A 58,539-nucleotide genomic window follows, 5' to 3' on the forward strand; every position below is an offset into this window, starting at 1 on the left:
TTCCTCTCCTTCATTTCCCCTTCTCTTTGCAAACAGTTCAAAGCACAGTCCCCGGGTGAGGGGCAGTGCTGGGGTCACCATCCCAAGCCCCACCCAAGGAATGTTGGGATCCAGGACTCCCCTCGGGCTGCCCATCCTGGGGAGAACTGCCCCACTAAGGTCACCCCATGGCACAAGGGAAGGCTTCACCAGCAGAAAAAAGCCTGAGAGAAAAGCCTGAGATTTATTTATTTGTGTGTTTGTTAGGCCAGGAGGAGCTGGGGGAGGCCCAGCTCTGCCCCTCTTAGCCCCTATTTCCCCTCCTGTGCACAGGGGAAAGGGCCCCAAATCCAGGCTCCCTTCCCTGCTCCCCTTGGCTTGTGGCTGCCACAGGACCACAGGGAACCAAGGCTGACGGCACAAAGTGGGATGACTTCAGCAGTGGTCACAGGAAAGGGAAAAAAGGAAAAACAAGGTGCAAAATCCCAACCTTCTATTTCTCAGCATCCAAACTCTTACCACCAGCATGAGTTAGCGAAATAAAAGAAATGCTTTCCTGCCCTTCCAAGAAAACCCAGGAGATGGCAATTTTTTTTTTAAGAGCCTGGATAATAGAGCTGGCTGCTGATGACTTTGGAAAGCCAGCCAAAACCTAACGCTTCCGCCCGAGGATTTGTCTCTCCCGGCAGCATTAAGCAGCCCCCGCCCTGCGAAGCAGCTTCCTGGGATGCTGTGCCGACCTCGCACCCTCCCCCGCAGCTGAGGGAGGGCAGTGGGGATGCAGGATGGGGCCGGCACGGCCAGCACGGAGGGGAGGGCTCTGTGTGACCCTGCACTGCCTGGGTGCCCCCAACATGACAGAATTCTTCCTTCCATCACCGTTTTAACTCGCCTGCCTACACCAAGCACGGAATCAGCCCACCCTGCGAAGGGATGGAAGAGCAAACGGCCCTGGCTGCTCCTGCAGGGACTGGGAGCTGCTGTTTGGGCAGAGCCAGCTCCTGCTCCAGCAGGGGAGACTCGGGAATGGCAGTTCAGGATCCTTCCCTTGGGCTGACTGAGAATTTACAGGCTCGCTGGCAAGCCAAGGTTGCAAATAGAGACCTGAAGAACAGGGAGCCCTCAGCTCTGTGGGGAGGAGGGGATGCAGGTGGGAAAAAAAACCAGGTGAAATTTCTTCCAGGAATTTTCCTTTGTCTCATAAAAATCCACATTAAAAAAAAACAACAAACGAACCCAAACCACAGGGTTCAACCAGACTGACACCCCTCCCAGAAGAGCTGTTTGAAGCAGCCCTGGCCACAAAGGCAGCTCCCCCACGTCTCCAGGCACAGCCCAGCTGACCAGCAAAGCCACCTCCTTGTACAACACCTTGTCTAGGGCTGCTGCACTCAGAAAGGTCCTGAGCAGCAGAAAGCTGGTCCATTATTATGTGCTGGCATAGAAATATTGACCACATGTTAAAGCTTGAAGTAGGTCAGGCAGCCATCTGGTCTTGCTGACAGACCTCCATGGCCACGGTTAAAGATTCTCATTTATAAAAGCTTCACAGCTTGGATCAAATTTGAAAGACCAACCATAAACACGCTGCAGCCTCTGCTCCAGCTTCAGGAGTTAGAAAACCCCCAGTTTGATGTTTATTGGCTCCTGTTTTAAAAATAGCTGAAGCTTAGTCTACTTCTACTAATTAAAGCCCGTCATTTCCCGAGTGTGATTGTCTCAGCCTCCTGCCCGAGGTGTCAGTGGTGGGGGCAGCCAGGGAGCCCCTCCCTCACCCAGCACTGAATCCAGCACATAAAATAACCTGGAAGCTTTGCAGCAGATGAATGAAATAAAGAGACTGCCCCCCCTTTTTTTTTTCCAAACAGTTCACATTTATTGATAACAATAAAAAAATCTTTTAAAGACTATCTGTATTTTATTACCAAGAATGAGGTATTATGTATACAAAACATTTACAGAATTTGATATGCAGTTCATGAGGAGGGACAGGGAAGTGAAGGACACTGATAACAGGAAAGATGCCAACAGAAGAGTCATTGGCTGAGAGAAAGAAGAGCAGTATCACACAAAGAAAGACCAGGGTATGGGAAATTAATTAGTTCGACTGCAGTGATCAAGTCATATTGCCACAGCACTTTGCTTAGAGGAAGATTAACTATTGTTTTTCTGGAATTTTATCTCCCCAGCTGTTTGTGCTGTCATGTGCTTTGAGCTCTAAAAGATGTGTTAAGATCAACAGCAGGAAAAACCCAAAGTGCCACTTTTGAGCCAGCTCAAGTGAAAAACAAAAATATAAATCTTCAGACTTGAAAAGGGACTGCAACTCAAAAAGGTCTACAAAGCCAGACACCTGGACAGATGTGGAGTGTTGAATGGAGCAGATTCTTTACAGTTGTCAGCAAAATCGCCATCTGAGAGAGAGAGAGAGAGAGAGAGAGAGAAACAGGTCCATCTTCAGCCCTTACAGCCTGGTGAATGGGAAGAAATGCCATGAGTGTCAGCAGGTGAACCTCACTGTGCTCCAGGTGCACTCCCTGCGCTGGGAATACTGGTTCCTGGTGTGAGCAACTGGGGTGGAGCAGCCCTGGAGCCACAGCCTGTGCAGATACTGGGTGGGAGCTGTGTGACACCAAAGCAGAGACCTGTCTCACACAACAGCCCACTCTGGCAGCCTAAGTAACAGCTTAACCTTCAGCTTCTGAGTCCTAAAAAAGCTCCAGAACAGACCAGTTTGGTTCAGTTTAAGGAGGCTGGTCTCTGAGGCCCTCTGTTACTAAAATACCTGTCAGCTCTGCCACGTGCCACAGGCAGAACGGGGCTGCAGCAGAGCTGCTGTCAGGGGTCTGGCACCTGCCTCTCAGGAGCTCTGCAGCCATAAAAAAGCTTTGCACTGAGTTCAGAACCAGCTTTCCTCAGGCAGGGGATCCAGAATCTCAAGTGAGTTCTGCTTTCCAAGTGCAACACCTCCATAAGCTCCTCCACCACTGACCCAAACCAGAGCCTACCCCACTTCCTAGCAGAGACTGCAGCCAGCACAAAAGCTCCTTGTGCCTGCATGGACAATTCAGCTCTGTGAGGGTAAGGAAAGACCAAGCAGGGTCTAACTGTGCAAATCCTGCTGCATTTCAGACCAAAATCTTCTCTGCTCCACTGCCAGGTGTGGTATTTGCCTGACAGTTCAGTCTTTAGAGCCTTTTGCTGTGCATAGAGAGAGGGCTTGAGAGGGAAGAACACCTGAACTGAGTTCAGCAGGAGTCCAACTTGGGCCTGGGAAACTGGGACAGAATCCCAAATGGCAGGTCACCTCTGGCAGTGGCAGTAGTGAAAAAGGTGGAGAAAATCCCTAGAGCATCTTCTCCTGTATCACTCAGAGGGAAGATCCCCGAGCTCCCTGCCCACAGGAAGGCTGATCAGAACTCAGGTGCTCTATTTCTGCCAGGTGCAGGGAAGAACAGGAGGCCCCAAGGAGGGAGAAGTGCTCAGGAAGGATGGAAGCCACACCTCCTTCAGACTGGTTTAAGCAGCAAGCTGCAACTCTGCATAAATTCCTGACAAGAAGAGAATCTCAGCAAGATCACTTTGCTTGGAATGCACTAAGGAAGCAGAGTGAAGCTCCAGCACAGAGCTGGGAACAAAAGCTCAGAGCAGCCCTGGATGAGCCCAGTGTGACACAGTGAGGAAGAGCCTGCTCTCTGCCTCTCTCTCTGCAGTGCTCCACGCACACATCTCAGGAAAGAACAAATTGCTTCAACCCAGCAAGACGCAGAGCTCAAATTCCCCAGAAATGTGCTCATACAAAAGTTATATTTAGTGTTACAGCCTGGCCACAGCTCTGTGGGCATGCTTTGAAAAAAATGGACTCACAAAGTCAAGTATCCAGCAACTGCTGTTCTTTGTCTCGGACATCATTAGTGGCAACAGGAGAACAGTTTACAGCACTGGAAGATCACAGGGGATTTCTCAGGATGGCAAGGAGTGTCCTGACAGGAGACTTGCAGTTGATCTCTAATGCACTACGGAGCATTTTTGGTAGGGTTTTTCTTTTTTGCTTTTTAACATCTACAGAGTTTAAAAAAAAAAAATTCATTCTTAACTGGTGCACTGGTTGTTTTTCCTTTTCAGTAAGAGCCCTTGTGTTCAGTTAGGATTTGTGCAAGCACACTTGCAAAAATATTTATGGCTGAGTTAGGAAAAAGGGTTAAAGTTAAGAGACAAGCTGCTGGATCTAACAAAGACCAAAACCACTAAGTGTAAAATTCAAACAGCTACTTTACTATCTATAAAAGGCTTTTTGGGGTGGGGTTTTTTTGCACAATTGCCAGTTGAATATGCTGTATTGCAGTCAGCTGCCATGGGCGAGGGTCCAGCCATCACATCCATTTGCTTTTCAGCTGTTGTGGCACTACCTGGAAATCATGGAGCTGGAATGGGACTGGCTAGAGGAGGTGGTGGCAGCACTGAGCTGGGAGAATCCACTGTGGCTTGATTCAAGGCTGGTCATAGATCCCCTGCAGAAAAAAAGCAAGCAAGCAGTTTTAAGCTTCAGAACACGTGAAGATTTTGATTTCTGCTCTGCATCTATATTTGTCTGCACACTGAATAAAAAGCAAGTAACAGCTTTGGTGCAGATACTCAAAAGCTTTTCTGCCTCACCACATAAAATAATGAGGACACTGCACTCCTTTCAAAAAACCAGATGCTGTTCAAAGAGACGGAGATTTAATTTCAGTCAAGTTTATCCACTGGCAGAAAATGAAATTCAATAACTGAAATCTGAATTGCACCCCCTTCTACAGGACAACCTGCCAAGCCCAACAAGTTCTCAAAGCAGAGCCAAGTGACCAGTGATGATTACCACGAGGTAACTGATTAACCCCTTTTATACATTAGCTGTCCTCAGTGCAACTTTTTAAGGCCCTCACAATTTACTTGTATTTAAATGAAGTTGACACTGACTTGATCATCCAAATAATCAGAAAGGTTTGACATTGGCTGACCTTGGCCAGACATACCTGAAATCTTCAGATCCTATCACTTCTGTATAGTACATCACTTTACATTTGTGAGAGGACACCTGTAGAGATGCCAGCACATCATCCACACGAGGCAGGTTGGTTGTAGCACAGGCAGGCATGCTGTGGAATTTCCACTGTAAAATGTAGAAGCCAGGCCACCTGGTCACGTGGGAGCCCTGCAAGCAGACACAACAAAAATCAAAAATTAACTTGGTTAATAGAGATTTGTAGGCTTGACATTTCTTTTCTAAGCTTAGAAAAAGTGCCTACATGCCCAGAATTTTTCCCCAATGCCAATATTTCAGCTCCTAAGGCAAATGGCAGTGCTGGGAGACTCTCCCTGCACAACATCCTTATCAAAGCTGGGATGGAACACCAGCAGTTCCTCCAGCTTTTTGATAGTGTAGAGGGGTTAGGGTTTAATATACTGAAAGAACAAGTTCTGCTTTAAAACAATATCCATTTTTTTCCATTATTTTCCTTCACAGCTGTCCTTTTGAGACAGTGAAAAGAGCAGTCAAGGCTCCTGCCTCACAGTCAAGAGGTCACTGCCCATATTTCCAGTTTAACACTTCCATCTTGGTGACTTAAGGAGCTGCTTTTTCAGAGGCTGACTCATTTCAAGTGAACAGGAACAGCAGTGGCAGCGTGACTGTGAACATGCTGCACGTTATACCAAACTTGGAATTAAAGGACAGGTTGTAAATGGCATAAAAAACCTTCAGGAGCTTTGGCCATCAGGAGCTCTTACACTGCCCATTAGAGGGACAAATGCACAGAAGCTCTGACTTGATTTCCAGCCCTCTCTCATTAATGAGGGCAGGCACTGTGATACTCCTCAAACAGACTGTTTGCTTCAGAAAATAACTGTCAGAATTACAGCACTAAGCATGTTTTGCTACTTTCTGGATGTGCATTTTGGTTCAGGTGGCTTCCCCAGGTTCCTTGCTGATCCATCTCAGTCACTACCGGACTGATGGCAACTTCCCCTCACAGCAGATCCCACATAAATCCCATCCCTGCTCCCTGCAGCACCCAGCCTGAACAGCAGCTGAAATGCTGGCCAAAAGCAAGCAGCCAGCCCAGCACTCAGTCATCAGTGCTGTGAGTAAGAACAGGCAGCTTTGGCTCCATCTGCCTCTCTCCTCTCTCACCTGCACACTCTCCCCTTCTTTGCAGATCAGGGGAGACTCCACCATGCTATAGTCACGCCCCAGCTGCCAGACTTTGTCTATCAGCTGGACATTGTTCCCACCAGGGGATGTAATACTGTGAGCTCCCAGAGAGTCCTTTTTGGGAGGCTGTGGGGCTCTTTTGGAATGGAAGATGTTAAAAACAATGTCGCCCTTGCACACATCAAAATCCCATGTGATCACAGACGAGGCGTCCACGATCTGGATGAGAACCTGAGACAGGAAAGACACATTAGACAACAGCAATTTGCTCAGTAAAGGCAAACTCCTACAGGAAAAAAAGACAAAGAACAGAGCTTTTTTTGTTGCTGGGCTTAGTTTCTATTATTAAAAAGGCTTTTTAATAGTCAAAAAAAGGCATTAAGGATACAAATTCCCTCCTGATGGGGTGTCTCTTTTAACACAAGACTTTCAGAAGCTTTCCAACAGCTTCTGAGAATATTGCTTGCTTTGCTTAGAAGAACATAGCTTTGAATAGAATGAAAACCAGTGATATACCCTAAATGGCAACAAAACAACAGGAGAAACAGTCACAAACTTCAGCTACTAAAGCATCACCGTGCACCAGCTACAGAAGGTGGAAGCACAGCAACTAAATAAACAAGCAATAGACCATTCCCAGGCCAAAAGACAAGGGCTCAGAGCAGAGGGCTGAGATGAAAGCAAAGGGCAGCTGGAGCTGTACCTCGTGTGGAGCTCCTTTGAAGACACTTGCAGACTGGTAGATTGTTTCAGTCCAAAGCTTGATGTCTTCATTTTCCAACTCTTCTGCTGTCCGGTAGAGGGACTTGGGAACCAGCCCACCCTCTGGTACTTCACACTAAAACAAAAAAAAAACCATTAAAAATTATCTCCTGTGACCATCCCATCATGTTCACTGCCTGCCAGCTTCAGAAACAAACATTCAGCAATACTCTGGAGAAGGGAACAGTCTGAAAGTAGTTTTATAGCTTGTACATGATACACACGCAGTTCTTTTTTACAGTGATCTGGGTGAGATGTTTGCAGAACTGGACACCAGGGGAACAGATCCTGTACATTCACAACAGCCACCACTCCAGAAAGGGACTGTGGAAAGGCTGTAATTATCATTTACACCACCATACACCGAAGAAAGATGGGAGACAGTTCAGAATCCTGAGGGAAGTGGCAATGGTTACTAAGTCTAAAAAACAGAGCTACAGAGACCTGAAAGAACTGGGGTAGCTGAACTTAACGAGGGGTAGTGGGAGATACAGTAGATTTCCAAGCAGGTGAAAGGACACTGAAGCCAGGAAAGTTAACAGTTTTGAAGTTACAGCTGTCTGATAACTCAGTACTGGAAGTGATTACACAACTTCCCTAAGCAAACTTCTGTTCTAAGAAGCCTGCAGCAATGCAGCTGACAACAGGTTCCACAGAAGTGTCTGGGGAAGTAGAAGTGTTTGGTAACTGAATTACAACAGAGACTTGAAAAGATCTCAGCGAAGTCATTTTTATTCAAATACACAGAAGTAAAGAAGAAGAGAGAGACTGCCACTGCCTGTAACTGGCAGGAAGTACTGTAGCAATTTGCTTCCTGGTAACATTCACTTTTGCTTACTTAAGCAGTGGATTTTGCCAGCTTTGAGTTCCAAATTAGATAACACTGAAAGCTACTGCTGCAGCAAAAAGCTGCACTGGAGATAAACACGTGCTCTACTCCAACACATCTAACTGTACTTCATTATCATTTGAGGCTCTGTTGGAACAGACACAGATGAACTTTCAAGAATGGTACAGAAATTAATCTAGAGAGCATACAGGGGCTGAAAACACAGCGAACCTGTGTTGTCAAAAACATTACAGGTGAAACAAACCTTACAGGATTGTCAGTGAGATGTTACAATGCCAGATCCAACTGACACCCAAGGTCCAGGCAGGAAATAGCTATGAAAGCATGTGACAAGGGACTGAGAAATCACAGTATCCTGCAGTAAAGCGTTTTTCTGGTTTGCTGGGGCTCACTGCACACCCTGTGTGAGGAGACTGGGCTGTTTGTTGAGCCCTCTCATGTGCCACATGTTCCCACAGGCTCCTTATGGGATTGGTTTTTAGGTGACACAGGCTCTTTGGATCAGCTGCTGGTGACAACTCTTGCTCAGAGCTCTGCAACCATGTTTGCCTGAACTTTCCAGGGAACAGACTGTGGCTTTTAGCTGTGCTTGGCTGTTCTGATAAGGTATTTGATACTCATCCTAGAGAAGCATTGTACTGCTCTTATTAAAGTGGATGTAGAAAACAGCACTGAGCCTGGAATCCTACACCATAGCCCCCACCTCCAAACTACAGCAGGAATCACTCTGTGCTTACAGACTTCTTTGCTTAGAGGAGAGGAAAAATAAAAAAAACACTAATAAGTTGCTTTACACAATCGTTTATATTCATACCATGCACTCTCCACCGAGGAAATCAGGGATAATTTCTTTATCGATGTAATCCAGCAGTCCCCCAGGACCCTGGTAGTCATTTCCAGCATAAATAAGGAATTTCTTTCTAGTGTTGTCATCAATGAATGGACTAACCTACAACAAAAGAAAAACACAACAGATCAGCCCCTCACATTTTTCTCAAGTCAATTTACATTGTTTTCAAGTCAATTTTGAAAGAATCAGTTTTGATCACGTTGAGTGTTACCATCCTGGTTATGCAAAGCTCACACCACAAAGAAGCCAAATTAACTAACTATGTAAGCAGGTTCTTAGGTGGTGGTTTTTAACCCACTCCAGGAATCCTACATAAAGGACATGTTTCCAAATGGCAGCATTTGCTGCACATACAGCCTGATCTCTGAAGTGCTTTCACAAACTGAGAGAACTGAGTAATACCTTGGATTACACACATACCAGTGTCCAGAGAACTGGGAATACTCGAGGTGCTCTTAGGATAAGAAGACGACCCAAGGTCTCAGGGTAATTAGCTTCAACCACCTCGATGATTCTCAGCAAGGCCTTGACACCAGGTCTCCATAAATGCCTCATGTTCAAGCCTTCCAGGTCTACTAGACAGGTCCAAGAGCTGAATTTGAGAAAGACAAGAAGAAAAATCTCAATAGCATCAAAATTCTCCTTGCTTCTGCAAGTGCCCAACATACTGAAATGTGGGGAGCCTCTGCACGTTTTGGTTTCTTGTTTTACCTCCTTGCTTTGTGCTGCCCGTAGACACTGGAGTTTAAGGGGTGTGCAATGATCACTCTGCACACCCTGCACATTCTCCCACAGACATTTCAGATTCCAGATAAAGGTTCAGTTCATACGAAGCCAAAAAAAGATCCTGTCAACAGTCAGCCCAAACATTAAAGCACTGCTTTTACTGCGAGATCAATTAAGTGGCCACGCTGCTGCTCTGAAGCAATTTAACATTCACAGTGCAGATTTTCTATTAACACAGTGCACAACGGTGCCAATACACGTCAAAGCTAATTCTGTTGTCAGATCTCAGGGAAGGAAGCTTTTTCTATAGGAAGAGATATGTTCTTAATACTAACTACTGAGCTGCAGCATGTGTTTCAGTTTCTTTCCAAGTTCAGGTCTCGCCCTGGGCAGGAATTCAAGATTTACAGCTGTGCTGCACCAGCCAGCAGCCATTACATTATGCATAAGGCTTCTATGAAACACCAAACCCTTCTTTGTTTCACTCTAAATGTTTAATATGCAGCCCTTTAGGATTACGGCTACAAATGAAGATCCAGCAGGCAACACCATTCCATTGTTACACACATGAGACCTCTCCTTGGATTTGACCTCCCTTGGAGAGCTAGGGCAGCAAGTTCTCTAACAGGGACAGGATAAGCAGACACATCCCTGGACATTACAGATTAGGGGAAGGAGGCAGAAACTGGAGAGAGTCTAAGAAACATGGCATCTTTTCAAGGCTGGTTCTGCCTTCGTTCCATGCCCTTAAATTCATTTTGCCACTTTCACAAGTGACCCCTACAATGACTTAAAGATGGGCTAGCAAACCACTTTTGACTGAACTTCCCACGAAGTCATGCCAGAACCTGGAAAATCAGATCCCAGGTTTCGCAGGAGCCTCATGACCTCACCTTGAATCAAGAGCTGAGTAGCCACGTATAATAAATGGAGAATGAAACCAGAACTGAGTGTAATGAGCCTTGGAGTGGACTATGGATGAACAAGTGACATGGAAGCCACACCTCAAACTCCTGGAAATGTTACTCATGATATTATCGTGGCCTGCTTTCTTGGCAGCTTGCACCAATGCCTGTAGAATCCCCTCTCAAACAGATCTGGGAGTTGGGCTGCACTGCTCTGCAGATATCCAGCAGTACAAGAGAGCTGAAGAGTACCAGCCCCAACAGAACCATTATGAACACCAGGCAAAGGCTGCTGGGGCAGGTGTTGTGCATCCCTCAGGCTTCCCCAGCCACAGTCCCTCTAGCACTAATTGGGGAGGCTCTTAATTAACTGTACCTGTGCTTGCACCTGCATGTGAGACACAGCCTGTCCTCTGCTTGTTCCACTGCCTGACATTCCCCCCACACACCCCATGAAAGCAGCTAATTCCCACAGAGAGATTTTACCTTATTGGCCTGCCAAATACTTTTGTATTCTCCTCACATCGCCTCAGCCCTTCTTCATTTATTGAAAGAACCTGCACAAGAAAGAGTGGGATTTAGAAAAGACAGCCTCAAGCTCAGTAGGTGGGATAAAGAAAATATGTTTATATCCAAAGATTAATTAAAACTACAAGATCAAACCAGCATAAACTTTTCCCTCCTCTAAAGAATGAACTAGAAATCACTACAATTATCCCTAATTACTCAGAAATTAAACCCCCTTTTGAAATCACAGAAAGTAACCTTGAAACAGAACCAAGACAAGCAAACAAAATTAGTGTCTGCTTGGAAACGCCACTAGGAGAGAAAAGTAAAATCCAGCCCCTGCTTTTAATAGTCACTATGGCTGCTCCTGTCATTACTAGGAGTCAAAAAAAGTTAGTGCAAACCTGGAATTCTGCCAGCTTTCTGCTTGGAAGCTGAGCAGATCCACAGCCAACAGTCTGAGTGATGCCTTTAGAGAAGGCAGAACTACAGGCAAGCACTTTTTCTTTAAAAATAAATGATTCTTATCCTTGGAGTACAGGCTTGACAAAAACCTGAGTGTGGCATTTTCTCTTCTGTACAAGAGCAGAGACTGGAGATTGAAGCCCTCCACAAGTGCAAAAGAATCTGTGCAAATGCCAATCAATAACCACGGGAGCTGCCAGGAACTCCACCTTTCCACCATCAGCCTGCAGTGGGAAAGAAAGCACCAGGAACGGCTACCAGGGGCTTTCAGACGTATTCCAACCAAAAACTGACAGCCAGAGAGCACATGAGAATAGCCAGTGATGGATGCTGTGGCAGAGGGAATTTCTAAACTAAAATATCCAGTGTTGGGAACACTCACGTAGCGCAGCAAGGCCTCCTCCCCCAGCGCTCGCACCAAGCCCTTGGTGTCCATCTGGCCCAGCCTCAGCACGTACAGCGGGCGCCCGTCTGCAGAGACACAAACCAACAGCACCCTCACCCAACACAGCAAGAGACATTTGAGAGAGCTACTTCTAAAGAATTCTGATGGAAACAAACCATAACAGTTAAACCTCCCCTGCAAGAGGAAGAGTCAGGAGCAGATGGCAACATAAACATGACTGTGCAGCTACACCAACAGATTACCTGTAAGCGAGCTGCAAAGTGGAGATAACCTGATTCAAAAATAGCTCCCTGACCTGCATGGAAAGTTCAAAGGACTTTGAGTACATCAGTACACTCCAGACCTTGGTATACACAATTAATGACACAGACTATTCTTAGCTTCCAGGACAGCTCAGGTACACCAATGAACTGAAGCTTTTCCTGTAACTGCAGAGCTGCAAGGAAGGCTGTAAGGCTTTTATCACATGGGATGCAATATTGCTCTGGAGAGTTTACAGCAACCTTTCCTGAAAAATAGCCATCCTGACATGTGGGAATTAATGAAACCATGTGTTAACCCAGAGCCTGCCCTCTGCAGAGTCTGCTGGAGCCACACTCCAGCTCTGTCACTGTGCAGAACTGGCACACAGCCCCGCTCATGCAGGGTAAGCCTGGTGAGAACAGACTCTGCTCCAGAGATCAGCTTCAGCTGGACCCTCTGCATTAAAGCCCTGCCTTTCCACAGTCTGCCTGCACACTGGGGCAGCCTGACACTGGCAGGATACTCAGGCATTAAGCTGTATTACTGTGTTGGCTGAAATTGAGAATCAGAGCTTGCATCTCTGGCCCTTAGTTGTCCAAAACAGCTCCCAGCCTCCTCCTAAAGCTGTGATGCACTTGTTAAGCTTTGCTTCATCTATTCTAATACACAGGCTAAATAATCACCAGCTTATTAAAGTGAATATGTTAACATACAATATAAAAAGAAGAAAAAAAGGAAGCTTTCTACATAAAAATCTCCCTCAAGTCCTGTGGTCTGTGCAGCTTCACTCCCCTCCAACAGCTGCAAAGGAGGTTATCAAATTATCATTAAGTCCTTTAAGATACAAGGGGAGAAACCACAAAAAATACACTATTAAAAAAACCAACAACCAACCAAAACTACAGAGTCAAGGCAAGTTATTTATTTGGCAAAGACACTGCCCCCATGAAAGTTCACAGTGTTTTATGTTTTATCAGGTGGACTAAAAGAAAATGTTATTTTAACATCGGCACACACTTATCTTGGAATGTACTGTTTAGCTTTTGAAACACTAAACAAAAACTGCTATTAAGCTTCATAGCAGGTCTCCCTCCCTCCCTCCCAGACACAGATGCCTCCAAACCCAAACTAACAGCTCAGTAACCCTGGTCCACCCAAATGACACATGAAGGAGAGTCTCAGCTGACAGTGCTATCACTGTACAATTTATATTCCATTAGAGCTTTGTGATTTTAAAAAGACATTAGATTGAAGCATTCCTGTCAAAATAAAAGCCACGCAGATGTACAGAAAACTGTGCTAATTGCAAGCCAAAATAATAACTTCTATTCTTTAGCACTGACAGCTCATTCTAGACAACATGCTTCGTTATCACTGCTGCCTTTGCTGTAGCACTAAAAGCCACACAGCATTCACCCAGCTTAAGTTTGGCACATTTAGCATCTGTAGGAGGAAAGGAGCAATACTAGAAAAGAGGGTTTAAAAAAAGCACCTACCGCTGTAAAATTTTAAATTATAGAGAACTGATCAGTTCCGAAATTGTGTTTCCATTATTGACAAAGCCATGCTGTACTTGTGGGCATGCTGCAAGAGAGATCAAAGGAACTGCAGGGGAAGGGAGGGGGCACAAAGTTCACCACAAGACTGAAGAACTCCTCAGCAGAACATTAAACAAGCTTTTGATGCATTCTGCACCTTTCTGCTCGCTGGCAGGACCAAGTTGTGTGCTATTGACAGAGGAAGTCTTTGCAAAGGACAGACAAGGAACGGGCTGAAAGGGAGAACTTATTAACAGGTCTTTTTCCCTACAATCCTTACAGGCACATTCTTATTTTCCATTTTCTCAGTTTGAGGTCTGTCAAACCCAGAGCAGCAGGGAAGAGCCATTCAAGCTCTGGGATTAAACTTCTGCTGCATCCTCCCTGTCTCCTGGCCACTACTGCTGACAGCATCTTGCCCTGTTTCATATGCTGCTTGAAAAAGGAAGAGCTGAGCAGAAACAATGGTGCCTGGTGGGAAAAGACTCAATCATAGCACAGATCACTCACAGTAAGAGATCATTTCCTTATCTAAAGAGCCCAGCTTGCCTCAAGCCACAAATTCCAAGGTGTTTCATTTCTATGTATGTATTAGCAACAAGATCAGTGCACGATAAAGCAGAGGGACAGGGGAGTGTGTCAGGCTGTGGCTCACAGTACAAAGGGAATTCAGTCAAAGCTGCTTCTCTTCTTAAACAAACCTTCTCTATTTGATGTTTTTTCAACATTCCACTTCTTATCATTAAGCTGATTGTAATGCCAAATAAATATTAATTTATGCCATCAGCAGACTCATACAACATCAGAAATAAATTGATTACAAAGATATACTTATTTACAAACATCTTTTAATCACTGAAAGAGCACACTCAGCATTTGCCTAACACCCTTTTAAGCATCTCAGAGCACTACAGAAGTGCAATTAATCAATTTTTTTAAGCTCCTGGCAAAGCAGACTTAAGTATGTCAGTATTAGTCAGAAAGACTCTGATCCAAGGGTCTGCCTCCTGGATCAGCAGCTAAGGGCTGGCAAAGGCACTGAAAAGGCTGCCCAGAGAAACTGAGGATGCCCCTGGAAGTGTTCAAGGCCGGGCTGGATGGGGCTCTGAGCAACCTGCTCTAGTGGAAGGTGTCCCTGCCCATGGCAGGGAGATGAAACAAGATTACTTTAAATTCCCTTCAACCCAAAATATTCTATGAATTTAAGTGTCTTTAGTACTTAACAACTGAGAAGTTCCAACCAGCCACCTCTAGCTAACAGAGGGACAACTATCACCTTTGATTCAAAATGTAAAATGGCTGTTCAATACATATTTTGTACTGAAACCATACCTTTGTCATGGTGATGCCAGCCTCCTGCATAGTAATCCTGGAGCACTTGGGGAGGATTCCAGGTGTCCAGAATATAATCCACCTGGTGCTGCTTACGCCACGTGAGTGACTGGCAAAGGATCTCTCTTGCTTTGTCGATGTTGAAGTCCCGGGCACGCAGGAATCTTAAAATGTGCTCATCTTTTGGGATCTATTAAAAAAACCACACCAAATTTTGTACTCAAGGTTTGAAACAAGAACAGAAACCCAAACAAAAGAAGCTGAAAAATGTGCTGCCCTGCACCAATGCAAGAGGATGGTGGGTAACACTGGGAGTTACTCAAGGAAATCAGCCTTTGTTTGAAACAAAATCCTGAGCCCTGTCAGGCACTGCAGCTACCTTCATAAGGGATATAAAAATTTCATGAACTCTAATGTAATCATTTCCACCTGCATGACCATACCAAGTCAGTCCAATTTAAATAAATCAGGACAGAACACAGACTGTATTTTATTGTTAAGGTAGAGGAAGCTGAGACACACATGCAAATCACAAGGCACTGGAAAAACCCCAGCTTTGCTATCAGTGACTTAACTGGCTCCACTGCTACCACTGTTTCAGTATTTAAGACTATGATGTTTGGCCAAAACAAACAAATGTGAAAATAAGGTCATTGTAGAAACCAGGAAGACTTATAAAACTGATGTTATTGCCCTGTGGCAGTTTAACTGACCGTCTGAGAGGCTTTCATGCTAATTATTGAAGCACCTCAGCTGCAAAGTCAGCTGGACAGTCACAACGAACTCCTCCTATTGCCACTGCTTAAATTTAGGTTTTGATCACGGAGGGCTACTTAGCAGAAAGAGTAAGCTCCAGGGGGTGTGGCAGGAGGTTTCCTCAGGCCCACCTTGTGTGTCACACACCCTGGACACCCCAGGAACTCACTTTGCCTTTGTGCGTCTCCTGGAGCCACTGCCGCAGGCGGATGAGGCAGCTCTCCTGCATCGGGGTCAGGTCCCCCAGGTACCTCTTGATGTAGTCTGCATCCAGCTTATCTAAAAAGAGATTACAGGTGATCAGAGTGGTCCTGAACTGACCTAGGCCAAGCACCAAGTGATCTGATTTGCTGCTGTCTCAAAGTGGCTGCTGTCTTTGGCGCAGTCAGAACTGAATAAAGCTCCTTTGAATCAATGAAAAGGTGAGCAAGGCAACAAACACAGTCATCTTCATGAAGAAGGTAAAATTACCCTTCTGCAACTAAGGAAGGAGCAAAAGCAGATACTTGTAAAAGCATTTTGCCAGTATACTCAGATTCATCAATCCACAGCACCACTGGGCTTACTGCTTCTAAAAATATATAGGGAAGCTTTGCTCTCCCAGTGCAAGAATTTTCCCCAATTCCCACAAGACTGTATCTAGGGAAGCTTCAGCTGTTTTCTCCCCATTATTTCTATAGTTATACCCATCCCTGAATTTCAGGGCAAGCAGCAGACTGTTCATCTGCAACCCAATGAACAGCAAAGAGTTTTTCTGCTCATACCTGCCCTCCACTCATGAGCTCAGCCCATAACAGCTCCCTGAGCTCTGCCACGTGTCACTGCTTGGTGAGCCCACACTTCAACACTGCATGTCCCCAAGCATGGAGCCAACGTGGAGCTCCTCAGCTGCCCTGGAGAAGCTGCCCACTGCTGAGTGCCTCTCTAGTAGAAAGCATCCCAGTAGAACACATCAGACCCCCATACCATCGGGCGTTCCTGCGGTGGGCTCCGAGGGGCTGCTGGAGCTGTTGAGGATCTCCTTGTTGTTCAAGCCCTCCTTTGTGGCAGACTCTGGGATATTAATGGCAGGTGACACTGGTCTCCTTGGGTGGGATGTGCTGCTCTCTGATTTACATGCAACAGGAGGAGTCCAGCGAGGGACAGAAGTTATTCCTTCTTCCTCCAGCTGCTTCAGGTAGTATTCTATTATTTCTTTTCCCTTCAAAAAAGAAAATTTACTTCAGCTACTGAAAAACCCACCCATTTAGACACAGAAAGGATTGGGGTGAAAACCCAATTAAGTGATCAGACCTCTAAAGATTCCACTTGAAACAGCCCTACACAGACACACTGCCCCAGGCTTTTAGCAAAGCAGCCCAGCTCCCTGAGCAGAGCAGCCTGTTACTTAGCAGCAGCCTCAGTGTCTTTTGGTAACTTGGAGCCAGGCACATCCTTCCCAACTGCAGGCTCACCTTTTTAATATTGCTGGTGTATTGCTTCATGGCAATCTTTTCCACTGTGCTTTCAAATCCAAAAAAAGATTTGATATCCAGACTTGCTGACTGTTCAAAACAGGTCCAATCTTCATTGTCAGGGTGAACCTGCAAGTCAAAAGATCACACAGCTCAGTTATCCATTTAGGTTTCCCCCCCTCCGCCCCAAAATATTTGAAATGTTTCTTATTTTAGAGGTTCACAGTCAAAAGTTTAAGTGGAATCTGCAGTGTCTTGCTTCACTTGCAAAACACGGTTGGGAAGAGGCAACACCAAAAGACAAAAAGCTGAAAAGTCCTTCCATGGTCCCACAGCTTTTTTTTTTGTCTTAACAAGAAAGGGAAGGGTGAAGAAACACAAGTGCACGAGCCACGAGCCAGAGGACTGCACGTTTATACACTGTCTCAGTCTAGATAAGGGCTGGGGCTGCAGGGTGTCTGTGGAACAGGGTAAAAGCCTCCACAAGGAACTCTCTGCTGTGGCTGATAGCCCAGGGCCAGCTCAGCCAGGCTGAGCCCTGCAGCAAGGACAGGGGCAGCATCCCCAGGCACTGCAGTCCAGACATGTTTCCAACAGACAGACTGCCAACAGACTGACCCATGAGGTACTTTAGCCTTTTGTAGAATGAAAACTGTTTTAGTCTGTTCTCCTATGATAATGCCACAGACAGAAGTGCACACTCTTCACTCAGCTGACACCTTCCCTCTTAGCTTATCTCTTGGTTTACTGACATGATCCTGAAACAGACTTTTAGTTGGACTCCATCTTAAAGGGCTTTTCCAACCTAAACAATTCATGATTGATGCTGATACTGTTACAAAAAGCTGTTTCTTAAACTCTCTTGGATAAAATAGATTTGTTCAAGCAATTTCTAGGCCAGGCTCTGAATTTGTCATTATAAAAACATCACGAAAGGCTGGATTTCTGAGCATGCAACTGGCCTGATGCCTTAGGGTTCCCCTCCCCCTCAAAACATGCTAAATTTGGCTAAGAACAGGATTAACACTTTATAAGGAGACAGCTACAGAAAAAAACCCTTTTCCCTTCATCTTCTGTTTCTGTATTAGGGAATGGGAGGTACAAGAATAGCTTGTACAGCCTAAGTACAAATCATAACATCACTTAAGAATCTTCCTGTATTTTCATAAATTCAATTATAAGTTACCTTTAATAAAAATGAACTTTTAGAAACACCTTCTTCTTCCATTAAAAACCTGTGTTTGTATTTACCTAACTTCTTGATTGAGTAGAGCAAATGGGCAAAGAGAAGTGCTGTGTTTTGTATGTATTTACCACATGCACTTTTCTGTACAGCATTTCCCCTGTTTAAGCAGAGCTTTCACATAAAAACTGCAGGTAAGTGGAAGAGTATTTTTAAATATGCCCGGGAAGTTAGGGCAGAAATAATTACAAAAAGACTAGATAACAGTGTCAAGTGGGTTTGGCATGCAGTGATCTTTTAACCACAGGTTAAACACGACAGAAAATGTTATGACCTGCACATAAAAAGAGTGCTACAATACAGATAAATCAGTTACATTTGTTAGCTCGGATCTGACCTTTAACATCAATTTGAAGTTCTACTGCTACAGTACATGCTGTAAGAACCCATGAGGATGGGCTGAGCCATTCAGAAATAAACCATGACCAGAGCAGAGCAGCAGGCCTGCCACCAGACTCCTCTGCATCAACATTTGCACTGAAGACCAAGAACAATGAAAAAAAAGATAGGTTAAAACGTAGCCGACTCAGTGAACTTCTGTCTGAGCTGAGCAGAAGGCAAATCAGCTGAACTTTCCTCTGGCAGTTCTGTCAGGGTGTCATCAGCCTCACCAAGTCCCACACTGCTGCTATAGAGCACAGATTTGCCTAAACAGAGCTGTCAAACACAGCAAATTATGTTGTGTTCTGCTCTCTGAGAAGATGCTCAAGCAAGAGGGTGCCACACGTGTCTCCGTTCCTGAGGCAAGCGTGTTACATTTAACAGTAACAATTATCACTCAGGGCGGTGCACTGGTTATTTTTTTTTGCAAGGCAAAAGCCAGGAACAACCCCAGTTCTGAGTCCTGAGATCTAAACACTGCCTCAGCTCCATCTGCAGCCCCAGCAAGGGCCTGTTGTTACTCACTGTGTAGGAGCAGTGCTCGTTAATGATGACTCTGTTAGAGAAGGTTTCATTGTAGGCTTCTATATGCAGAGTCCTTTCTCGCCTGTTCAGAGAGTTCTTCTGGACAAAGTACACGTAGTCCACCCCTGCAATCTGGGGAAGATGCACAGGCTCTGTTAAGGTACAGTACTCAGGTGAAGGGACATCCAGAAGTACAAAGCAGGCACTTCCAAGCTCATCACCTTTTTCAGCAGCCGTGGTGCATCGATGTCCAGCTTGCAGCGCCGCTCGATCACGTGGATGGCCTCGTCCTCACTCTTGTACTCGTTTACAGTGTCACTGGCTACGAACATGGGGATCAGAGGGCACGTAGGAAACCTTCTTTCATAGGCCTGTAACGATGGAAAGAGAACAAACAATCATCACCGTTGATTCCTGAGGCTGTGCAGAGCTCCTTCGTCAGCATCACCATTTGGAGGCTCCTTCAGAGCTTCCATGGAAGGGGCTGAACCTTCCTGAATCCACATTACAGTTGAAAGAGTCACAGAGCATTCCAAACAATCCGTTTATTAATATAAATAATATTAATTCCTTTCCAGTAAGGCAATTTTTAAACCACACAAAATAACCCATTCCTCCCCTCCCTCTGAAAAGGAAGTTATTCATTCTGTACCATGACAACCCCCTTGATAACAGGAACAGGAAAATCAGACACTCTACTTCTAAAATACCACAAGACAAAACAATTATGTCTTGGATTTAAAAAACCCACTTACTAATTACCGGTGTTTCACCAAGCTATCTAGAGGGATTTCATACAGCTCCCCAAGGTCTAATAAAAACATTTCTAAAGCTATTTCTTAAGCTAATAGAGCTCTCAAGCTCCCTGGGCACAGAGTCCTCCTAATGATTTCACTGCAGTTTAGCAGTTCACAGTTCTGTCCAACAACAGTCAGTCTAAGACAATGAGCTCATTTCACACTTCTGAAAATGTAAAACTTCTTGCAATAATGCAGAGCTAGCAACACCTTTGATTTGGGTTAAAGAACACAGTCATGTAAATAATTTCACCTCTTAAATACTTGACACACAGAGACGATGGTATTAAATCAGACATTGACAGGATAGTCAAGAATTTGGGATCAGTAAAACAAGAAAGACGAAAATGGGTGCTTATCCCCATTAGTAAACTTGCTGGATTTTAATTTTAAAACCACTGTGGCTGAAGAATACAAGACAGCTCTTATTTTTTTTTCCTCATGGGGTACCAGTAACTAACAACTAACTAAGCAACTAACTCTTTAGCCTGCTTTCCATATTGTGAATTCCTTCATTTTTGCTGTTATGAGAACCTCACTGGTTTTGGTGAAGGTCGGATTTTGCAAGGTGTCTCAATGCAGAAGAAAGCTTAGATAAAGTAAATCTGAGAGAACATCATGAAACAACTTTTTAGAAGAGGTAAAATATCTACTCTGTCCTTTTAGATGGTTTCAGCTGCTCTGAAAACAGCTGGGCTGCAGCACCAAGAGGGAGAGGGTGTGGGACAAAACAAGCAGCAGCTGCACAAAGTATGCAATGGTGGGGCTGGAACAGAAAAGGTCTCTGAATTCTCCCTCTAGAACAATTAAAATACTTCAGTTTATTACCAGTGTTCAAATCTAGTTGGAAGGCAGTGTTACTATGGTGACAGTGGTGTAAGGCACTAAAACAGTGTCAGCTTTTTTCCCCTTGTGCATATTTTTAAACCATTTTTGCAGCATGACTCTCCCAAGTTCATAAAGCTCCTCTGTAAAGCAGCAGAAGTGCAGCCAGGGAAGGGGTTACACACACTCCCTTCTTCAGACTTCATCTGTGCACAGCTGGTCGGGTTTGATTGAAGAACAGCAATAATTTCTGGGCTCAGAGATGGGTGCACAATAGCAGTGACAGAGCATTAGTATTTTAACACAATAGTCAGCAGTGAGGGAGAAAACCTTTCACAGCTCCAAGACAAAGGGAGGATGGGTCCTATTAACATGGTATAAGAAGTTTCCTTTGTCCTGTTGGTACGGCAAAGAAGTTTCTCTTTTTTTTTTATGAGGCTCTTGTTCTAGACAGAAGGCTGTACATTTGAGTTGCTCATGAGTATCTCAGTCCTTTCCCTGAAAAAGTTTCAGCATTCTTTCTAAATTAATCTCTATTTTAACTGTAGTTAAACGCCGTTAAACATTCCTAGAAGAAGCAGAATTTAAAAGTATTTCTGGTTTTCAGATTGCTTCATTTGACGCTTTTATCTATGGAGCTAATGTTATAATTATTTTACAGACAGGAGAGCAGGGACAGTAATTATCTAACATTTTTCTCACTTTTTTCAAAGTCCTTTTTACAACTGGATGACAAGTTTTCCCCAGCTGAACAACCCCCTTTATGCCAAAGCCTTTGCAAGTCTCCTTCATTGCACATATTGATGCTTTTCTCATCTTAGTCCTCCAAACACTTCATGCTTGCCCTGTGAACCCTGCTCCTGGGTGTTTGCTGAACTGTGAACAAAAAAATGCCCAAGAAGAATGTGTTGTTTCAAATGGCAAGACTGAATTGAATGTGTTCAATTTGGAAGAAAACAAAATAATTATCTGCCAGAAGCTGGCAAGCTGAATGCTTACAGCAAAGTACTTGAGGGCTTCCAAGAGCGACTCAGGATTCTTCCTCCCTGAAGAACATACACACAGAAAACTGTTCACAGTCAATTTTATTGGGCTCTTAAATTAGGCTGGTTTTATTTCTTTATGTCCCACTGCCAGTATGTCCTTGTAACGCACCATTTCTCAGCACAGCCCTGTTTGAATAAAAGGTGATTAGAGCAAACCATGGCCACATCAAAATACTCAATCTGATTCAAGCATGGCTGTGTCTTCCACAAGGGACAAACTGCTGCCTTTCACAGTGCAGAGTAGGCAGGAAAAAGCTGCTGAAGGCTACAGGACACTGACAGATCTTCCACCACGAACCAACGCAGCACAGGAAGAAAACCTGTAATTTGTGGTACAACACAGCAAGAGCCACGTGAGTCAGAGCAGCACATGCATGGTCAAGACTGGAGCAATTAAAGGAGCATGAGAAGATTAAAGGAAGATCAAACACCACCTTTATTTTCAAGTAACATTGAAGAGATTTTGCTGCGTTATTGAAGTGTTTTGAACCAGAAATTTTGTCTCAAATCCAGCTTTGCAGACAGGAAATAACTGAACTGCATTATGCAGTATTCCTCCAGCAGGCTGATAAAACAGAGTTCATTGTAAAATGCTGCCCCTACCTTGTTTGACAGCATTGTGGTTAAACCTGGACAGATAGGTCTCTCTTTACAAATAAAATCAGATACTCCACACCTTTGTCTTAGTGTTCCAATTTCACTGTACAGATACAATCAAAGACAATTAGTTCCTCAAAAGAGAAGCAGCTGCAGAAAATCCTGAAGGGCTCCACGCAGGAGTGAAATGCTGCTGCTATAGCACTAAATGCACCCGTGAACGGTGTTGCAAGGACATGACACTGACACTGTTTTCCCCACCACATTTAACACATGTGGGGTGTGTGGAGCCTGACATGGAGCACAAGTCAAAAGCACGGATGTGCTCATCCTCAAAACTCTGCAGCTGCTGCTGGGCTTGACATGAAGTCACAACACCTCCTTGGCTGAGACACCTGTGTACAGATCTTTCAAAAAGTGATTTTGATCCTGCAATTCTGCAGTTCCTCAATAACGTACTTTTACATTTCCCACCAGCCTCTGGAACGTTTGTGTACTCTGATACATTAGAAGCTGCACTGTGCATCAAGAAAAACACAGTCTGGTGAAGCAGCTTGAACTGCAAATTTAACTTTCTTAATGCATGTTAACAGCAAGAGCACTGACAAGCATAATTTCAACCAAAATAGCACTGTAATAAAGCTTCTTTTCCAACTGCTTCCCTTAGCAACTCATGCTCAGAGTAGAGTCAAAATAACAGGATTTATTCCACTTTTATCCTTGCTAGTATTTCAGCTGAGTGTGAAGACATGAAAGCAATTCAGAAGTCAGACTATTTTAAACCCATTGCAGTCATTTTTCATAGCCAAGGGAATTGTACTTGCTGCCGCTGCCCTTAGATTTTGGAATTCTAATATCAGGAATAATGAGTTCTTTTCAAAATACCATCTTTAAAACAGCACTTAGGTATGACCCCAACCCAGTTTTTAAAGACTTCTGGCTTTTTCCTTCTCAAACCATGCCTAGGGCTAATAAAATACCTTGATAATAAGCATGTGCTCAGTTGTCAGTGGGGACAGCCAGTCATTTATGCAAAGAAATTACTCAGCTTCTCTGGCCAGATTAATATATTCCCAGTCTCCTGCTTCAAGAATAGGGATTATTTAGTATTTCCATTATATGACTCAAAACTAACTTCTATATTTAAAAGAGGAAAAAAAATATTCCAAGCAATTTTATGCTGTGCTGTTCTAGTAGGTGAATCCTCCAAACAGGAATTCTAACCTGGTGACATAAGGAGGAATTTCAATTACCACTTGGAAAATTAAGCATATTGAGTGCTTTAACAGCTTAACAGCATGAATCAAGCCGTTAAGATGTTTTATTTATTTCTTTCTGATGTCTTCTGTCTGAAATTGCTGGCAGAGCAGCATTCCAAGAGCAGCACCACATTCTCCAAGGGCACCTCAAGAGAACCCACGAACAGATTCATCCTGGCAGTCCAATCTCATCTGCAGCACTCGGTGCTAACTTTAATTTCTGCCTGCAGCACCTGATCATGTGTGGGTCCCAATGTGCAAGTGCATACCAACGTTCACTGTGCTCTCCTATCCACTCCCACCGTGGGGGATTTCTGAATTATTCACAAACACAAGAAACAAGAAGGGTCACTCAAGCAGGATGCTGCCCTGGCTCAACAGGCTGCATTCCAGCAGCCTGATCATTCCTGCGGAGCACTGCATCCCTTCCTTCTCTTGCACTGCAGATCAATAGGAAAAGCAGTGACTCATGGGAGGGCAACCAAGAGGTTTCAAATTCTTGGCAGCTGAACTTGGAAAGAAACGATTCTGGATGAACTCTCACAGAGCAGCAAGTAACTTTTCATGCCCAGCATTCTGCTGTTCAGAGCTCTCTACCACTCCCTTTGCAATTCATACATATGTATAAAAATCATGACACTTGTTCAAAGCAGTATAAAAATCGTGAGACTTGAACAAAGCAGTGTGATCTCAGTGCCAGTGTCTCTGAGGGATGTTAGCTCACATGGGAGTGATCAGCTCGGGGGCGTGTGTGCAAGAGAGCAGATGGTTACAGTGGCTACACCTCAAAAAGCTCCAGAAATAGGGGTTTTGGTAAGGTAACACTCCCAGGCACCGGGAAGAGGGAACGTGACGCGAACTGCACGTTGGGGAAGCACAAATATCTTTAACATACAGGTAGGCAGCTCTCTGGGAAGAAACTCTCCTGCAAAGCCAGCTCTGGAAGGACAAGAGCTCCAAGGACAAGTCCCAGCCAGGCCCCTGCTCCAAGCAGCACGTTCCCCTCGGCTTTGTGCAGTGACCTTCCCCTCAGAGCAGCTCTCCACAGAGCCCTTGCTCAGAGGAGGCTTAAGTGGTTATTCTCTCTGCCGTGTTTTCACTTTATTTAATGTTCTCATTTACAAAGAGAGGAGTTATTCTCTTATTGCTGGGAAACAAAGGCTGCTTGGCAGCCACTCAGTTCTAGAACTCTCTCTGGAAAAGAAGGAGAAGGCTTTAGTTACACAGACTACAGCTGAGGCTTGTGGGGACTACAGACAACCCAAAACGAGGGGCAGGGTCAGACCTGACAGCGAATGGCTGTGCCTCATCTAAACAAAAATTTCCTTTATGTACCATTTCTGGCTCTTGACAAATATGAGGTAGTTTAACAGTCCTTTGACTTCTCTCTAAATCCTAGCACAGTCTATGCCATCAAGATATGGCTAGTCAGAGTGTAAAGAACACTATGACTTACTCTAAAATGGAAAAAAAAAAAAAAGAGTTTAAGCCTTCCACTGTAATTTCTACTTTAAAAAAGTATTTTAGAGTGTTCAAAATTAGAACTAGAACAAAGAGACTACTCCATAGCTTTTCCAGCAAGACTCACCAATGGTGAACCTGCTGGCTATCAGAGCAAGATCAACAAACAAAATGTTTGCATAACAATTTATCACGGAACTGGATTAAGCAAGTTGAAAGGACATCAGGAAATACCTTGTGTGGAAGCAATTTGAATTAAAAATTGTAACTCTTCACCTGAAACAGAGCTACTGCAGAGATTTTAAGAATTAAGACAAATGAAGCAGGCAGCAAGCATTCATTAAAAAGGAAGGCTCTGTTCCATCTTGGTTTGTTAAAAAACAAATTAAATCACAATGCCCCACATTTAAATATACCTTTGGTTTAATATATTCATTTTGCAACAGGAAGAAACTCTTCCACTCCACACAGAGCAGAATTCCACAGGAGAGAGGAAAATCCTGCCTTTCCAAGCAGGGCCGTACTTGGGCAGGGTGTGAAGAGCAGAGAGCAGGTGGCTCTGAGGGCACGGCTGCACCATGTGCTGGGATGTATTCCCAAGGATCTCCCAAAATGAGAGCTGACATTCACCTGGTAAATGCAAGTGGCCCCTTACCTGAAGCTACAGGAAAAAAAATTGCACAATTCTCCTTTCTCCCCATCACACTTTCCTACAACTGCATGCTGACCTTATTTCACTTTGTCCCTCTTGTATCCTCCCTCCATTACAGTCCAAAAGCATTTTACCTTGTAGTGGCACAAGTCATTCAATAACAGGATAAATTGTCTTCACCATCTGTTCCCTGGTACAAGACGAAATTTGGCCATCCAAGTATTAATGATGGCTATTAAGTGTATCCAAGATAAAATAAATAACCCTTCTGTAAGTTACACCGAAAAAATCAATAGGACAAGTCGATATCAGTAAGACAAACATTCTGCTCCATTTTAGAGGCTAAAGAGCTCCTCTTTGCTACACAAGCATAAGAAGTGACCTGGAACTTTCAAATTAAATGATCTTTAGTGCATTAAGAGTGTATGTTTACAGCACTGTTCATATCCAGCCTTCCAAAGCAAAGCATTCCCAAGTAATTGCCCAAAACGGCCCAACTCCCTCTACTTTGCAGGAGTACATTCCTGCCTTAAAGTTCATAAACAATGGAGTTAGTCTAAAATTTTCATAAAGGAGGCTGTGAAAGTTTTATATAATTATGCATTAAATCCTTGAACTACAATTACAATGGCTTTTTTGTTTTTGAAGTTCTGAGGCTTGTCTTTTTTTTTTAATAGACCACACAAACACGTTATTATACAAATTAGACAAGTACTAACAAGAATCTACTCTGCACAGATGTTGTTCATGAGTTGTAATTGAAGGTTAATTATTTCTCAAACAGAGAGAGAAGCAATCTTGAAAAACAACCTTGGATGTTCTCCAAGGCAGTGATCAGAGCTTTCAGGTAGAGTATCTGGGAAGAGAAACTGTCAGTGGTTCAAAAAACTTACTGCAGCATGATATTCAGATTCTTCAAATGCCACATTTATGATACTGCACTGAAGGGGTGCTCAGATTTACAGCCCAGGTCTACGCCTCTTCTACTCAGAAGATCCAGGAGAGACTTCCCCCACTGAATGAATCCTGACCTCACACACATTACAGGACCCTGCACAGTCTCTAAGCACTCCCCGGGCTTCCAAGACCCACAGCTATTAAGTAACTAATAGTAATACTATAGTAATAGTAATACTAATATTCAGTAACTAATTAAGTGCTCTAAGCTGCCCTTACACCCTACAAACACTGAAGATCACTGCAGAAGCCTTTTCATTAACACCACCAGGGCTTCCCTGGGCCTTGTTCAACCATCAAGTGCTACAAGGACTTGTTCTTTACAGCATCCTTGTCTCGGGAAAGCATCTGAAAGCATAACTGGCTCAGCAGCCAGCAAATTGAGCTTCCTCAGCTCACCTCTCCTGTGGAATGGAAATGAAATTACTGAGAAATTCTCCATGAAACCAGGAACTGAGGAAAATTAAGCCATCTGTAAGCAGAGGTCAATAAGAAAACCTTTCCTTTCCTGGCATTTGCCAAAGCCATTAATTCTTGCCCTTGAGAGCTCCTCTGTCACTCAAGAGTCCTGCATGGAAGAAAAGGCTTTATCAGGTGTACAGAAGAGCATAATCCCTACTCGTCCTTGTCTTCTCTCGGTGCCTATACTTGTTTAAGAGCTTCTCTTGATTCAGTCAGGTTTCACTGAAAAGGATTTCAGGCTCTACATCGCTATGAATAACCCACTTGTGCCTTACAAATGTCCATAAAGAAAAAGGAAGAAAGGATGAGCAGATTTATTCCCACACACTTAAACTCACCCTAGATTAACTATATAAAGCCTCAGATTTTATTACTTCATACAAAAAGAAGGCAAGACTGCTCTGTCCAATTTTACATTTAGCTGTATTAGAAGCCCACGGTACTTTCAAGTTAAGTAAACACCCAGTTAAGTATCTTGCACATTTCAAATACACTCTACCTGTTAAAGTGATCTTGTCTTCAGTGGATGTCACCACTGAACAAACAATACATATTTGTTCTACCAAATAGGTTAACAGCCCTGCCACATGCCAAGCAGGCAATCTGCTGCTCAAATCCTACAAACACAGCAAGAAACCTCCCAGCTTCACATCCAGTCTGCAAATTCCTGAAAACAATGAGGACATTGCCCATAACCACTACAAAATAACCCAGTATACAGACTAAACTCAAATTCAATAACTACTTTGTGATCTTGTATGAAAGGCTTTGATTCAGTAAATTAAAAATCTCTATGGAGACAGGAAACAGCAGAGAAGTTATTCTTGTGCTTTGGCTCCAATGAGTTACTCGGAGACCATAAAAATTTAGAGACAATTTTTTGCTGGCTCCTGGCTTCAAACAGCACTTACCACCACTCATCCAAAACACGAGGGATGCGCCTGGGGAAGCAAAACAACCTTTCAGAACAGAGACAGAACAGAGCTTTATCTCCACACAGCTCTGCAGACACAATCCAGGCTATTTCACACCTATTTAATCTTTTCCAAGTCTTCTGCAGTGCAGAAGCAACAGTTTCATGTTAAATGTCAGGCATAACCATAGTTGATACACACAGCCAATCACAAAAATCACAAAATACCACTGAAATGGTGTTACAAAGGAAACTGCAGCTCGACAGCTCACAGTCAGAGTGCTGCTTACACAACACGTCACACACCACCTCGGATTTCTGACAGCAGCACCTTTCATGTGTTAAACTGCTACAAAGCACTTCCAAGTGAAAGCAACTGCACCAACACACAAATACTGACATTTCTGTTCCTCTCTATAGTTCAGGCAGCATTTCCATGGTTACAGTGTTGATCACTTATTAGGTTTAATTACATTCCAAATCCAGACCAAATGCATAGCCTGGCATTCTAAACAGCCCTGAAGGCAACCCTGCAGGCCAGTTCTTGTAACCTGGCTTTGAGTCCCGTGAGGTGGAATGCACTCAGAATCATAAACTCACTCTGGGTGGAAAAAACTATTAAGATCATTGAGTCCAACCATGAACCCAGCACTGCCCAGTCCACCCCTGAAAATACCACAGTGCTCATTACATCCTCCAGGTCATTGCAAAAGCAGTCACTGAAACTGGACAGATCTCCAAGGAAACTCATCACAGCATCCACACCATCTTCCCAAACTTTGGTACTATATTTGTTTGTCTTGCTTGTGCTTAAACTTCTTTCCTTTGAGGTCATCATGCAGAGAAAGCATCAGGAGTCCTACTGAAACCAAAACATTCTTACTGCACAAAACACGACCCTAAACCATGTGGACTTTGGGACATTATCTCAGGAAACTGCAACAAATTCACCTCTGGCAGCTGTTGCACAGAATGTTTTGGAGAAATTCAGGCTAAGAATCAACTAGATAGGATTATGAATATTAGTATCACTCTCATGAAGAGGATTTAGAACTAATTTTTTACTGCTGTTAGCTTACAGAAGACATCAAACCCTGCCTACTATCAAAAAGAGTAACAATTTCAGGTGAAAAAAAGCACCTTTCCTTGCAGTAATTTAAAAAGTTTACACACATTTCAGCGTTTTAGTTTACATTCTCTGCAAAGCAAATGTGAAGCAAAGATGTGCTTGTTTTTCTACCAGCACACAAACCAGAAATCAAAAGGAATTTTCAGGCAGCTTATTGCACGAATGCTCCATTTAGACAGTACCTGCAATTAAATATCAGTAAAACTCTCTGCTTAGCCAAGGAAATACTTGACAATATATGTTCATTAAGCATTCTTGACAAATTTGAGTTATACTAAAAAAAGCATAGATTTGCTTGAGACAGGCCAAAAACCAAAAGCAAGGAAGGGAATAAAAGAAAAGGCAAAAGGCAGGAGCAAAAAAAAAAAAGGAGTTACTGGGGGACAGGAAGGTCTGCAGCAAACCTCCTCTGTATGGCAGCACAAATGTGCTGGCTACAGAGCTAAGGAATCTCAGCATCAGTGTTCAGTGTTTTCAAGCATGAACAAAGTTACTTTAATATTTTAGTATTTCATTAAAATAATTTAGGCCGTATAAATAAAGCAGGAGATTCAGAACAGGTTCTGAAGCAATCTCCTCGGTAAGTGCAATTTTACTGGTAGTTCAGTGTTGAGTTATTCAGCTGTAGTCACCAAGCAAAGAGCCTCTTTCCTGAACCAGAAAGAAACAGCCAGACACAGAAACCTCAATTCTCATCAGGGATGTGACCAGTCAAGCCACCCATGCAGGCTCTTCCTACACAGATCACTACTTTATCCCCCTCAGTGTACCTCCTTCCCGTTCAACACCTGGGCATTTTCATTTCAGAAAAGTGCTCGGAGAGAAGTTTTACCAGCAAAATTACAGTGGCCTGATGTTGCATGGAACGACACTGGAAGGGAACTGGCTCACAACCACTTAAGAACCACTCTGCTACACACAGAGATTCCATCTTCTTCCAGATAGAAATTAAAGCTTCAATGATTTAATGCAATTTTATTCAAAGTTTTGATGCTAAAAGGTACACCAATTCAGCAGGTAGAACAAACTGGGGATAAAGGATGGGACCTGAAGACAAGGGCTAACATTCCATCTTCTATCTGTAAAAGAGGATCTTCAATAACCACAGACATGCCTCAACAGGACTTTAATTTGAAGAGTGGTTACTTTAAAACAGATCTGAGTCATCTGTGGTTTGCTTAAATAAATTTGCACAGGAGGAATTGTGTAAGAATTGATTCTTGTATGGGATGTCCATCTTCAGAGGACACCTTAATATGAGGGCAGGACAGAGGAGTTGGTGGACAGCCTGTGTAGGAGTTTGTGTTACACCTGCTTTGCCTTCCAGGCACACACAAGAGAATCATTAATTCTCTTCCTCCCTTTGGGAAGTCCACAGAGCCTGAAAGCACCCAAGTGCCACTCCAATAAAGAGTGAGCAAGACAAACTTCAACTGCAGCCTCTGCACAATCTTGAGACATAAATGTCTAAAAGGAGAAGCTGGAATAGGGAAGTTGGGCAAGTAGCACTCCTTCCACAAGAAAAACAAAAGGTTAAGAACAGAAAACCCAACAACAACCACGCTGAATGCAAATAAAATAAATTTAATCTTCCTTTCCTTTGGAGTAAGCTGGGAAAGCCTGATCATTCAGGTTAGGCTGGCTTATGACTGAGAGACCAAGATTTAATTGCTGGTTAGAAAACAACTGACATTGCTCTGGTCTAGAGTGAAGGTGGAACACTGAGGACAGACTTTACAGCTGTGCTGCTCCAAGTTGCTCTTCAACATACACAGATCTTAGCTGACCTAGAGGGGGCAACAGCAATCCCAGATGGACTCACAATTTCACCGTAACTTACTTACATCAAACTCATTTGCAACACTATTCTATATTCAGAGAAAAATGCCTGCCCTGCCCGTGTTCCAAGCAAGACAGATGGAAATCAGTCTGGCCCAGGAGCCACGTAGCTCCGGGCACAAGGCTTTGTTTGACAGAATGTGCCCTGCAATTAAAGTCAACTTCAGTAGTTGCTAAGAGAGGAAACTTGGCTTCTGACCCCAACTGCACAGGACACGACTGTTTTGGCTCAAGGTTAAAGCAGTCTGGAGAAGAAGCTGACCTCCAAAAGAGCATCACAGCAAAGGCTGGCGACAGGCCAGGGAAAGCTTAAATGCCTGGAGACCGACATGTGATTACTGGGGAATGTGAGCTATTCCCAAGCATTTCCTATTTCTCTGCAACACTGGCAACACACGGCCCCTTACATAACACAGGAACATATCTTCCCGTGAATTTTTTAAGAGACACACATAAAACCAACTGTAAATCACTAAGCTTGTCCTACTATTTCTTCTAATTACCATTCCTTGTCTTACAGCAGCTGAACAATCACAACCACGCTCCGTGTTGCCAACAGGCATTTCAGAGGCACGGGGTATTGTCACATTGAAAGCAGAATTTGGTACTTGGCTTCTCCTTTCCTTTTCCAGTTAACAAAATTGCATGTCTGGTTCCTCTGCAGTCAGTTTTTTAAAATTCAGCTGCAGTCCCACTGTGTCCACTGAGGATCTATTTTTAGAACAGTCAAATATTCCTTGCTGCTCTATTGTACCATGCTTAAGTCTCACTTTTATGAGTCCTATAATTAGTATTCGTCACTTGTTTGGTCTTAGAATCACAGACACTTTCAATAAGAAGGTCTGTTACAACATGTTTAACATCTGGAATATGTTAGGCTATTTAAAATAAAATTATTACTGTGCAGACAAAATCTAATTTATCAGTGGAGGAGGACAGGATGACTACAGCACTGCTACAGTATGGGCTCAGAATTCCTCATTAAACCATTGCCTGGGAGGCAATAGACTTGTACTACCAGCAGGAAAAAAGTCTCCAGACTTTCCCTCCCCATGAAAGTTCACTGGAACAGGTTTGACTTCATTGCCTCAGACTTCACCCACCAGATTTTCATTTGGTCCAGAGGCAATTGGCCTCTAAGCACTGCACCACTGATTTCATTCTTCCAAGACTATCATTAGTACAGTGAGATTCACCAGAAGAACATAAAATTCAAGACAAACAGCAAGGCCTTGATTTGGCTATTGGACCAGCAAAATATCAACTTCCAGGTAGAGAGCGGCCATACTCTGTTAAGCAAACCACTTAAAATTTCCTAAGTACGTAATTTTAAATCTTGACCATTCACTAATGCCAATGGAGTGCCATCAAAATGCAGCATGATAGGGTCTGGAGCCTGCACACTACTTACCTCAAGCTAGGAAGCATAACAAAAAAAATACCTTACATCAGACATGGATGTATCAGGAAACCCTCAAAAAGGTAAAAAACTGATGGTGAAAAACCAGGAGTACAGAAGAGCAGCTCCTCATGTGAAATCATAAACTACTGAACTAACTAAAATCACCACCATGAAAACTAGCAATTTAAGAGCTGAAGGAGGTACCTGCCAGATCTAAGAGGGCAGGCAGCACAGAGAGCCTGAGTCAGGCTGTGCTGCCTCTTCTGACACAAGGAGCAGGAGGTGTGAGGCTGAGCAAGCTCTGCCAGGCTGGAGGGAAAGGATCCATCTCTTGACAGCGTGTCATGAAGCGCCAACTCCTGCTGGAGGGTGCCACCACACAGTTCACTGGGCTCCAGAAAGGAGCTGGGAGCACAAGAAATCAAGCACATGAGATGTTATTCCTCACAACGGCACATTCTGGACCAGAAGGGCTGTCAAGACACATTGCTGGAGGATGAGAGTGTCCTAAGAGAGTGTTACCATATGTTTATCTCATTCCTGTCCTCTCCCCTAGAGGCAGATACTGCCCTTGGCCACTGCCTGAAAGGCAGCACTAGCTAGAGAGGCCTCATGGTGCAATTCAGTTCTGTGCTTCTCTAAGAGACAGAATAGAGATCATCCAGATCTCACCAACCAGGTAATACCAGTGTAAAGCCATCAGTGGGATGGTACAATTTCTGCACCCCTGCATCTGCTCCCCTATAAAATACAGACAAAGATACCACCTAGCTTCAAAAGATAAAAGAAGAACAGTCAAGAGTCATCTGCTTCTTTTCTAAAAGGCAGTTAAACTCATAGATTATAGACAAGCAGTTCTTTGTTCTTCACCCTCCTTTACAGCAAAGAAAGGCAAACAAAAGCATGAATCGGTTTAGTCAACACAGAACAAACAAGTTCAAGTGAAATTGCTTTAAATCCTGTTCATTACAACTTCAGTAGCTCCACCATGCAGACCATGAAACACTTCAATAGAAATAAGTGATTTCATAGAACCTTGAATTCAGTAATGCAGAACTTATCTACAAGCCAATGAATTGCACAGCAAAGAGAGTTTTGCAAATTATACAGTATAATTTACACATTGAATGAAATAGCCAGAAGAAACCATCCTCTGGAAAGGCTTCTGCTGCCTGATGTGCCTGAACTGGACTGAATGTCTGTGGCATTTGAATTTTACACTAAATGAAAGGACACAATGCACTCAAGAAAGGAAGTGCTCTCATCAGGAAGCTGTTCCCATCTGTTCTGGCATAAACAACTCTAAATGGCACATTGCCACCCTGACCATCACCAGGGAAATACTCTTTTTCACAAAATGAGATCTATTATTGTCAAAGTGATATGATCTAATATTACAGCAGCAGCAGGCAAGGCAGAAAGTTATCAGACAGGCTGAGATGGTGAGGTTTGCAGTGTAGCTTTCAACTCCTGCACAAATTGATTTGCATATATTCCAAAAAGCATCCATACTTAAGTTATGAGAACATAAATACCAATAAAATGAAAACAGTTGTAATTATCCAGTAATACATAACCCCACAGATTTAGATATTTAACCGAATCAATCTGACCATGACACAATATTGAAACAGTAATTCAAGAGAACCCAAACATATATAACTAACAATTAAAACAGTTCAAACAAAAATTCATTTCTAATGCAAAAAAATAGCTTCTCTTTGCTCCCTCCCACGATCCCTCTGCTGTCGCCAGAGTTAAAGCTGGTAGGTTCCAACAGCCCAGTGATATTTTTATTTTCAAATTTGCCGATATATAGAACCCAAAACTAATTATAATAAAGTAAAATGCAAGAGGAGTCCAAGATAGAAAATGCTCAAATATGAAGTTTTAAACACGAATACAAAGCAAGACAGGCAGCCATTCCATTCACATGTGACCATGTTCCAGCACACAACACAGACATTTCTAATTTTCATTTTTCTGAAGCAGGGAAAGAACACCCTTTATGCCAAAGCAACTCACAGAATCCACAACTCCAAGCCATTAAGTGTGATTTCCAAGTACTTTGCACTGCTGAATAATACCTGAAGACTGCTGAATCAGGTTTCTGATGGCCCCTTCATTTACTGTTACAGCAAGCAGCTTCTGCATTTTTCAAACTGCACATCCCTAATTATTTCCCAATGGAATGGAGGGCTCCCAGAGTGCAACCTTAGTGACAGATGCCCTGCTGACTCCTCTTTCTTGCAGCCAGCTGCCATCAGCTCACCCACAGCACGGGGGGGACAAGCACCTGCTCCCACAGGGATGCTCAGCAGCCTTAAGGGAACCCAGTGAGAAAATTGGGTTGACAAGGAATTTATCTTCTTTTTTTCTAAGACAGCTCTGGACCAGCCTGTGTCCCTAAGCTGGCTTGCTGATGAACACATCTTTGCAAGAAAGCAAGAGCAGCAGCCTGGTGCACCAGCTTAGCTACAGTGGGAAACCACATATTGGTGGTATTTCTCTGACCCTTAGACAGAGTCCATGAACCACAAGCTGAAAACCTCTGTGGACTGGGCTGAAATCAGCGTGACTTGAACAAAAGCTATGCAGAGAAAAGCCAAGAACTTGAGAGCTGATCTCAACTCGTGATGGCTCACTGCTGGCTTGTACTCTTTTGGCAGTGCTGGCCCACGCTGCAGTGGAGTGCAGATGATGCCAGGCATTCCCTTCCTAGCCATGCTGCCATCGGCTGTGCCACCAGCGTGGCTCCTTGGCAGGGCTCTGACCTCAAACACCACTGACTGACTGGTGACGGCTGAAACCAGCTGCAATTTGACAGTGAGAAAGTCAAATTACTAAATTACCTGTAATAGGCCTTACTTAACATTTTACATGAGCTGCTAACCTGACCTGTCTTAACTGTATCACAAAAATTAAAGAAAGAGTTAAATAATTCAGCTTAACATCCTAGTTCTTAATTTAGAATACATGCACAGCATTTTTAAACTCCATGAAAAAACTGGAAGACAAATTCGCTTGGGAGAAAATGAAATAGACCATTTAAGACTAACCTGTAATTAATTTCAACTTGAGCTAATTAACAGCTTTCCTTGCATATTCTCGGAAGATTCATTCCACATTCAGAATCCAACAGCCTGAAGATTCCATCGCCGGCCTCCCTCCAGGAATGTACTGACTCCAAACTGAGCTCAAAGCAAAAGTGGTCCTGGCTACAACAAATACCCCCTCACTTCTGGGTTCCAGATTCTGGACTCCCACTGAAGGTGCTTTTTGGGAAGTCCTCAGGTAGCACGGACTGCCCAAGCCATATGGAAACACGTCATTCTGACCTCTAAGCAACTTCTGGCTTTTCACTGGGTATGTTTTTTTAATCAATCCCAAAAGAATTCACCATTATCTCTTTCCCACATGGTTTTGAAGATTTTTACACATACTTCTTACTGTCTAATGACGCCTTAGACCATGAGCATGGAGTTATACCTTCTCCAGATTCTAACTGTAGAACCCTGAGTGTCCAGGACTCTGCAGCATGTGTAACCACTTCTTTTCTGACAGATTCCCACCTGTTTAAGGGTTTTAACTCAAAGGCAACATCACTTGGCTGCATCAACAGATCCTGGAGCAGCACGTCACACCAGAGCTAAATCACCTGCAAAGGGTAAAAAGCTTGGAGTGCTTTCAGAACACAACACAAGAACTGTTTTGATACATATTTTCTTTCTTCTGACACCTTTCAGAGTGTGACAGCAGTGGTGTCTTAGCTTTTAAAGTGTAAAGGACTTGTTAAAAACTGACTCAAAGCTTTTGGTGAACAAGAGAACTGCAGCTGTCAGCTACAGCCAGGTCATGTGTTTGCCCAGAAAAAAAAAACAAAAAAAACCCCAACAAAAATAACACCAACAGGAAACCAAGCATGGAAATAGCTAAGCACGTCACAAAATAACACAAAATAACACAAACTGCACCATTAGCAGGCTGCTATGTCAATATTTTTCCCTCTCGCTCAAGTGAACTCTCACATTTGTTACCCACAGCTCATTCCAAACAAGTGGCCAAACAATCATTTGTTCTTACACCGTGTGGTAACACAGGAACCACCACCACTATCAACCACCAGTGAAACTGCAGGCACTTCATATAAATTCAGAAATTCCACACAAGGCTCTGCTCCACCACAGCTTTACCAACACATTTCCAACAGCAAATAAGGCTGAGTTTTCAACAAAGACAAGAAGCAAAGCAGATGAGACTCTGGGAGTTCTACAACAAAAGGGAACAGCTCAGCGGTTTTGGGAGCAGACACTCTGTTTATTCCCTTCTCCAGGATTTAAGTATCCAAGACAAATTCTCAGGAAAGTGAACTGCATCGGGGGAATAAAGTACTTCTCCATATATTTAAAGCCTGCTTTGTGCTTTCAAAAGCACTTGCAGAAGAGCTTCCTTTTTCTCACCAGCCTCTCAGCTCCTCTTCACATGACATGGGAAATGCATTTTTTCCAGGAAAAAACAAAAAAAAGAGACTAGAAGGAATAAAAACGGCAAGGATTTATGAGCAGGTATGGCATTTAGCTTGATAGAGTTTGAATTTTTTTAAATGGCTTTTTAAAGTAATAACTTTTATAATGAAATAACAATGTACTGCCTGATCAGGAAGGCCATTACAATCTAGATCAAGGGATTATACTTTGATTTGTCAATCTGAAAAAACAGATAAATTTTTTTCTAATCTACTCCATCACTGAAGTGTGTTTATCCCATTTACAGTCTTATTACTTACCTGTAATTTAGGAATACTTTAATTCATGAGATATACCTTAAGAACTATTTTTTAGATCTATAAAGCCAAAGAGAGTCAGCCTGTTGTCCAAAAGCAGCAAATCTGAACCATAAAAATGATAATATAATCAAAGGCATTATACATTATACTTATTAGGAGAGATTCATGCTTGAGATACTTCAGGTATTCCATCAGAACAACAGGAAAATGTGAGATCGATTTTTTAAAATTACATTATTTCTGAAACTAAGTAATTTGTGACTGTAAACAGGATATTTTCTAAATGGGCTGAAGACCAATACATTTTCCACAGAGCTTTCAGAAACTTAAAAGAAAAAGGAAAAATCCCGTTGGTCAATGGTTCAATCCAATGTGTGCTTTTTCAAAAATCTTATTTATCTTCCATTTACATAAATTCCACCCTTGGAATGCCATTGCAAGTGATTATTCATTATTTAAATTTACTTTGGAAATTAAACTCAAGGGGAATTATCTAAAGTATGTCAGACTGAAAATGAGCTGCGAATCTCCAAAGTTAATTTTAGCCTCATGTGTGTTAAGGAAGATTCAAGTTCTTAACTGCCTTTTAATATTAAGAACTACTTATTCAGCAAAGTCCCTGTATTACTTTAAATGTAAACCTCTTTAAGCCAATATAAAAAATCTGAAACTGTAATCTTTAGAAGTTTTATAAAAGCAGCTTCTCAGTTTTTCTCCAGTATATTTAACCTTGGTAACATGACAATTGAGTCTAAGTAAACAGCCATTTTTCCACATTTCAGCTGCTTCCAGCATTACGTAAACTCTGAACAGGAGGAGAAGCGAGATTCTATTCAGTCTACTGAACAGCTGTTCAAGCTGCTGCCCTGGGTGCTTTTCAAAATACATATCCACTGACACACAGAGATTCCAAGAAGTTCATTATGACAGATATTCCACAGAGCGGCCAAAAATCATCGTGTCAGCTTCGGAAACTATTTGGTGAAATCATCTTGCCTGTGTTAGGTGTGTCAGACTAAAGTGTGGCAATTCACAGCCTATGATTCTAGAATCTTTTCAAGTTCAGGAAGTAGCTTCATGAAAAGATTTGCATCTTAAACATTATCTGGAACCACACAATTTGCCAGTAGAAAGAAATCTTCAAGGGAAGTAGCTTATTTTACATAGCTGGACTTTATTGATTGAGGAAGTTGGAAGTGATGGATGTCCCGACTCTCTCCCAGCCTCAGTACCTCACCAACTCCCAGTTGGGAGATAAGGGGTCATGCCTTAAGGATAGTGTCATAGAGATATATTAGGGTTCAACAGATGAGTTTTAGATTTCAGTGGAGGATGCATAACAGAGAAACTAATTTTCAACACCAATTCAACTTAGGAAAAGAATTTTGACTCTTGTCTATTTTAGAAGTCTTTATATCATAATTGCCTGCAAAATACTTTTGTCTTGTCAATCTTGGCTTAGATCAAAGTGGAATTAAATTCCGGTTTTTGTCTTAATATAGAGCTGCAGTCACCCTTCCCAGAGAACAAAGTTCCCTGGGAACACAGTAGAGCTGCATGAATGGAATGCTGATTGTGCTCCATTCTCCCTCAAGTACCTCTTGGAAACCCAGGAAGGGGAAAGTGGGCAAATCGGAAGTTTGCACTGTAAATGACCCACTCTGCAAGTGGCATTCACTCAGTGGCTTCTAGAAAAGAATAATTAATGCTGATTTCTGTATCTGAAGGCTAAATATTAGTTTGACTTAATGAGTTCCAATTTGCAATTGCCACACGTATCATCCAGGGAATCTTCCCAGTGCACATGGGCTTCACTGACACTGGTGAGCTTCGTTACTACTCTACAGAAAGAATTACCTCTGGAGTTCCAGAGAACGCCCAAGGAAGGGAGGACAATTGGCCAAACGAAATTTTTAAAAGTAGTCAGCACCTGAAGACAAAGATGAGATCCCACCCAAGACCCAGGCTAGAGACAGGGATTTTTGTTACACAACTCAGCACACAGAACCCTGCTGCCACACTGACCAAAGTGTTCTCAAGAGATTTTTTACTGACAGATGAGTATCTCTGGGGTGTGGGTTTAAACCTCTGTTTGAGGACACATTCTCTCAAGGGCTGCATGCAAATATAAAGAGAGGGACAAAGGAAAATCAAACACATCAGTCATTTCTTGGGTGCTTTAAATTCAAGCTTGGTGTATGCCAGGCTGTTCCTCATTTCAGAAGAGCTGCTGGCACTGCTAAAATAACATTACAGCACTTTTTTTGTTGAGAATGTGCAACGTAGTGCTTCCACTTTAGTGAGCACAAAATTTGACACAAGTATTCCTTCCAGAAATACTTCATCAACTTATGCAATCGCTATTCAACCAAGGGGAAACAGTAACAAAGCAGTACCAAAAAGCATCAAGCCAGCATATACTGCTTCTATTCCTTACAGAATTTGGCTCACGGAGGCACTCCTCTACACACTTCAGAAAATGCACGGACAGTTTTGATGGATCACCAGCAGGAATTGAACAAGTTTTAAAAATCAGTAACAGCAGCGAAATGGCAGGGGGAAGATGTTCATCCAGTGCTCACATTCTGAACAAGTACAAGTGATAACCCACTGTTCTGACACAGACTAAATAAATCAGATGTATTATTGCTCAGCTAAACTTCCAGTCTCAGAAAGGATCCTGTCTGGCTGTTTCTTTTTATGAGCATTCTTCTCCTCTTAGTTCACTTTTAATTTTTAACTTTTATTTTATCCTAGGTGCATACCTAGGATAGCCTCTTGCCTTCTAAAGAAAAGCTTTAATGTAAGGGAAGGTTTTATATTTGTTAAATGTTCTTCTTCAGATATTATCCCCAAGACACAGAACAGTTTGAGAACTCTGTTAAATACTAATAGTCAGAAGTGTTTCTAATTACACCCAGCAAAGCATTGTGGACAATCCTGATGCCAGCATTTTGACTCAAAATATCCTTGAAGAAATAACCCAGGGGAAGAATTTTTGCCTTCAATTCAGCAGCAAGGGAAACACTCATCAGCTTAGCAAACAGCAAGGGAATTTCATTTAAGAACCTAATTTTGGCTGATTGATCTAAGAGCCAGTACAACTTCACTGAAGGCTGAAGTTACAGACACCATCAAATTTCACTGAGAGACCACCTGAAGCCCAGCTGTCAGAGTTACTGAAGTCATAAAAGACCTGACACATATCATAGTTGGATTCTTCACTGCTCAGCAAAATAACCACTCTCTCTGCCTTGAAGTGTTTGCAAGAGCAAGACCTACATGTGTAACAGTGGAGGCAGCCTTAGGAACAAGATAAAAAGAAATGCCAGTATTCCCTGTAGGGTGATCTAATCCTTTTTTGCCCTGTGACTGCAAAGGAACACTTCTGTAAGGAACTCTGCACTCCAAACCATGTGATCTATCTAAATATTTACACTGTGAGCACTATTAAAACTCTCCTCTGAAGCCATTAAAGATAGTATTTTCAGCACAGCAAGCGAAATTAAACAATTATTTTTTCGATTACAGTTCACTTTTAACTGGTTTTATCACGGAAAAGCTCCCTAATTGCTCTTTGTAACTCACAAGAGCCCCACAGCTGTGGTTTCAACTGAATACACTTTAAAATGTCAAATACCTACTTCCACTCCGTTTTTGAAAAGGAAAAAAAAGGGAGGGAGAGAAGGAGGGAGAGGAAAAAAAAGGGGAACCTAATTAGATTTCTTTCTTTTCTTTACTGTTTGTAACACTATCACACAAATTAGCAGCATGCACCCAAAAGGCTTTTTGTTCATCTCTCTGGCCTCCCTACCAAGCTTTTTTTTCCCTTCCCTCAAAATGTTACCAGAGTCCTTTCTCCCTTTTCATTCAGGCATATCCTTGCTTTCATGGCTTTCTCTGGGCTCTCTAATCCTGTACACTCTACACCGATGAAGACACAACCATAACAATGTTTTAATCAGCGTACATGACATTTCCTCCCATTCTAGAAGCATCTGCCCCCAGTAATCAACTTCCAGTACGCTTCAATCCTACTTTTGCTCTAACTTTCAAATACATCTGGAAACTGTATCTAAGCTTTGACAGAAAAGGAGAGCACGTTATGTTAAGAAAATACTCTTAAAAAGAAACACTGAAACACATAGCTCTCATGTTTTGCATACTGTTTTCAGCTTTGTATGTTCTACAGTATCTATCAAAGCCCAGCAAGTACTCAGCAACACAAGGAACCAGCAAGAAGAAAATTACAGCAAAAATTAATACTTACAGCCATAATTAACTCAAAAGGGTGTTTATACACCCGTACGGGGGACTGGTACTTCTGCACCATGGCTGCAGTTTAGTGAGATCAACTCAAACCTGAAAAAGAAATTTTTAAAACCATCTGTCAGACGTAGGAAGCCATTTTCAATTTTCTCTTGCAATTAGTCTGTGCGTGGTACCATGCCAGCAATTCCACAGGAAATCCTTCACAATTCCCTGACAATCTTTTTTAAGACTCAACAGGGCCCTGAAAAGCTATATATATATTTCTGTCAGAAATGACTTACCATTTCTCCCAAAGACAACATAAAATTAGCACATTTTTAGTAACAAATCTTCAACATATTTTATGACTCTTTGTCAGGGTGGTGAGACTTCCTGTGCTGCTGCTGAGAACCAAACACTGACACATCCCAGCGACAGGCAGAGAAGCATTTCCCAGTACCCCAGCACAGTATGTGGGCTGCCCTGCTCAGAACAGGGACTGGGGGAAAAAAAACCAAAAAAAAAAACCAAAAGCAAAACAAGAAAGAAATACAGAAAGCACAAAAAGAGGTTAAAAAAATAAGTGTTAAAAATGCTTGTTTTCAGAAAGAAGGAAAAAAACCCGGATTATTAAAGCACACTGATGATCAAGGGCATTCCTTGATCATCTTCAAAAAAACTTAAACTTGTGAGAGAGAAATTTATGAGATAGCCGGCAAAAAAAACTTCGAGAAAAAATCCACTATGCGACCAGAAAAAATTCACTGGCAACACGGAGAGGAATTACTCCAAAGGCTTCGTGCCTGCTCTACCCGGCAAAGTGCTTGACCCGAACTCTCTCGACTGCAATTACGTTTACTGAAAAATTCTGGCAGCAGCACTCGCAGATGAGTCGCGGGCTGCGAGTCACCCTCATTTTAGCGAGGAATGGGTTCGCTACAGCAAGTTCGCTTCACTTTTCTGTCCGTAAGGCGCTCCCACGTCCCCGCAGCGCTGCGGGAGCGCTCCCGGCCCCGGGGCTGGGGCAGCGGGGCTCGGCGGCTCCCCGGCCGGAGCCAACAATAACCCCCCGAGCCACAGGAAAGTTCTCCGGCATCCCAGCCCCGAGAAGAATTTACCCAGGATTACCCCGCATTTTTAAAAATAAACCAAAACACCTGAATCAGCACAAACAGCCGCAAACGCTCTCTAATCCCCGGACAAAAAGAGTTACACAACAAAGAAACTCCGCGTTCCTCCCGCCGCGCCGGAACCGGACAGCCCGGGAAGGGACGGGATGGGGGGGACACCTGTGTCAGCCCTGAGGTCTCCCGGAGGGATCCGGGACAGCCCACGGCGGGACGGGACACCTGTGACAGCCCCGCAGCCACCGGGACAATCCCGGGCGGGGAAGGGACACCTGTGCCAGCCCCGCGCTGCTCCGGAGGGATCCGGGACACCCCGGGAGGGGACGGGATGGAGGGACACCGGTGACAGCCCCGCACTGCCCCAGTGGGTTCCGGGACTCTCCGGGAGGGGACGGGACAGCTGTGCCAGCCCCGCGCTGCCTGGAGGGATCCGGGACACCCCGGGAGGGGACTGGATGGAGAGACACCGGTGACAGCCCCGCACTGCCCCAGTGGGTTCCGGGACACTCCGGGAGGGGACGGGACACCTGCGCCAGCCCCGCACTGCCTGGAGGGACCCGGCCAGAGCCGCCTGCCCGGGGCGGCCGTGACCCGCCCGAGGACCGCGACCCCCGCCCCACCATCACCAGTACCACCACCATCATTACTACGGCCACCCCCCCGTCCATCACGGGCAGCACCGACCGTTCCTCGGGGCTCCCCGCGGCCAGCGCTGAGAGGAGCCGGCGGGGAGAGAGCGGACAATGGGAAAGTTGCCGCGGGGCACGGCGGCGGGGCTGGGGGACGCGGGGCGCGGGCGGGGGCCCCGGGAGGCTCCGCGCCGTCCTTACCGCTCCGAGCCGGCCGCGCTCTCCCCTCATGCCGCCGGGGCAGCGCCGTCCTGCGCGGGAGGGGCGCGCCGCCGCCGCCGCCGCCCGTCGTTCGCGGTGCCGGGCGGGGGCGGGCCCGGCGCCTGCGCGGTGCTGAGGGGGCGGGGCCGGGCCGGGCGCATGCGCGGTGGGCGGCGCGGGGCGCGCGGCGGGCGTGAGGGGAGAGCGGGTTGTGGGCTGGTGGAGTTGTCTGCGTGGGAAAGAATCGTAAAGGTCATCCAGCTTCACCCCCTGCCGCGGGCGGGGACAGCTTGCAACAGAGCAGATTGCTTCGAGCACTGTCCAGCTTGGCCTTGAACGCTTCCAGAGATGGGGCAGCCGCAGCTGCTCTGTTCCACTACCTCACCACCCTCACAAGGAAGGATTTCTTCCAAATCTGTAATCGCAGAATCACAGGATCGGTTAGGTTGGAGAAGACCTTTGAGATCACCAAGTCCAATTTACGAACTAACACCACCTTGCCAATTAGACCATGGCACTAAGTGCCACATCCAGTCTTTTCTTAAACACCTCCAGGAATGATGACTAAACTAATCTAAACCTCTCTGTCAGTGTGAAGCCGTTCCCCCTTATCCTGCCACTACATGCCCTGGTAAATACTCTCCCCTCATCTTTCTTGTAGGCTCCCTTCATGAACAGCATGAAGCTGAGTCAGGGCAGGTTTAGGTTGGATATGAGGAAGAAGTTTTTCATCCAGAGGGTGGTTGAGCACTGGAACAGGCTCCCGAGGGAGGTGGTCACAGTGCCAAGCCTGTTGGAGTTCGAGGAGCGTTTGGACAATGCTCTCAGGCACATGGTGGGATTCTTGGGGTGTCCTGTGCAGGGCCAGGACTTGGATTCGATGATTCTGGTGCATCCCTTCCAACTCAGCACACTCTGTGATTCTGTGATTCTGTACTGGAAGGCTGCAATTAGGTCACCCCAAAGCCCTCTCCAGCCTGAACAATTCCAATTCTCTCAGCCTTTCCTCATATCAGAACTGCTCTAACCCTCCAATCATCTCGGTGCCTCCTCTGGACTCACTCCAACATGTCCATGTCCTGTGCAGGAGCCTCAGAGCTGGATACGGTGTTCCAGGTGGGGTCTCACCTGAGTGGGGCAGAGAGGCAGAGTCCCCGTCAAACACAGAGCCGTGTACACACACAGAGACATGTGCACACACCGAGTTATGGACACACACAGCCATGTACACACACACAGCCATGTACACACACACAGCCGTGTACACACACACAGCCGTGTACACACACTGAGTTACAGACACACACAGTCATGTACACACACACAGCCGTGTACACACACACAGCCATGCACACACACACAGCCATGTACACACACTGAGTTACAGACACACACAGCCGTGTACACACACACAGCCATGCACACACACAATGTACACACACACAATGTACACACACAGCCATGTACACACACAATGTACACACACACAATGTACACACACAGCCATGTATACACACACAGCCATGCACACATGCAGCTGTGTACACACACAGCCATGTACACACACAGAGCCATGTGCACACACACAGCCGTGTGCACACAGCCATGTGCACACACTGAGTTACAGACACACACAGCCATGTACACACACACAGCCATGTGCACACACTGAGTTACAGACACACACAGCCATGTACACACACACAGCCGTGTACACACACACAGCCATGTGCACACACCGAGTTATGGACACACACAGCCATGCACACACACACAGACGTACACACACACAGCCGTGTACACACACACAGCCATGTGCACACACCGAGTTATGGACACACACAGCCATGCACACACACAGACGTACACACACACAGCCATGTACACACACAGCCATGTGCACACACAGCCATGCACACACACAGCCATGCACACACACAGCCATGTACACACACACAGCCATGTACACACACAGCCATGTGCACACACAGCCATGCACACACACAGCCATGTACACACACACAATGTACACACACACAATGTACACACACACAGCCATGTGCACACACTGAGTTATGTATGCACCCCCCAGGGGCAGGAGGACACGGACAGCGGGACATGGCTCCTTCTGCAGGTAGCTCCCCTCAGCCTCCTGAGCATCCTGTGGTCCCACACCCCCCGTGGCTCCCTCGGCACAGGGCTCTGGGGGGCTCTGGATGGGTTTCAGGCACCATCAGGGGTGAGGTCAGCTCAGGGCAATGGAACAGCCCGGAGTCAGCACAGCCGTGCCAGAGTCACTCAGTGCTCCAGGGCCGTGGTGCTGTGGGAGCACAGGGACCTGCCTCAGTCACCGCAGGAGCATCTTTCTGCCTCTCCTCTGTGTCCATAATCAGCCAGCACTTACCCAACCCAGGGTATTGCAGTCTGGGATGCCTCAAAGAGCTCTGTCTCACACAATGCATGGTTTACTGTGATGTACTAAAAGCAATAAATAAATACAATAGTGTTTTTTACAGTATCAGAGTATCACAAACTGTATTAAAATAAGGACTTAAAGTTAGGAGCTCATGACTCTGCTCCCTTCAACAGCACTATTGAGACATTTTGTTTACCCACAATATCTTTTATTAATGGTTCGCTCCCTCAGAATATAAATCTACTAAAATTCAGAGTCATATCCTGACATTTTGATGCAATTCTTTCTCCGGGAAAGCTGAATTTGTGGTTACCACTAATGAGGGATTATGCTACCATTCTTTCTTACACAAACCTTGTGTCTTTTGAAGTTAATCAAGCATAGCCTGTTGTCTGATCTGAACTAGTCCTTACAAGAAGTTGTTTAATGTGTTGAGAAATTGTTCCTCTGAATCTCATTTCTGTTGTGGCACTTGGCCAGTTGCCTTCATGTAGCTGAAGTTAACTAGCTAACTGTAATTAGATTTAGTTATCTGATTGATATTCCGTGCCATTATGCCTGCAACATCCTTTTCCTGCTCTGAAAGCCTGAGATATAATCCTACCAGCATAGCACAGGGAGGAATTTATGCCCACTCAGATTCCTCTTTGTTCATAACATTTCCCTCTTTCAATTCTGGGAAATGTTTTAATTCTTACTGACCACCACTATTCTACCTAACCAAATGGCCAGGCAATCAGAAATGCTTTATTTGGACTTTTAAAGGTATTTGGAGTTTATTGATAGAGTGAATATCCATAATTTAATATCTAAATCAATTGTAGTCTCGGCTGTTTTCTGCAGAAACAACAATCTTAGCAAGATAGACAAAGAAGAGGAAAGCAATACGGTTTTAAATTTTTCTAGTGTTTATTTTCCTGTTACATCTTCTCTTATGGAAGCTCCAGACATGCATCGTTAGGAGGAATATAAAGGAATAAATGTGTGGGTGCAATGTTTCAGGAAAGCTGTGAGGCATGCTAGAGACTGAAGCCCAGAGGACACAGCCTGAAAATGCAAACCGTTCCATATTTTCGGAAAATTAGGAATGCAGCCTGCTAGATATGAAGGGAAGTTTGGCCTTAGGGAGGTTATGGAAGGTCGGTCACTTCCCTCCATCTGAGCACTTTCCCTGGATTGCATTCCTTCACGTTATGAACTTTGGTTACACAACTCGAGGCAATTGTTATCTTGATTCGGGCAATATTGCCATGGAAATTAATGAGAACTATTGGTAGTCAATCCTTTACTATTAATAATAGCTAACTGAAAGTGCAGTTGCTTGGGAGCCGTGCAGGGCTGATGCATATGAGAAAAGATTCAAAACACCCCTCAGCCGTGCTGGAATGCAGCTCAAGCTCCTGGAATTTCAGCAGGCAGGAACTTGCTCTGGTTTCTTTTGTTTGCATCCCAGGCAGTGAAGAAAAGTGAAGTGATTCTGCCTTCTTACTGTCCAGCAAGTCTCATCTTCAGAGCTGTTGTACCAAAGAGAGGAGTTTGTCAGCAGTTCGTAACAAGAGAGAACATGGTCACTCGAAGTCTTGCTGCTAAGCCATACATTTATTAAAATATGTGGAAAAGGAATGAGAGTTTGAGTTCAGACACACTGAAGTGCTTCAAGAGCTGTTCCCTAACAAATCAGTCCCATCTGCAACAGTGGAATTTTTTATGTACTACTGGCTGCATTGAAATAAATACCTGCTTCCTAAACCTTTAAAAGCATGGAAATGGTCCCAAATGATAACACTGCCAGCATGATGGAAATAATAATAAGCATGATGAGTGACAAACAGTTAATGGAACAGAGTTGTGCCCTGGGGACACTGATTCTGGTTTACAGAGGGTTTTTATTTAATCCATCACAGGTATTTCACCAGGTGTCACCGTTTTTCCTTTCCCTTGTCAGTTTAGGGAGAGACAAACTGGTAAAGCTGGATGTGAGGATGTGTGAACTCCTTCACCCCTTTTCTCTTAAAAGTAACTGTGACCCCCAAGTTCAGCCCTCCAGACACAGACCTGAATGTGCCCATCCATTACAGCTGTACATATTTTTGTAAGCTCCCTGGATAGCCCATACTGGGTAAACAGTGAACAGGAGGAAACATTTCTCCATGTATCTCTGGACATCTTAAAGCCCTTCATAATGGCAGGGAAGACACTAATAATCCCAATATGCAGGTATAAATACTGAGGTTCACAAAAAGCCACAGGAAAAGTCACACAGTAAGGCAGCATGAGAAAGGAGACCAGAGCTCCTCACTTCCTGGGTGGTTCCCTTATTCCCAGGCACTCCCGACTTTTAGCTCTGCAGTAATTTTCCACTATTCACAAGATTGGGATAAGGGTAAAATATCTCCAGACTGGTCTGTGTTCAGAGAGGGGATGTTAATGTACAATATCTAGAAGGTGTTAAACTCTGTGATGAGATTTTTATTCAGGATTAAACCAGCCTTAGCTTACTCTAGTTTATTGTACCATAAGTGAGGGTGTATTAACTTTATACCGCTATTTGATTTATCTGAACTTTCCTGTAGAAAAGCCATAAATGACCTTGTAGACTGGAGCCCTTTATGTCTTGATGCCACAAACTGGCAGAAACATGTTTTTTCCTGTCTTCTCAAGTGACTGGTAGGAAAATTGAATTGTAGGCTGGGAGCTGGCCAGGGACACCAGCTGCCAGCGCTCGGAGTCCAGCAGCTGACATCAGAGCACCAGCACCATTGACAGCAAAGGTTACACAGACAAACATTAGCAAATAGGACTGAGTCCTGATTCATAAAATAGATGAGTGGGGATGAGCGTGTGGCACACATCCCAGCCCTTATTCCCATGCTCTCCCTGCAAAGCCTGTATCCATCCAAGGCTCCCTGCCTCGAGTTCCGTGTCGCTGCTCAGGAGCTGTGCGATGCTAAAACAGAAGTGAGCAGGTGGTGCAGGGGGGGCTGCTCATACAGAGATAATTGAATGTGAGGAGCTGGTGGAGTGGATATTCTGGATGAAGCATCAGATCCAACATTTATTGCAATACCTGTGTTGGGTGTTTGTAACACCTAGAAGCCTGATAGCACTGTTTTTTGGGGGGACTGTGAGGAGCAGGGGACCCCCTCTGGGGCTCCCACCAGGTTATTTTATCCCCCAGACATCAGGAGAAGGCACAGGCTAAAGAGAACTCACCCCCATGAGCTTTCTTCCAGTAAAGGAAATAAAGGTCAAGGGAATAAAGGGAAAAACACTTGGATAATAACAGATTTGCTGAGGTGTTTCATTGTTGCTGAAGATGTCAAGCTCATAACACAAGGAGCTGGAGTTGTGAGTGAGGAAGGGTTCACTGGGCTGTTGGGAACGCCCAACTTTTCTACTTGCCTTTGGAAACAGCCCTTGTGTGCATGTGCCACTGCTCTGGGAGCTGCCTGGTAGCTGCCTCACAGGGAGCAGCCTGTTTCCAGTTGTCTCTTTAAATGACTTAAAGAACTGCCAGGATCTGATCACTCAATCCTTAGAAAAATAGGAGTCCCAGCCAAAGGCTCAGCAGAAACGATGAGTAAATTTCCTATAAAAATAAAAACAAAGGCTGTTTACCATCCCTCCTTTTAATGAGCCTGACAGTATAAATACTCTTAGCTGCTTCCACAAGCACTGAATCAAGCTGCTGGGTCACTCACCGGGTAGAGACTTTGTCCCTATTTGCCTCTAACACGTTGATAATTATTTTTTTTTTTAATACGAGAGGAGTAAAAAGAAACACTTACTATTGAAAGTATTGGAGAAATCCATCTCCTTTTAAAGGACACACTGACTCCACTAGAGCTGGGTCTGCACCCTTGGGCAAACACAGCACGTCTCAGTGGAGCTCTGTCAGGACAAGTTGCCTTTGTGGCTGCTGCTCCGCCAGCATCACAGTGCCTGTGTCTGTACAGCTTATTCCTGTGCCTGGAGGAAAATGAGGCATTATGAGGCACTTGCACACCAAAATAACTACCAGTATTGCTATTTCAGGGTTTATTTTTTAACTCACAGTCTGTGGATCAGGCCTGTGCTGGCAGCCTTCATCCACGCGTGTCTCAGAACTTGAGAAATGCAAGTTTCATGACGCTGTTTGCGGACCCCAGAAATGCCGCTTATCGTCTCCGATCAGCATCATTCTTTACATGAATTCCGGTCCTGTATCCAAGGCAATCTCATTATTTGCTATACACGCTCGATCTGCTGGCTAATTCTCTCTCCTTCTCACGGGGGAGGAACCTTCCTGTGTTCCACAGCCATGCCTGTATTTAGGAGATTAAAGAAAGCAGGCAAGACGCATGAAAAATGTCACCCTGTCGCGGCGGCGGCAGCCTGAATGGGAACACAATTCCGAGACAGATGCTCCTCCCAATTGAATTGTCTGTGTCAGTGATTGCAGAGTTCAGTGCTCCGGAGAGGTGTGAGGCAGAGGGCACGGCTGAGCAGAGGGCTGGCTGCAGCCGGGGAGCTGGCACAGTGCAAGCAGCAGCTCTGCTGACTCTGACACGGATGCAGCATTAATCTGTCTCGGCCTCGAGCACTGCTGGCTGTCAGTCCTGGAATTAATTTGGCTAATGTAGCACGTGATGGAAAGCCACGTTTGCAGTCTCTTTGCCAGGCAAGACTGGATGGATTGATAGCATCCTCTGTCCCTGGATGAGTGAACTGGTAGCAGAGCTCCACTGAAGGGACACCCTCTGAGAGTGTGGCTCCATCGCCCAAGGGATGAGAGAGATGTTTAACACCTCCTGGCTCTGGGAGTTGTCAGGGGGAGCGTGAGCAGACAAGGAAGAGGTGGAATTGCCATAGGGGTGTCTCTGCAACCCCTGTGCAAGTGGGATGTGTCAAGTTTTTTCTGAGGGCAGGTTCCAATATCAGTCTCCAAATAACTTGTTTTGACAAAGGGGACGGTCTCCAGCAAAAGAAGCCTACTTGCAGTCATGGTCTCAAGCTGGTGGCTACAGACTAATGTGTGACCACTAAGTATTTAAATTAACTAATGAGCTAATGTGACTTCTGGTCACAACCAGGCTGAGTCTGAATTAAACAAGAGCCCAGTGATGGAAAGGACTGACATGCCATGGGCAACTCCCTGGACAGAGACTGGAAATGAGCCCAGTGCTTTCTTTGTTCCCCATCCCCAACACCACCCATGCACCTGGGCACTCATGGGCCTTTGCTGCACCACTTCTGTGGGGAGCAAGAAAAGAGAGTGCTCTTGAGCACGCAGGAGGAGGCAAGAGGCAGGTGAATATGGCAGTGGTGGGAGTTGAGGCAGAACCAGCCCAGCAGAGTCTCCAGAGAAGCAGAGGACAAATCTGCCCAGCAGTTCACCCAGAGACAACATCCAGCTTGGAAAGCAGATGAGGGTGCACAACAGACAGGATGACATGGAAGGGAGACCATCACCTATCCACCAGAGCCCCAGCTAAATTAATTTTGTATCACAGTCAGCAGGAAAAGACTTTTGGAGGGAGGCTGAGCACCCCTTTACCACCAACCACTCTGTGTGATGCACTGGGTGAGCAGCTGTGTGCCTCCTCTCCCCACCACTGCACTGATACACTCAGGAACACAGAGAGAATTGGAGCTGATTGCAATAAACCCATTAGCACATGGATGTGAGCCACAACACAGCACTGTGCAAACTAACCCAGAAGGAGGTTTGTAGTGTAGGCAAGCTAATTGCCAAAAATAACCCCCAACCCACCCTGGCTGCTGCGCTGTGCCATGGGAACAATATTGTGCATGTGATCACATTCAGCAGGACACAAGCAGCCTAAGGGTCTTTTTACATTTGGCTTGAAAAGGCTAAAAATAGACCCCAAACCACATTCCTTTTTTGCATTGCCATCTCCTCTGCCTCTTCCTATTCACTGGCACTTTTACATGCAAAGCAGGATTTGGGATCCAAGACCCCGTAATTAGACTCCAGCCTGGCAGCTGCAAGTGGAACAGCTGGAGGTGTTATTTTTACGGGTTATTAATTGACTCCATGAAAGCCCAGCAAACAGAGAGCCAGCGAATTGCAGTCCACAGCCACATGACAAGGTCTTAGTGACAGGAAAAGATAAAATAAAAAAGAGAACACAGAATCCTAAAGCCGATTAGTTATAGCAATTTCTCCAAAGCTAAATATAGGGGAAAAAATCCTCTGCCATCTTCAGCTCCGTTGGCGGAGATGAGAAAGCACAAGGAAGGAGATAGACAGAAGTTTCATTTTTCACTTAAGCCCCCATGGGTTGCAGAGAGAAACTGGTGACACTCTCAACTCTTAAATCCAACTGTCCCTGGCAGCTCCACCCTGACCAGCCCTTTGCTCAGCATTCATGAGTGCAGCTGCACTTGCTTCAACCTCACTGCACTGGGCAGGGAACCGAGGCAGGGAAGCTCCCAGTGCCATCCCAGTGCCCAGTCATAGCCAGGCTGGCACAGTCCCAGTGCCTCTCTGCCAGGCATGGATGGGTGAGCTTGCACAGCCCCCCCTCAAAGGGGCTGAACCACCCACCCTACCCCAAAACAAAGCAGGACAGAGCCAGGAGACTTCTTGCCTCCAACTCTCCTTCCTCCCTGCCTTTCCTGCAGCTGGGGACAGATGAGGCTTGGGGACATCTGAAGCCACCTGGGACCACAAGAGAAACCCCTCATCAAGAGCCAGAATAAGGAAAGGCTCTGGGTGCTGACAGCAGGAGGGGATGGGACGTGGGTCATCACCTCTGCAAAACCTACTGTACATCGAAGACTCAGGGAAATAAATAAACAGGCAACTCCAGCAGGGACGCTGAGAAACTGGGAAACTGGCAGAGCATTTCAGATTTATGGGAAATTAGTTTGGCCCTTGTCTGGATGCTGACAGCCAGCAAGGCCCTGTCTCTAGGACAGCCCATATTGCTGGCCCAAGCTGTGGGGTCTTTGTCAGACTTCAGGTGTAACTTCCAAAAATAAGTCACGGTTGTACAGCGGAGGTGAAGCAGCGCCTCTCCCAGAGCAGAGGACAGCCAGGATCCCGTCACTCAGCATCCCCTGTGCTGGCAGCCAAAGGGGAAGGCAGTGGAAAGGCTGCTGCTGTTTGGATGCCACAACTCGCCCAAGAAAGCCCCCTCCTCATCAGGAGGCAGGACAGTCCCATGTTCCACAGCTCCAAGACAGGGATTTCTTCCCACTTCCATCACCCACACAGCAAGAGGAGCACCAAACCCCCCTTCCAGATGTCTCTTCACAATGTTCACTCATAGAGAGTGGTTAGAAGAGTGGGATATTTCTCTCCAACCTCCATCCTTGACACTAAACACCTCTCTGGGTGGGTTTGGGGTATTTCCAGTCCCTCCCATATTCCCAGCTGCACAGGCTCTGTGTCTGGAGAGAGCTGAGGGAAACCCATGTTTTGTAATCTCACCCTTTGGAGACCATTTCTATGATAACTAATCCCCTTAGACATCCCTTCAACATGAGCATGCCCTCCTGGCCCAAACCCACCCCTGGGCTTGCTGCCAGGGCTGTTCTCCATGCCAGCCTGGCAGTGCTGGGACTGTCCTCGGGCAGGAAAGCTCCTCTTCAAAAGCCAGCTCTGCCTTGTGCTGTGAACTGGGAAGAGCTGTCAGAGCTCCTGCCAGGTGCCAGCACTTGATTCCTGAAGGATGGAGCTGTGGGTTAGGCCTTTATTTCCAGCACAGTCTGCCTGCTCCACACACAGTGCCCAGGGTGTCCGATGCCCCCGAACCACAGCAAGGCCATGGGGCTTCCCAAACTTGGGTTTCATACTGCCATGTAGCCTTTCCCCAGGCTGGGGGTCCCCACAGGAACAGCAGTGCCAGGGGCACAGGGACAGCCCCAGAATAGGGTTCCCATGGGGCAGGCAGGGCTGGGTACCCAACCTTGGGGCTACTGGAACACACCTTCCCCTCACCCAGTAATTCAGCCCAACCAGGCAATTGCTCCAAGTCTGACAACACAGGAGGTGAACTCCCCCACTGCAGGAGAGAAACCAAACAGAGACAGCTGTGGTGTTGCACAGAGCCCCTGCCCACTCCCTTTAACCCCAGCAGGTGGGCTGCAAACACACTGCCACAGGAAGGGAACTCGGCAGCACCTCTGTGACCCTGCTCAGGCCTGACAAGGTGCAGGCTGCTCCTGCATCCACAGGTGTGGCATTCCCACATCTCCTCAGGCTACTTTCCCTGGTAAGGCTCAGTCTGTGCCATCTGTGCTACCATCACACCTCTCCACAAGATCTAAAGCTGTGGTTGCACAGGGATAGACAGCACTTTGGGGACAGCAGGAGGGGAGGAGGCTTTTTCTGGGGGATGTCAGAACCACAGGTGACAGTGCTGGAGAGCAGAGAGCTGCTGGCAGCTCCCGAGGTTGCAAAAGTCTTTGGCCTTCATGGCGTGGGATGGGGATCTGGGAGCAAAGCACATCAAGCGAGCTGAAGAGAGTGACATTTTCCTTCCCAGCTGCTCCCTCCGTGCCCACACAGCTGGTGGGATGACTCCATGCAGCTAATGATGTGACATGATTAGTAAACAAATGATGCATTTGCACCAGGAAACAAAAAAAAAGAGGAAGAGGAGAGAAAAGGAAGAAAACAAGTCACATTCTGGGCTGGCAGCACGCAGCAGTGAGCTCTTTAAAAATCTGCTGAGGAAGGCACTTGCACAGCACATGGTTTGGGAAGATCAATGAAGCTGCAAAGCAGCCTGGCAGGCACACAAATCCACTTTCTAATGAAATTTACAGCAAGTGGAATTTAGGTCACTACTCGGAAGCATTCCGTTTATTCCAGGCAGCTTTTGAAATATTTAAGAAATAGCTGTCAAATTAAGCCTGCTCACCTCTGGCTGCAAGGTCCAACTTGGAGCCATGGCAGATTTCTTAGCTATAGCTTAAAAATAATTTTTTTTTAAAGCCTTTTTGATTGTCTGCTCCCTTCATCATCACAGCAGAATGACTGGCATCATCTCTTGCCACGCAATCCTGGCTCTGGTGGGAGCTGTGAGCTCCAAGGATGCTCAGCTGTGCCCAGCCCCAGCCTCGTCCTTCCCCAGGGTCAGGGCAGTGAGACACCAGACGTGTCCTTCCTGCAGCCTGTGCCCAAAGGACTTCAGCTGCTGCTGAAGGAAGAGCAGTGTTACAGCCAGACCTAAAAACAGCTCTCAAGGGAACAGCTAAAAGCAGCCTCTTAGCAGAGGTGAGCCTTCACCAAGGCTGAGCGATGCCGAGTGGAAGGGTCTGGGCTGCACTGCTGGCTGCCAGCACTATTCCCAGGTGTCACACTCCAAGAGAGCTGCCAGAGCAGTTTCAGTGGGTGGTGGAGGGAGAGGAAAGGTGGAAAACAGGCAGTTCTCTGGCTGTTTACCCAGCAGAAGTGGCCACAGCCGCTCGCAGTTCCTGCAGAGAACAGAGCAGTCCAGACATTTCCGCTTCCAACAAGGCAAAGGTCAAACCCTTACATAACACAGACAGCGTGAGCTGATTGCTGCCCCAGCTCAAGGTCCAGCCAGGCACAGAGCTCAGAGCTCTTCCAGCCTCAGCACAAACCAGGAGCAGAGCAGGGGAGAGCAGAAGGCAGCCTTGGAGCAGAGCTGGGCTTAGTGTGAGGGGAGACACCACAGGCACAGCCAGGCCCTCTCTGGGCTGTGCTCTGGAGGACAAAGAGGTTTCCCCATTGCTCACCAACCTGCCCCACCTTGGCAGCTGCCCCCAGCTTCTGTTCCCCACAGCCTGGGCATCTCCCACACAGGATCCCAGCCCAGCCCCAGTGCTCAGGATTTGGCCTGGCTGCAGTTGAGGTAAAACATGGGTGCCTGTGCAAACACCTCTGCCTCCTTCCTCATTATACACATAAATATCCATTTCATGCTCAGCTGATGGAGGATTTGTTTGGCTGGGTTATGATCCTGGCTGCTGCTCCACAGCTGGCTCTGGACCAGGATCTGGAACTGGGGGACACAGTCTCTGACCTCCCTCTCATCAGCACTCCTGGCCGTGGATGAGCACAGCACACTGACACCATCCCTACATTCATCCTGGTGGCCTGTCCCTTCTTCCACCTCATTCTCTCTCCTGACAGAGTTCCATGTCCATTCCTACAGCTCTCCTGCCCTTTTTGCTCCATTCCTTGCCCACAGGGATGTTATTGAGTCTGGAAGAAGTGTTCCTTGATTACCCAGCTCTGGGATCCCTCTTTCCTCTAGGGCACATTCCCATGGGATTCTTTCAGGAAGGTCCCTGGAGAGGCCAGTTCACTCTCCCCATGTCCAGGGCTCTCCCTGGCAGGACATGGAGCCCTCCTGACCCCGCAGAGCTGCACATCCCACCCACCTGTGGAGCTGGTTCCCTCCCAGACAGATCCAGCTCCTAAATGTCTGCACACCCAGTCGGGACCAGCAGCTGGAGAGGAGCCTGTGTTCCTCCACATCCCCAGCCACCTGCTCTGGGTGCTCCCCCAAGCACTGAGTGCTGGAGCAAAGGCAGCACTGCTGGCTCCAGTTCTGCTCAGGAATTCATTCTTAATGAGACACTTGGAGGCAGAATTTAGCAAGGAGGAAATCCTGTACCTGGCCAAGGAGCCAACGTGGCCACCACGCGCTGAGCAGCCTCTGCAGCACATCCTACAAGCACAGGGAGCACACACAGCCCAGCAAGCAGCACGGGCTCATGGAATTTCACAGCACACTGGTCTTGGGCTTGGCTGGGGAATGTTGCACACCCAGTGGAAATTCCCTCTAGGAAGGGAAACCCAGGAGCCAGGCTCTTGTGCAAGTGAAACATTTGTCTGCTGTTTAGTTACATTTTGCTCCCCAAGCAGAAGGAGAGGGAAAATTTGGCACATACAAGTTACCCCTCCAAGCAACCTCATCCAGGAGGTGGGCAGTACCTGATCAAACCCACAGCAGAGCTGCCTCCCCTGCACACTCCAGCTGCTCTTCTGGCTGCAGGCTGGCCAGGGACACCCCCTGGAATGCTCCGAGCCCGGCTGGCAGTTGTGTAATGCACGAGCAGCCTGGGCTGCTGCCAGGGCACAGAGCAGGAATCTCCCGAGGATATAATCCCACCATGGCCTGGCTGCCTGTGCATCCGATTACAGAAAGGCTCCCAGTTTTCCCGTTTCCGTGAAAACAAAAGGATTCTGTGGAGCTCCACACCCTCTAGTGGAGGTGGGAGCTTGGCACACCGAGATGCTCCCAAATCCCACAGCACTGCCGAGGAGTTCAATTCAGCATCCGACTGCCCTGCAGCTCCCCAGGCAGGACCGGGTGTGACACCTGCAGGGTGTGACAGTGCAGGGGTCAGTTCTCTGCCTGCCTGCACAGCCACCTGCAGCAGTTAAACACCTCCCCACCTTGTTCAGGCACAAGAGTATCAAATACAAAGAAAGAAAGAAAGAAAGTCAACTTTGAGAAATGGATTTTATTCATGTTCACCATTCAATTAGGCAAAACTGCCTTCTATAACCTACAGGAGAGCTGGAGGGGGACTCTTCACAAGAGCATGTAGTGCCAGGACAAGAGGGAACGGTTCCAACAGGCAGAGGGGGTATTAGGGAATTAGGTGGGCAAGGCCCTGGCACAGGGTGCCAGAGGAGCTGTGGCTGCCCCATCCCCAGACATGTTCAAGGCCAGGCTGGACAGGGCTTGGGGCAACCTGGGACAGTGGAAGGTGTCCCTGCCCATGGCAGGGGTGGAAGGAAATGGTCTTTATGGTCCCTTTCAGCCCAAACCCTTCTATGATTCTGTGATAACCCAAAAAACCACACAGGTATAACCAAACAGTAAGAGCAGCTCTCACCATCCTGCACAACCACCTCTTGGTCCAGCTACCTGAAAAGAAATAACCAAGATGTTCACCCAGGAATGCAGCTAAAACCAGAGCCCCCTGTCCTACACAGACCCATCTCCTCTGGAGCAGTGCTAACTGAAGCATCATCCCACCCCCAGCTCTCCCTAAAGCCCTTCCCAAAAGCATCTCTACCACGAGCACTTCCCAAAGCACACCAGAGCCAGATCACCCATCCCACAGCAACAACAAACAGGAAAAGGACTTCTTCTTTTGGCAAGGAACTTTTGCCAGAAGCTGGGATCACTGTGGTGCCAGGTTCCCTGCACGGGCCCTCCCCTCTCCCTCTCCCTTCCCATGCTTGCCAGGGCACACAGTGCCCTGAGCTGTCCCCAGGTGAACCCCCTGCTGCAGGAGAGAGACCAAACACAGAACAAGAGAGCAGAGTACACAACTTCCAACAAAGCTTTACACTTGCTCGAGTGCAGAAACCACCTTATCACTATTCCCTCCTACGTGGGGAACAAAGTTGCAACTCAAACAGCATCTAGTGACAAAGCAAGTACCCAGGTTCTGATTTCCATACCTGAGAGAGTTTGATTTTGCAAAACATTTTCAAAAGAAGACTCAGTATACATTAAAAACCCCAATCTAACCCCTCTCTTTCCTTGGGTTGGGGGCACAGCTGTTGTTTGCAGTATCATACATGACCATCAAAATGCTTCATGAATGTTCACACCTGTTACTGCACAGGTGAGGCCCAGCACGGAGCCCACCTGGGAGCTGCTCTCGGGCACGGGTGAGGCTGGCTGGTACCACCCAGCAGCCCTTCCCCAGCCCACAGACCCCGAACCCCTG

General features: G+C 45.5%; 1 protein-coding gene across 1 annotated transcript; it reads right to left on the reverse strand.

The window, feature by feature from the left end:
* Nucleotides 1-1,838: 1,838 nt before the first annotated feature.
* SEC14L1 (SEC14 like lipid binding 1) lies at nt 1,839-43,559 on the reverse strand. The gene is made up of 17 exons (XM_082294277.1): nt 43,449-43,559; nt 41,511-41,602; nt 19,337-19,486; nt 19,116-19,247; nt 16,967-17,095; nt 16,479-16,713; nt 15,682-15,791; nt 14,757-14,946; nt 11,620-11,708; nt 10,752-10,822; nt 9,055-9,226; nt 8,599-8,733; nt 6,876-7,010; nt 6,152-6,403; nt 4,995-5,173; nt 4,389-4,490; nt 1,839-2,393 (listed from the first exon to the last, which is right to left on the reverse strand). The coding sequence occupies exons 2-17, from the start codon at nt 41,571-41,573 to the stop codon at nt 2,378-2,380; spliced, it is 2,160 nt and encodes a 719-aa protein (XP_082150403.1). The 5' UTR covers nt 41,574-41,602; nt 43,449-43,559; the 3' UTR covers nt 1,839-2,377.
* Between the last annotated feature and the right edge of the window lie 14,980 nt (nt 43,560-58,539).

This window comes from Coloeus monedula, assembly GCF_965178545.1.
Source record: "Coloeus monedula genome assembly, chromosome: 19".
NCBI lineage: Eukaryota > Metazoa > Chordata > Aves > Passeriformes > Corvidae > Coloeus > Coloeus monedula.

Excerpts from the sequence above, each read along its gene's own strand:
- SEC14L1 (XM_082294277.1), bottom strand. The coding sequence starts at position 41,573 with ATGGTGCAGAAGTACCAGTCCCCCGTACGGGTGTATAAACACCCTTTT. Across the intron at positions 7,011-8,598 it reads TCCTCGGTGGAGAGTGCATG|TGTGAAGTACCAGAGGGTGG; the intron begins GTATGAATATAA and ends TTTTTGTTTTAG. Across the intron at positions 5,174-6,151 it reads AAGAAGGGGAGAGTGTGCAG|GGCTCCCACGTGACCAGGTG; the intron begins GTGAGAGAGGAG and ends GTCTGCTTGCAG.